Below are 72,089 nucleotides of genomic sequence, written 5' to 3' on the forward strand. Positions count from 1 at the left end.
AAGGTGTGTTTTGCACAGTGTCTTAGTGTCTTGCGTTTGAGAATGCAGTCGGGGTAAAGACTTCCCTGCTCAGAGTTACCAGTCGGGGATGTCCACAATTGCCGCCATATTGGCTGGAAGGTGGAGGGAGTGCCGTGAGGTGTTTCGTGCCTCTTATTCCTTCACTCGGTGTCTTGGTGAGCATCCGCTGAGTGCTAGACATAGGGATGCAGGTGAGATGTGCGGTCTGTCCTCATCCTTACATGGTGCTGGAGAGGCATTAGACACGTAACAACATGTAGCCAGCTGCCAGTGCTTTGCGGGGTCACATGGCGCTGTAGTAGCGTGATAGAGGTTATAGCGGGGAGATGAGGTGTGCGTGTGTGCCTCGTGCATGAGTGTGTGTGTGTTGGTTGGAGAAGGCATGACTGAAGAGGTCCTGTTTACTCTGAACTTGGACGAGTGAATATGGCTCACTCAGACAGACACATTGTGCAGAAAAGGCTGTGCTTGGAATTTGGACACATTAGTTGATTGATTAAGGTGGTTTATTTCACCACTAGCTTTATTTTTAAAGATTGTGTAGGCTGAGGTTATTTCAGTGCAATACTGATACATTTTGATGACGTCTTCAAGTGCCATTAGGACCATCCTCCCCTACCTGAATGACTGGTGTTAGCTGTCAGCTGAAGGATGTTATAAATTATTACTTTTCTTCATTGTCCTGAAGAAATATTTGATAATCAGAGAAAGCTAGCACTTAGAGAGTCAGTATAGCATCGTGATTTGGTTATGCGATAGATAGCAAGGAAAGTCAGAAATGTCTAGACTCTAGGCTTGGCCCCACTGTTTTCTGAGTCTTCTTGATCCCCACTGGGATCAGCTTTCTCTTCTGCAAATGGAGATGGAGCATCTTTCTCAGGGACTGGATATCAGATGAACACCAGGAAGGTAAAGTCTGTGGCGCACAGACATTGTTGTCGTTCTAGTGCATGACTCTTACATAGACACGTATAGCGGTACATGCTATTTTCACACGTGTCTCAAGGTGCCTCTGTGCACTGATGGGTTCAAGATTCTTTATCTCGTTTCTCTCATTTCCACTTCTTAGGATTACATGAGTGGTGTTGAATCTCAAGAGCAAATGTGAAAATGATAAATAAAACAGTTTCTTTTTTAGAAGAGCTCCTGTGAGTTCAGGGTAATAAAGCCACAGAACTTTTTTTTTTTTCTCAGTATTATACGTATTTTTGAAAGGGAAAGGAACAAATGTCAGCTTGTTTATTTTATTATTATTATTCTAAAGAAAAAAAACCCATTTGGACCAATCCATTGATAAATGTCAAGCACACTGGGGGACGGAAGAGACTGCCTCAGCAATTTAGAGCTTTTTTTTTAGAATTTTTTCTTTTTATTATTCTTTTCTCATAAATTACAGCATGACTGCAGTTCCTCTCCCCACCCTCCCCTCAGTCTCTCCTCCCCACTTCCCCTTTTTCCCATATCCGCCCTTAACCTCCTTAACCGCCCTTAACCTCCTTAACCTCCCCTCAGGAGAGGGCAGGCCTTTCAGGAACATCAACCAAGTACGGCATAACAAGCTACAGTTAGACCAGGCACATAGTCTCACATCAAGGCTCAGCGAGGTAACCCAGTAGCAGGGAAAGGGTCCCAAAGGCAGGCAGAAGAGCCAGAGACAGCCCCCGATCTCAATGTTAGGAGTCCCACAAGAAACAAGCTACCCAACCATAACATATATACAGAGGACCTAGGTCAGATCCGTACAGGCTCCCTGATCTCTGTGAGCCGACCGGAGTCCTGACCAGATGATTCTGTGGGCCATATTATTGTGCCCTTGACCCGTCTGGCTCCTCTGATCCTTCCTCCTCCTCTGCCGGACTCCCTGAGCTCTGCCTAACATCTGGCTGTGGGACTCTGTACCTGCTCCCATCGGTTGCTGGATGAAGTTTCTCTGCTCTCTCTACTGGGCATTATGCTAGGATGCAGCCCCAGCACATCATACAGGCATGACAAACTGTAGGTCAGAGGTTTTGTTGTCCTAATCCCTGCACTTGAGGCCTTGCCTGGGGACAGGATGGCGGCAGCCTCTGTGTCCCCATTACTAGGAGACTTTGCTAGAGTCACCCTCATAGAGCCCATGGCGTTTCCATTGCATTGGGTTTCTATCTTGCTCCAGAAATTCTAGTCTTTCCCAGTACACTCTCCCTCCATCCCCCCTTCTTCCTGTTCCCGTCTCCACCAACACCAGTCCACCCTAGAAATGTATTCTATTTCTTCTGCCCAGGAGGATCTTTAAGGCTTCCTTGTTATTTAGCCTCTCCGGGTCTGTGGATTGTAGCATGTTATATCCTTTATAGATAATATCCACTTATAAGTGAGTACATACTATGTTTGGCTTTCTGGGTCTGGGCTACCTCAATCAGGATGATTTTTTTTTTCTAGTTCCGTCCATTTGCTAGGAAATTTCATGCTGTCAGTTTTTTTAAACAGCTGAATAATATTCCATTGTGTAAATGTGCCACATTAAAAAAAATCCTCTAGGTCTTTACGCATTTTATTTGTTTCCTCTGTTATCCTCTTCGTGAGCATAGATATTAGGTCATCTTATTGAATTTCAGTTATGCTGGGGTGTCCAGGGCTACTCGCCCCTGGATAACTGGGTTCTGGAGGTGCCATATTGCTCTGTCTTTTGTTCAAAAGAAAGACTTTCAGTTATGGTGCATTTCTATCACGAGTGTATCATCTTGTTTAATAAACAAGTCAATCCAGTAACAATTTCCTTTCACAGACATAGGTGATGGGGTAAAAGCAACAATAATTAGTTTTGATCATCTGTAACTACTAACATATCAAATGGCCAAATTTATAAATCTCCGCAGTCTCCCAGAATAAATAATTCTAGAAATGTTGACAGTGTGGTTGACAATGGTTTTGATTAGGGAAAAAAGTTCTAATTCTGTTCACAAGTGAAAATTTCTGAAATTTAGAAAAGAATTTAAGACTGGGGTCAGAAGGTTTTGTTTGTTTGTTTGTTTTTGGATATCTGTATATCTGCAGAAGTTAGTTAACTAAGGTTACCTGATTTAATAAACATACTCGTTTAATAAACATAAAATCCACTCTTTGGTTGAAGGACATCTAGGTTGTTTCCAGTTTCTTGCTATTATGAATAAACCTGCTACAAACATATTTGGGTAAGTGTCCGGGTTAGAGCATCGTTAAGTATATGCCCAGGAGTGACATGGCTGGGTCTTAACGGTAGACAGAGTCCCAGTTTTCTGAGAAACTGCCATATTGATTTCCAAAGTGGCTGTGTAAGTTTGCACTCCCACCAAAAATGGAGGAGTGTTCCCCTTGCTCCATATTCATGCCAGCAGGAATTATCACTTGTGTTTTTCATCTTATCCATTCCATAAATATGGAATCTCAAAGTTGTTTTGATTTGATTTGCATTTCCCTGACAGCTGAGGACGTTGAACATTTCTTATAAGTACCCAATTTTAAAATTGGATTATTTAGTTTGTTGATGTCTAGTTTCTTGGGTTCTTTGTATATCTATATATATATATATTTTTTTTATATTAGCCCTCTGTCAGGTGTGGAGTTGGTGAGAATCTTTTCCTATTCTGTAGGCTGCCACTGAGAGAGAAGTTGGCCACAGAAAGACAAGTACTACATAATTTCATACACTTGTGGATTAAAAAAAAACATTGATTGCCTAGAACTAGAGAATAGAATGAGGTATTGTGGTCCACATATATACTGGCATTCAAGAGGTTGTGTCAAGAGTAGTACAAGTTTGAGGCTAAGCTGGGTTACTTGTAAAGACCCTGTGTAAAAATAATGAGAGTAGAACAGTGGTTACCAAAAGTTGGGGAGGTCAGAGGAAAGAAAGTTTGAACAATGGGGTCTAAGCCACAGTTAGAGAAAAGGAGGAAATTTTAGTGTGCTACTACAGTTGATACACACAACCACAAACGAGGATGCTTATAGCGTATATAAAAGCCATATTGGGAAAGCAATTGGGTATGATGCTGACCTGGGGAAGGGGGGAGGGGTCAAGGAAAGGTCCAGAAGAGGAATATGGGCTTGGCCATGGTGGTGTGCTAGCATTATGTACGGAAGGCCCAAGAGTTGAAGAGAGGGGTGGAGGGCTGGATAAAGAGATCCCGGGATGTCTCCATAGAGCATCTTCCAATGATCTGCTTTTTAAATGATTCTTTGAGAGACATAGAGAACATGAAGTAGCCAGAGGACTTTGGTTGCCTTCCTGATTCCCTAAGAAAGTATGGTGTTTTTATGACTTCCTCTTTGCCTTGGAAACTCTTGCAGACCCTCAGATGCCTGGACACTTGCCAAGCCAGTGCTTGGAAGCATTTTGCAAAGTTTGTAGAAGTGAGTTATACATACATTCCATAGGATTACCTTAAGACTATTACAAACATCAATTTCAAAACGTTTATGTAGAATTTGAACACTTACGTAGAAATCTCACAACTCCCCACACAACCTTGTATTTTGGACAGTCTGTCACTCCCTGTGAGAATCCCTCTTCTGTGAGATGGTTCTTTCTCTTCTTCAGAATGCCTTGCTTGTCTGCTCTTGCCATTGCTGGACCCTGAGCACCCACCTTTCCCAGCGCTGACACTTATCAGTGAATTACTCTTCTCAGCACATTATCTGGTGATTGACACTCTTTTCAGTGACAGAAAAAAAAAGTGTCACTAAAAGATGTAAAAGTCTAGTCATCAAAAAACAAGGCAATATCCTGTGTGAAAGTCAGGAAGCCTTGTGGTTGGAGTCCCTTGATCATGTGCCTGTACTTCATCATGTGCCTGTGTGACTTTAGTTCACAGCACGCTCTGCCTTGTGAAGGAGGAGTGGCAGCCCTGACCCTCATTAGGACAATGACACCTGGGCTGCTCTTCTTGGCTCTCAACTTCTTCTCCTCAGTTCAAGTAGCAGGTAAACAATTTTGATCTCATTTCTTCCCTAGGATTTTTTATTTGTGTTTTTGTGATCAGCACGGCTTATTCTAAAACTGTAGTGACCTGTAAATTTTGAACACATTTAATGTTTTGCTCTAATACGACAAACGACTATTTAGAAACTAATTCTTATAATACACCATAGAGTGCTTTAATAAAAGTCTTTTGGGAAGAAACATCATTTTATTTAACGGATAGTTGATAATGTCTCAAGAACTTTTATCTCATAGTCAGGATTTTATTTTTTAAATCCTAGAAAACCTGTGGTAAGTAGAACTTTAGAACTTAGGTAAGTTCTAAAGACTCTGGGTTAGGTTGCCCGGGCTCCTATCTCAGATTCTAGTGGAGTTTTGGTGAGAGTTTAAACTACCTAAATCTCTGTAAAATAGGACCCTTAATAAATATTGCCTCAATTTCATTGTGAGATAAAATGAAACGATCAGTGTGAAAGGTTTAGGTCACCGGTGCTTGGCCGGTAAGCGTGTGTTCATTTCGGTACTGTGCCTACCTGAATTCAGCGCGTGCCAAGAACAATCCGGCAGTAGGCACAGAAGTGGGTACAGATGCTAGCAAGTTTCCTTTTGCTGATCGTTGGAATATGTTTACTTAGGTTAAAATCCTTCAAACCCCCAATAACAATGGCAAGAAGGCTATATGTCTATCAGTTAGTTAGAAAGCTCTTATTCTGAACAGCATTCAGTTTTCACAACCAGGAGGGGCTTATCTTCTTACACTCCCTTTCCAGATGGAGAGATCATCTGACAAAGACCGTCTACTGCAGAGTGTTCAATATCTCCTGCAGACCATGCAGGTCCCAGATTTCAGAGCACCTTGGTCTGACTCAGGAGCCTGTGCGCTTGACCGTAGTGCTCCTCCAGCTAGCCTGTCTCCACAAACCATAGTTCCTAACAGAAAAAGATAGCTATTTTAACTGCTGGAATAGGACAGGGTTTCACCCAGTTTGTAAACTGGATAAAAAGGAGTCCATGGATATACGTAGATTATGACATTTCACTCAGAAAGATGCATTGTGAAGCCAGCGTTTTCATTTTCCTTCTCACTTGTTTTGACATTGCAGACCTCATTATTGGTAGGTGTTATTTTTAAATTCCAGGAGTGCTCACTCCAAAGAGCATCATTTCCTAATTTGCAGAAACAGAATAGTTACCTGTAGATGCCCACTTACTTTTGTTGCTTGATGTGCTGGTGATGACGAATTTTATATATTTATGAAAAGTACAGCTGGAACAAAAGACATGGCCTGGTGGTAAGTCATGCCCCAGGACCTGGCAGCATACATTTAGAGCTAAAGAATCTTAAAAACTTATTTTGAAAGGTTTTCTGTGCTTCATGTTTAAGGGGTCTCAAATTTCTTTTACAGGAATAGTTAGGACACCTTAGTTTATTAGGGTAAAGCCTTACCCTGACTGAAAGTTCTTCAACATTGCTAATTGTACACAAAATGGCATTGCTGATGTCTTCTGTGGACAACATTCTGCCATAAACTCATTTATTTTCTTCAGAAACTATTTTGGTTGGACTCAAAACTTTGTACTTTTCCCCCTTTAGAACCTCTACTAGGGGGATAGCTAAAAAGAGTCAGAGAGTCCACCATGTAGACCATTGGTTTTATTTACCTTAAGGTGCATTTTACTTTATAGACAACAGTTCATTTTCCTACCAACTCTTAGGATTTGATGCCAGGTGTCCACTAATAAAGTAGGATGAGGTGAAGGTAGAGAGTACATTTTTGAAATGCCTCTCCCAGGAAGAAAGCTTGAGAAGGAAGATTTTTTTTTTTAAAGGAAGATAATTACAACATGCAAACAGGTGTGACACATGAAAAATGGTGCAAAGCCTTTCCATATACTTTTTGTTTCTCTCTTCATGTTTACTGCCTCACACAAAGAAATTACACATAAGGAATTCCCTGGTCTTGGGCTAGAGATGTAATGCAGTTGGCAAGTACTTGTCTAGCAACATGAACTCCTGGGTTTGATCCAGCACAGTATCAACCAGGCATGGCAGTGGTAGCACACTCCTATAATCCAGTGGAGGCAGGAGGATCAGAATGATCAAGGACATCCTTGGTTACATAACAAGTATGAGGCTAACCTGGGCTACATGAGATGCTGTTTTTTTAAAAAAAAGCCATTTGTCTTTGATCGTCCTAGAAATATAAGAAACTGCCATGATACCTGCATTGAACCGCACGTGTGTATGTGTGTGTGTGTGTGTGTGTGTGTGTGTGTGTGTGTGTAGGCAGGTCTTTATTTTCACTAATTTAATAATTTTGACTCATTGGTTCACAGCATAGATTAACATATTTACTTGATGATGTTACGTCTAATCCAATTCTCGTGGTTTGGGTGATGCAGCAGAAAGTTCTTTATGGTTCAACTAAAGAAGCAGGACATTCAGTTCAAGAAGCAGGACACCGGAAGAGTTAGGAAGCCGTACCTTGGACACTTCCTCTGCTAAAGTTGTATGTTTTGTACGCATATTGGACAATGGTGCTACTAAGATCTGAAAAGACAGGGTTTTGTTGGACTTGGGAATTTGAGTCCAGGTCATAGCTGCAGGTTTCTGAGAGCTAAATAATTTGTGATTGATGGTAGGAGTTTGTAGATAACATATATCATTGGTCATGTATATTTTCTAGCCAATGTTTTCAGCAAACTGACCGTGTCGTGTAGAGACTAAAATCAAGAAATGTCTGTTTACTTCTTCATGAGAGCATTTCTTTTCACTTTTCTCCAAATCTTAGCAGATAAAGTATGTCAAAGTGGCCAGTTTGGACATGAATGATTTCTCCAATAACGCTACATTTATTCCCCTCAGAACTTTTCCGTAGAGAGGCACAGAATATGATTGGCATTTAATAAAAAGTCATATCTATGAAGCAAAGTAATTAAAAACTTTATCTTTGCCCAGTCTTTGGCAAATGATTTCCTCTGCGGTAGATGCACAGAAAGAAATAATTGACTTCTCACGGTTAAGTGTCGCTCTGAGGCTGGGCTTGGGAAAGTGAGATAAAAAAAAGATGAGCAGCGAAGAATGCAGTGTAATCAGCAGACTGCTACGTTCGCATAGCTTCCACGGCACTCTGGCGAGCTTGGCTGACTGTTAAAATCAGACCCTGTGTTTTGTCAATTGATTTGACAAATCAATTGACAATAAATTTGATAGCTACTTCCAAAGAATGGAATTTGCTAAGAAGTTGGTTCACTGCCATGTTCTTAATATCCTATCTTTCTAGCCCTCTCCTCCCTGCCCCCCTTTCAAGGCAACCCACCCAGCAAGGACTTTAACAGCAAGGACTGTTAAAATTAACATCGATTGATCAATTCCAAGAAACAGAATGAGTCATTGCCGCAGACAGATCAGAAGAAACGAATCTGTGATTGTAACTGTGAAGAGGACCCGTGCAGACTTTTGCTCTGGGGGGAGGGCTCCCATTGCCTTCCTTCCATGAGATACGGACTCTGTGGGGTGGGGGTGGGGCTCATTGCCTTCCTTCCTTAGATACGGACTCTCCTTTTCAATGCTCCCACCCCCCCCGCTTTTTTTTTTTTTCCTATTTTTACGAGTGAAGCGATTCCCTGTGATTACCATTTGACATTTGTCTTGTGTGGCTATCTTCCTTCAAGTGATTTCTAGTACCCAGTGTACTGACCTTTATCAAAGTGAAAAAAAAAAAATCATGCCACCAACACCCCAGAAGAAGATTTCATTTGTGCTTTATCATCTAAGGCCATTGTTCTTTTTGTTCGCTAGTACAGACATTGGTGGGGACACAGGGTTCACTTGTCTGGAGATTAGAAGGCACTTAACTCCTGCAGAGGACAATTTCTTCACAGCAGGAGGTTGCCAAGGATAATTCCCTTTCTCCTTTCATCTCGGTTAAAATACAGTTTGCCTTTTTCTTTAAGAGATCTACTCGAAGAGCTTGGAAGTTTTCTGTTGAGAGTTTAGTCAAACTTGGGGAGAAATGACACCTGGCCGCTTTTGTGACTCACTGGAGGGGTCGCCGGTTTTCTAAGCCATGTGAGACGCTTTCTCTGGTCAATGATGTGGTTATAGTACCGCCACCACCTAATCAGCCCCGCTAACCAACCAAAACTGAGGACCAAAACAACAAAAGCTTGACATACCCAGAGCTTTTAGTGGGGAGCTGCAGGGCGAGTGGCAGTCCCTGAGGCTTGGGAGTGGGGGATGGGAGGACATTCAGAACTAAGGGGAAAAAAAGCATTCACAAAGTAGGTTTTCATTCTATCACTTGTGACTCAGTTTGATGACGCTGAATGCTAGAAGAGGGGTTTGCTGGGTGGTATCAAGAAGTTCCCAGTTTCTTGGCAAAGAGTGTTCTCTTTGGCCTTAGTGCCTCAGTGCTAATGTCATTGGTACCATACCTCTGTCTTTGTGTCATTATGCAAATTGTATTTGTGTGCTTCAGGAGTAAGAGACACCCCATGGTGGTGGTGAGTTTTTTGCTTAACTTTGAGCTCCTTTATCTGCACATCATGATTACTGTCATCTCTTTGTCACCGTCTTCATTATCTTGCAGATGCTGGTTGACAAGGTAACCAAGTTAATGGTGCCATTCAGGAGTACAGTTCACATTAGTCTCTTACCTCATGGTGAAATCCTTTCCACAGCTTCTGAATCACTTTGTTGGCTCATAATCCACCTTTATAATGTATAATCACAGCGTTTATGCCCCTTCATCATTCACTAATTCACTCAGACATCTGAATTATTGATATGTCCCTCATTCTAACGACGACGACACAGGTTCTCTTATTCAAACAGGGTGAATTTTTATCTTGGATTTCTGTGTTCGGTTTTGTGTACGTGCACAGATGTGCCTGTGTGTGGAGGCCAGAAGGCAGTCTTAGATTCCATTTCTCAGGTGCTGACCACCGTTTGTTTGGTTTTGGTTTTGGGCAAAGGGATCTTTCATTGGTCAAAAACTTGCCAAGTAGCCTCGTTGGCAGGCCAGTAAGCATCAGGGATGTGCCTGTCTCTGCCTCACTGTCACTGGGATTACAAGATATATGCTGTCATGCCTAGCTTTTTAACATGAGTTCTGGTCATTGAACTTGGGTCCTCTTGCTTGCAAAGCAAATACTTTCCTGATATATCTCCCCATTCTGGAAAGTTTAAATCGGTGATCAAGTAGAAGGTTGTGCTTTTTATTGCTTAGGGGTACTTTGCCCAGAGGAAGGGTTAGAACATCACTTGGATGTATTTGCAGCTTGTCTGAGATCCAGAGACTGTCTTTGATATTGGGTGCTACTAATACATAATTTGAGACCAGCAGGGACCTACCTGAAACACAGAGATTCTATCCTCAGAGCGTCAGTACAAAAGGCATATAGGAAGAGGAGGTTTTCTTCCCCTGTGACACTCCCGAGACTCCCAAACAGGGTTCTAGTACGCTTCTTCTCTTTAAAGTGCCAGCCCCTCCATGTGCTTTGCTGAGCTGAGTTCTCATTCACCCGCTCCTTCAACGGGTATTTGTTGACTATCGTCTATGTGCCAGAGACTAAAATAAAAAAAACAACACTTTAGGATGTGATAAAGAGTGAGATTTATAAAATTCTTAGATTTTTTTCAATCAATCTTAGGTCAATTATGAATAATATTCTATCCACGCTAATTTATTATTGTGGAAAACAATTATAAACCACAGGTGATCAGAGATGGGAAGAAACAGGTATTTCTCAACTTGCAGACGAGAAAGCTGTGTTGATGGCCACTAGATGTTGAAAGATTGCATTGTCAGGTTTTTTAACATTGTTGGATGCCTTGAGGCTGGTCCCATCTTAATTTATCTAACCCATTGTGTGTGTGTGTGTGTGTGTGTGTGTGTGTGCCATAACTCCAACATCCTTCACTGTCCCACACACCAGCAGCCACCCTTTATGACCCTACCGAGGCTGGACTAGTCTTGTGGTTCCTTCTCTCCATTCCTGCTGTTCCAGATCTACAGTCTTTCACACTAGATTTTTTTTTTTTTTTTTTTTTTTTTTTTTTGGTGGGAAGATTTGCCTCCTTGGGAGAACTGATTGCCTTTATTGTAAGAAGTGGTCTTATGAGAACATGACTCACTTTAACAAATATTTATTAGACGTCTCATATTTTAATCCTCCATGGCTTTGAGGAAACAGAAGGAGAAGACAAGAAGCATAAGTGCACAGCAAACAAGATTGAGCTCTCTCTGCGTTCATGGACTTGTCAGTTTAGTTGAGAAACTGTATGATGGGATACAACATCTGGAAACAGCTGCATGATGACAGTTGGCGTTCCCCTCCCTTACGTCATGGTGCTATGTGATGCATTAATGGCTTTGCATGTACTGTCCTTCTACCTATCACTTGGAGGCTTTGAGACCCCAAATGTCAAAATCAGTGGACTTCTTTTCTCTTCAGAGTTCACAAAAATTGTTATTGTGAATTGATTAACATCTGTTTTGCACACCAGACTATTAGCTCCTTGGAACAGGCTCTTGTTTCATTCACTCAGGTAAACCTGGTGTTAGGCACAGTATGGGAAGCCTGTAGGAATTGACCAAACATTTATTGAAAAGGAAAATGAACATGCAGGTGTCAAAATTGGAGAAGCATGAAACGAACACTGTCCGAATTAATGTAGGAGCTGGAAGTGGTGCTCATTCCTGTAGTCCCCAATTCCAGCCCTTAGTAGTCAGAGGCAGGAGGCTTACCATGAGCTTTGGGACAGTCTGGGTTAGGCAGCAAATTTTAGGCCATCCTGGGTACAGTGTGGGGGTTGGGGATTTAGCTGGGTGACAGAGCACTTGCCTAGCAAGTGCAAGACCCTGGGTTCAGGCTTCAGCTCTGAAAAAACCAAACAACAACAAAACCAAACAACAACAACAAAAAACCAAGGTAACTGACTACAGTGCGACATCTTACCTCAACCTCCTCCCCCCAACAATAAATTATTGTAGGATGGTAAGTCTTTATGAAGAGTTGGGAGTTGAGCTGGATAATGTTGTTGATGAAAACTGCTAGCTAATATTTAGTTTGCACTTATGTTATAGACATCCACTTATTTTTTTTCTCGCTGTTTAAGACATTCAATCTCCTCCTAAATCCTGTGAAAAAATTATCATAATTATACCCATTCACAGACAGGAAAACGGAAATACCAAGCAGGTACAACTGGCTTGCCATCACACAACTGGGAATATGTAAACATCCAGTGTATCCCTTCAGGGTTCCTGTTCTTACTGAGGTTCTGTGGCCTGAGAAAGAAGGAAATTAGTAAGGAAACAAAATCAGGAATATGGTCCTATTTTTTTTTTTTTTTTAGAAGTCAGACCTGGAAGTCTAGGGAGGTAGGGTACAACCAGGCTAAAACAAAGGGCTGGATACTGATTTAAAAATGTTGAAATTTGAGTTTGGAGCTTTCTTGAAGCAATTGAAGCGAATAAGAAAGCACTTAGAAATGCTTATCTGGAATGAAGCGGAAGGAAGGCAGGGGAATGGCAGGCTAGTTAAAAGGAGCAGGAAGAGTGAGTGAACAGAGTCTGGGAAATTCCCTTGGCTGTGAGGCAGCTGGAAGCAGCATTGGAGAGCACACAGGCTTCAGAGGGAGGAGGGCAGAGAGCTGAGGCATCCTTGAAGTCAAAGGGAAAAGGGTTTCTAGAGAGACTGGAGACAGGCAGAGAAATGAATAATGCTGACGAGGGAGATCAGTGAGACTTCTGAGTTTAGGCAGAACTCTGGGGAAGGAAGATAAAACTTCATAAGATTAAGAGAAAGCTGAGTGGGACAAAACAGATAGTGCAGAGAAGAGGGAATTGAGAGACAAGGAAAGGCAACCAGAAACTGTGGTCACCTCAAATATCTACCATGTTGTTTTTGTACAAAGCAGCAATGTGGTAAGTGGTGCAAATCAGTGACTCAATCATGTTTGATATGTGAAGGGAGCCAAGAGCTGGACGTAAGTATGAGGGATCGTGAGTACATGTGTGCGGTTTTGAGGGGCTAGTGGGGAAGGAAATATTCTTAGGAAAGAAAGGAGGAGGGAGAAGAGGGAACAGGGTAGAAGGGCAGTCTTCTCAAGAGACAGGAAAATTAGAGAGGGGACAGATCTCCAGGTGCACAGTGTGTCTGGGCTTGACCTCAGCTCCTGAATGAGATAACAAGGCCACGAGGTTCACACCAGCGTCATGGGTAGGCTTCCAGTTTCCAGTCAGGGATGTTAATCTTAGCATCTCTCTGTGCCCTGTTTTGTTTTTGTTAGGGAACATATTTTATACATACATACATTCATACATACACACATACATGCCTACACACATAATACATACATACACATGCAGAGAATTACAAGCCAGTTATCTCTGAAATCTCTTAGATCTGTTGTTCAGGATCTTAGATGCTAATGTGCTAAGGGAAGACTGTAATATTGCCTTTGCTGACTCCTATTTTCCACTGTAAAGTTCAGGTCTAAAACAGTAATTATTTCCAAAATTCCAGCCTGCCATACCTACCCAGAAGAGTCTGTATGCCACAGTAACTCTGAGCAGACTCTTCAAATGTACAGTATTTATAGAGAATGGAGGAGATCAGAGAGAGACTCTGCTGCCTTCTTTATGGAGCTGTTTTGAATGAGAGCTCAGATAACGATGGCTCAGAAGCCCCTGGTCATTAGATGAAAACACACACTTAGAAAACAATATGCTAAGGTAGCCACTCTAACTTAATCTATTGTGTAAGGTTCTCATTTGTGAGTTTGTATAATAAAGTGATTCCTTTATCACTGTTTTTTTTGTTTGTTTGTTTGTTTTTGTTTTTGTTTTTCAAGACAGAGTTTCTCTCTGTAGCCTTGGCCGTCCTGGACTCACTTTGTAGACCAGGCTGGACTCAAACTCACAGAGACCTGCCTGTCTCCCTGAGTGCTGGGATTACAGGCTTATCACTGTGTTTTTTTATGATTTGAGAATTGTATTAGTATCATAATATATGTGTTGAAAGTTAATAAAGGTTACCCACTCTTTGGATCCTAGAATAATACAATTTAACTTTTTTGAATGGTCCAGTGATATCTGGTGTGATACCACTTCCATTTTAATTAAATTGCTCTACCATGGTGTCCTTCTAGCTCTACAAAATGAGAGGACAATTGTTCTCGGAATGGTAGGTGACATTGTTCTCAGGCTTATGAGGGTATGGTAAACAGTTTCAGTTCTACAGCAGTATCCCTGAGAAGTGGGGAGGATTACACAGAAGTAGGCAACGGCTTTGCAGACAGCTTAAAATTATCATTCACCCCAACACTGGTGACCTAAGTACATTTTGGCGTCTGATCAGCTTCCTTAAACTCTAGCCCTACCCTTCTGCTTCCTTCCTGATCTTCCCCCTAGGAGGCCTCATTCACTCCTCAAGTCTAACATTTCTGAAACAATCCACCCAGTTCTTTTATCCAAACAGATTTCATTTATTAACTTATTTAATTTTGTCAGTCATGCCTCTGTTCTTGCTCTTAGCCGGCACTGTCTGTGAGTCTAGCAGTCATGCTTTTCTCATCCCTTTCATTCAGGCCCTGCCAGCTCACATCTGTTATGGCAACAGTCTCTTACTGGTTTCTGAATAATTCCTTACTTTATGACAAACCAATACCTTCCTGACTGCTACGCTAACTCTCCCCAGGAGACTCCATTCTTACCTTACATAGAGAGAATCTGTTTCCCTTCCTGGTAAAATCCACTAAGCTTTTCTTGGCGTCAAAGACCCTTCATGATTGGTACAGACATCTTACCTATTTCTTCCTTAAATAAGGTTCCTTGCTACTTCCTAATAAACCCTCACAGTAAGATCTTGTCCTTAACATTACCCTATCTCAATTTGCTGTAGACTTCATGGTCCAGCTAAAGGATGTTCTCTATCAAGCCTCTGGAGTCATTCTGTCTGTGACCAAAGCCATTTTCTTGTGAACGTCAATGACTTTCATGTGCCGTTCATGGGTTTGGAGTATAACTGTGCACCTTCCAGGATTTCTCCTACACCTTTCCATCTCCAAAGAGCCACATATATCAGAGTCCATTATTTATTTGCTGAATAGGTGACTTTGTCAAGGAAGAATTTAGAATATTAGAGAGCAATTTTCTGAGTAATCAAAATATGTTTTCAGAGTGTATACATTAATTATCCTGCTCATTTTTCTCTCTTAGAAGTGAATGCTTTCTAAGAGGGAACTTTTTGCTACCAACTGTTTGACCTCTGAGCTACTTTCTGACAGTTGCATGTAGGACAATAATATTTTAAAGAGACAAAGGCAAGTGGCCCCTACATTATTGTATTTGCCTGTATAAGAACATAGATCAGAGTTAAGAGTATGGCTTAGACTAGTAATGGTCTAAAATTACTCACATAGCAAATTTATTCATCAGGCTTCTATTTCTGTTTTCATTGTCACCTATAATATTTTTTTGTTTGGGTTGAGTGGTATTTAAGTTTTGTTTGAAAATCTTATACTCCATTGATAAGAGTTAATGTGCTTGATATGGTTGATAGCTCTAACACACACACACAGTCTTGGACAAGGCTGGCTTGTTTTTATCAACAGAAATCCTGCTGTCTCACAGTGGTCTCTGTGACATGTCTGTTTCCTTCTGTCTCTGGTGACTCCTGTCTTCAGATCTCAGGGTGGGCACAACGGTGCTGATACAGGCCACCGCAGTCCTCTGCTCTTGTTGGGTGCTGCTCTCTCACAGTGGTGCATCTTCTATAAACAAGTCCTCCTACTGGTGCCAGCGACTGAACAGGCCATCTATTTTCAGTTGGAATCCTGAAGGATTCAACATACATGCCTGTAAATCACACTGTTCAAATACATTTAAAAAAAAAGAGTTTACTTATACCAGTATTTCTTATAAAAATGAAGAGAATTTCAAGAGAACAGTCGATGGAAAATGAAAGAAAATGACCATAGTTATGTTGAAACTTTAACTTGTATTAAAAATTTTTTAATACAAATTTCAGTGTTTGAGGTCATCCAAAGCACTCTAGGTCATTACCAACTTCATTTTATCATTTTAGTAGCTCAGAGAGTATGATGAACGGTATTATAGTCTGTAGGCATTTGTGCTTCCTTTCTTGACATTTGAATAAAGCTGAGCTGCAAGCTAGGGTTCCCTGAGCCACGCTGAGTCCTTAATTTGGCTTACAGGTCCTGGAGCCTGTCCTCTGTAGAGTCTGAAAGGAAGCAAGTAGCCAAGGGGCTACAAGTCGAAGGATAGTCCCAAAGAGGAAATATGCTCAGAGGAAAGTTACAGTAACTTAATCAGATCTGTGGTCAGATGACAGGTATTCTCTGCCAGGGCAACCAATGACACCCTCACAACTGGCTCACAAACACCAGGGTACAATATGCCAAATATAGAATGCTTTTTTTGTCCCTATTTAACATGTTACTAACAAATTCTGCTCAATTAGAATAAAAAAAAATCAGAATCAGGAAGCTATAGCTTCATTTTTTTTTTTCAAATGTAATGCAAGTGTTGTGACAGGAATAAATAGAATCCATTATAATTTCTAGAAGAAAAATCAATTTCTAATTAAGTGTTTATTATATATCTTTCTAAATCTTTCTGATATCTTCTTTAGCATCCCAGAGTGTGCTTCAGTCTTGAGTTTTATCAGCTTTGGTGGGCCATTTTATTTCACTATGATGCTTATGATATAAAAAACTAAAGAAAATTATAAATTTGAGCATGATTAAATTTTTTTTTTAGTTAAGGAGTCACCCATTAAAAATTGGACTGAACATGGTTGAGCAAATGTCCTTGTTGTGTACTTGAACATCTTTTGTATATATGCCTAGGAGTGATATAGCTGGATTTTGAGGTAGCACTATTCCTAATTGTCTGAGAAAGCGTTAGATTGGTTTCCAAAGTGGTTATACAAGTTTACATTTCCACCAGCAATGGAGGAGGGTTCCCCTTTCTCCACATCATCTCCACTTGAGTTTTTGGTCTTAGCCATTCTGATGGGCTTAAGGTGAAATCTCAGGGTCTTTTTGATTTGCATTTCCCTGATAGCTAAGGATGTTGAGCATTTCTTTGTTTCTCTGCCATTTGATATTCCCCTATTGAGAATTCTCTGTAGAACAGTTTATTTTTTTTAAACAAAAAAAATAATTTCTATTAATCTTGTTCTTAAATATAAACAAAGGAACTGAAAAATTCTAAAAAAAAAAAAAAAGTTGGACCGAAGAGTGACTTTATGAGCTGACTGACATCCTTTTGTGTGTGGGGCCAAACTGAAATAGGAGAGCTGCAATGGATAATCACTCACTACTTGTGAGACAGAAGTTCTTTATGAGAGACAGCTTGTGTTATCACATGGCCTGTAGGTCTCCTTTGGGATTCATCTACGACCTTCAGGAAGTCTCTCAGGTTGTGAGCCAAGCCTGTGTATAGTCAGCCCTCGTTATGGAGAACATGTTCCTCAGTAAACCCCTGAAACTATGGTGGTAAAACTATGCCAATGAACGTCTTACGTCTTTCCCATCTTTACCAAGCACTGCGCCTGCAACTTTTGCAGGGAAGGTGTAGCAGCAAGCTACTATGATGTTCCCTCCTCGCAGACAGCCTCAGGACCTCAGCATTTGATCTCTCTTTCTTTCTTAAGTAGAGAGCTTTCAACAGAATCATATTCTTACACTACAGGCCATTATTAAGTAAAATAAAGGAGTTTGGACAAAAGCAGTGAGATACCTCGGTGGTTGGTCAGATAGCGTAGGGAGCAACGGCAGGACTGAGGGGTTGGAGGAGGTGGCCATGGTAACCCATGCACAGTAGAACCACTGGATAAAGTGATAATCCCCATCTGAGGTGAATAACACTAGACTTCATCTTCATACGCAGAATGGTGCAAATTCAAATTGCTTATATCCGAAATTTCCCATGTAATATTTTGGGTTTGTAGTTGACTATGGGTAACCGAGACTACAGAAAGTAAAGCCACAAGCAAGGAAGAACTAGTTAGAAGCATACTTCCTTTAAATATGAGCACAGAATCAACAGAGTCTTGTTAAATGAAGAAAGTTGTTTTTTTTTCCCTGTTCATTCATGATCGAAAGCATTAGTCTATATGCCTACATAAAAAAAATTTACACATTACCTCTTCAGTTATTTGTGTGACCTTGTTTGAAGTCATTTATTTGCTTTGTTTTTCAGTGGACTTGTCTATAAAATAAGGGATTTGTTTTAGGTAATCTTCAAGTTCCTTCCAGCTGAGTATTTTTTTTTCTTTTGCATACAATTACTCCACTAAAATGGTAGAGAAATAAAGTTTGCTTTGGTCCAGTCCTCCTTCCATTCAGCTAACCCACTACTGAATAGCAGTCTCTCTGACTTTCCCTTGAAGCTACTAGGACCTAGAACTGACCACCGAAACTGTGTAAGAATTTTGATGCGGTGTGGCAGAGGGAAAAGAACAATACATTAAAATCTGTTGGAAAGCTTGAGGTCAAGGCTCAAAGGTTGCTTAACTGTCCTGAAACTTGGACTCTTTGAAATCTTCTTGTAGCCTCATGAATTGTAAGCCACTGTTCCCTACATTGTATTTTATACTTCATAGTCTTTGTAAATACAAGAGTTAGCTTAACTGGGTGGGTGGGGGGTGTCCGTGCATCCTTTTAAGAGCAAGGTTCTTTGACATGGGGAGCTACACCCTAGAGTTCTTCAATGCATGGGTACAGGGGTTGGTCTGGTTCCTAAATGTAGGACCTGACCCACATAGATTTGATGAGAAGGAAGGAGGGTGTTTTTTTTTTTGTTTGTTTTGTTTTTGTAAGCACCCCATTCTCTTGGAAACACAGTCAATTTTCAACCTTCCAGAAGCTGGTTCTACCAGAAGCTTCACAGACTATAGGTGGGAAATCTGGCTCTCACAGCCTTGCATATGGGCTGCTGATAAAGTGCCTTCTCACCTCTGATCTTACTCTTCTTGTGTGTTGTTGAGCAGGCGTTGTGAGGGAGAGAGTTTTGAGGTTACTGCTTCCTGTCTCCACATCTTAAGCTCCTTTAGCTGCTAGAAAAGGCTTTGAAAAGCAAAGCACGAATTCACCATCAAAACAACCTGCCAATCAGTGGAGGCATGCCAGCCAGGGCAGTCTGTGACTGTGCTAAGCCAATGCAGTGCGGAGGCTAGCAGAGTTTCTGGTAGGTGGAACCTAGGTAAACCACTACAAGAAGGAAAACAGAATCAAATATTTGCAGAGGGAAAGAAAGGCCATTCCTAGCATGTTTGGAAAACAGCAAGTCTTCAAACAGAAGCTAGTACAGGGAAGCTAAATGTAGATCTAGTTTCTTCCAAGCTGGGGAGGTGCTTCTCAATCTCCCTAACACTGCAACCCTTTAATACAGTTCCTCATGTTGTGGTGACCCCCAACCATAAAATTATTTTGTTGCTACTTCACAACTGTAGTTTTGCTATGGTTTTTGGATCATCATGTAAATATCTGATATGCAGGATAGCTGATAGGCAACCGTCAAAGGGGTCATGACCACAGGTTGAGAACCGCTGTTCTAAGCGTAGGTATATCCTTGAATTTTCTAGCATCCCTTTAAATTATTTCAAATACCACAGATTCCCAGAAACTCAAACAAACAAACAAACAAAAAAACAACAAAAAACCAAAATGTATAACCAAGTTGACCATTGCTACTTGCTTTGGTTTATCTGTACCTTTGCACTGCTGTAGAGCGAAGTTATGTCTCCTCACACACACTGCACTTTAACGGAAAGTAGAAGAAGCTAAAGTATGGTATATACTAGAAACCACAATGAACACACATGGTCAATGCCATTTAGAATAACCGTAACATCAACAGATAACTGCCCATCCCCTTTCCATAGTTGTTTCAAACTGTTTCCCAACAGAATTTGGCACAGTCACAAAATGAAGTATTTTCCCTCTCCTTGCTCCGTGGCTGGTTATGTCACCAGCACAGTGACACGTAACAGACAGTCTTGACATGGGCTGTGGAGTTCTCCTTGAGAACATTCTCGGTTTGTAATGCTGAGGTCAAACGGGCTCAGAAGAAAGCAGACAACCTCAACCATATCGAGGGCCGTGATGGGAAGAACAGAAGGCTACCTTCTAGTTCCTGTATTACTCCTTGAGGAGAAAAACCGTTTCGGGGAATGACTGCTGCCTCTTCCTTCTGAAACTTTCCATCCTGTGTCATGACCCCTGAGGCTGAAAACATGCCTTCTTGATAGCCCAGATGTCCAAACTCAACTATTTTGGGACCTGTCTATTCTGGTAACGCAACGGAATAGGAATGAGTGGAAAGGTGCAGGCAAGGAGAAAAACAGCTACTTGGGCCTTAGTCTGTGTGGCTGAGGAAGTCACTGTACACTCTTCCTTTTCTCTTCACCCACACCCAAATCACTGCCGAGTCGTGCTGTAAGCATTAGCCTGAACATTTCTCACCTCATCCATTACTTCTAAACCTCTGACCTGGAAAACAGCTGAATCTTGCCCACTCTCCATGCCTTAACTCTTGTACCTTCCAAAGTACAGCTTCTGACTTTGTTAAAGTGATTTACATAAATGAAAAAGTTGTGTGCATCTACTTCTCTGCCTAAGAGCCTTCGCTAGGGCTCTCTCACTGGCAGGAGAGAGCCCCCAAGATCTCTGGTGGAGTGAGCCCCGCTTGCTTTCCCAATCTCGCCTTTCATAACCCTCGGTAAGAATGGAGGTCGCTGTGATTCTCCCCCAGGCTGTCACACTCACTCCCACCTTCTATTTTCTTTGCTGTTCTTCCTCTCTTCTCCTCATGTCACCAGTTTGATTTCAGTCTCAATAGCACACACTTACCACGTCCCCTCAACTTGAAGACACACTTTAGGCTAACTTTTTGCTTGGTGAACATCTGTCAATCAGCGTAGGCAACTTTCTTCACCTCTCAGACCAGCGATCTTTGTCTAGGAAACCTGTGATTGGTTTTTCAAATGCCCCCAGACCCTGCAGATCACAGTCTACTGAGAAAAAAAAATCTCAGAGAATGACTGCCCTGTGTCAAGGCTAGCTGTTTATAAACTGTTCTTCCTTCCTAGACTGTGAACTGACCCAGGAAATCATGGTTAGGAAATCAGTTTTGTCTCTCTTGCTTGAGTCTTGGGAAGAGGTCACCTGCTGAAGAGTCACTAAATGAACACCGGAGTGTGGATGCTGTCTAGCCCCCCACCTCTCTGCTCGTACCCAGACGACCATGGCAGTGTTGTTCAAAATAGGCAAACAATGCTGAGTGGAAAAACAAAATGTACTGTATCTACACAGTAGAATATCATCTAGTCATAAAGTTCTGATACTTTATCACAACACGGATGAAAGTGGAAACCTGCTATGTGAAAGAAGCCAGATACAAAATGACACACATTCTATGACTCCGTGCATACAAAATGTCCCAAATGGGCAAATACAGACAAGAAGTAGACAAGTGGTTGCCAGAGGCTGGACAGAGAATGATGGGAAATGATGGCTAATGAGCATGAAGTTTCCTTTTCATATAGTGAAAATATTTTACAAACAGATAGTTGTAGCCCACTCACAACTTCCTGAGTATTAAAAACAAAATCCCTTAATTGTATTTGTTAAAAGGAGAACTTTATGGTATGTGAATTACATTTCAGTAAAGTTACTCCAAACCACAATATCAACACTAACCACATCTTAACTTATATCAATGATATCAGACTTTCTGGGAGTAAGAGGTCATGGATATGTGTTTTCTTTTTAGGTTCTGGATGTGCAGAAATACTGATAATTATATAGAAGACAAAAGCTATTAGATATTTAATTCTGTGTTCTTACCTTCTACCCAAAGCAAAAAACCACAAACAAACAAACAAACCAACCAACCCCAAACCAGAAAATCCAAAATGAAAAACAAACAAACAAACAAAAAACAAAAACAAAACACCTGTGTACATGGATTCAATATCAGGTTAAATGACAAATTTCATTTTTTAACAACTTCTGATTCTAGCTGGCTTTTGGGTATGGGTACAAGTAACCTTTTAAAAATTACAACTAGGAGGCTAAAAAGATTGGTCAACTGTTAATGGATAGGCTCACAAATATATATAGTATATATATTATCAAATATATATATGTATAATTATGATAATTATTAGCATGCTTCCCCAGCAAAAATTTATTTTATTTAAAGTTTTTTCACAGGCAATAGCAATTTGTTTACTTCTGAACACCCGAGGTCCTTTTCAGAAAAAAGGTTGTAGGATCTTTCATCTGTGCAGTTGCTCTTCCACGCTTAAGTGGCCAGGTGTTCAAGTGGTGTGGCCTTTGGCTTCAGTTTTGATTTTGTTCACCATTTGCTCAAGGACTGTAGATGAACCACTCATGTTTCTAGACCTCATTCAGTCCTTTTCTTCTCTTTAAGTGGATATGTAGGAATAATGTCCCATACATTTAATTCCAGCACTCAGGAGGCAGAGACAGGGGAACTAGTGAGTGCCAGGCCAGCTTGGTCTATGTAGTGAGTTCCAAGTCAGCCAGGGCTATACAGTGAGACCTTTTTTGTTTGTTTTGTTTGTTTAGAAAATATATAGAGCTAAAGGCAGGGTAGGTGTCTGTTGCGAAGCGTGGGAGGATGAAGAGAACCGACTTCTGCAACTTGCCCTCTGCCCTCTCCTTGTGTGCTGTGACACACACACACACTTGAAATGTAATAATTTCTTTTAAAAAGGGAATACATTTTTGTGTTCTAGAAACGGGGATGTACTGGAAAACAATTCAATGTGGTTTCCTCCTTAATGAAGTTGAGAATGTAGTTTCGTTTTGTTTGGTTTTAAAGTGAGAAACGGAATTAGGCGGTATCCTGATCTTTGACTGTTTATTGTATAAAGGTAGAACTCTTCTTGATGTAAGAGAACAAACAAGCCAGTTTCTTGTGAGGCTCTCCTCTGAATTTGCTATGGAGGAGAAATGAAAGACAGCATTTGGAGCTACGAGAGCTTTCCTCTTTCCTCACCTCTTTTTCCTACTCTTGGTTTGGTCAAGTGGCAAAGGCAGAATGGTTTGAAACTTATAAATCCCTTTACAGAAGCCTGTTGCACAACCGAAAACAAATTCATTCGGACACCCACGCCAGGCTTTTGGGCTGCTTCCAAGCAATTCACTTATGCAGAAAGTCAGCTCAAGGCCTGATTAACATTGTAAGAATCCCAAAACTCCTAGCGCACGGCTGTACGGCTGTGATACTCGATGCTGACAGAAGGTCATGTTTTGCCTTCCAGGTGGGAAACATGCTCTGTTTTCCCATTCACAAAGGGACGCCAGTGTTACTGAAATAAAAACTTCAAGACTTTTGGTGCAGTTGTTATTCCAAGATGAACTATTGTTCATCTTTATCTGCCAAGAGAGTAACTTTTGGAGATCCGTTTCAGTTGGCTAATTAATTCATTTTGATCTCAGGGCAACAGAATTATTATTCTCGTACTCCTAATTAATTTTTCTCCCTCAGAAAACAAGATTTTGGTGAAGCAGTCGCCCATGCTCGTGGTAGACAACAATGAAGCCAGCATCAGCTGCAGGTATTCCTACAACCTCCTGTCAAAGGAGTTCCGCGCGTCCATTTACAAGGGCGTGAACAGCGATGTGGAGGTCTGTGTTGTGAATGGGAATTTCTCCTATCAGCTTCCGTTTCACTCAAACACCGGGTTCAGCTGTCGCGGGGATTTGCAAAATGATACGGTGATATTCTACCTCTGGAACCTGCATGTTAATCACACAGATATTTACTTCTGCAAAATTGAGGTCATGTATCCTCCGCCTTACTTAGACAACGAGAAGAGCAACGGAACTATTGTTCACGTGAAAGGTAATATGCAGCTATACTCCTGTAACCTTAAAGGAAGGGTTTGCAATGCTGAGCGACTCAAAGATCATGTTTAAGCTGGGTTCCTCTTACTTTAGAAGTAATTCCATCTTATATGTGAATGCCTTTACCTTTCCTCACTGACATCATGTGAAAGAGTGAGGGAAGGAGTTTGAGGCCAAGGGAACAGAACCTAAAAGATTATTCTTGATTCAAGGAGACTGTGTCAGGGAAAAGCTTGCCATTAAAATTCAAGTCTATTGCCTTTTGAACTTTTGGCTAAGATCAAGTTAACACTGAGCTTGGAGTCCTCTAGGATGAAAGATAGTCTGATGGATCAGGACTCAGGAAGGATGGATTGGAGACCAAGTTAATTCTCTTTTTTTGTGATCCATGCTCTCCCTCCATTATGCTTCTTTCCATTTTCCAAAACATAGAAAGGATGCTGGACTAGAAATTTAGGGGACATGAAATCGATGATCTTGGGTAAGTTATCCAATTTCTTAATAGCTCCAAACTCAATATAATTAAGCATTTACTCATGATTCAGTAGCAATAAGTGTACTATGTTTATCTTGAGATTATGTTCTGTCTAAACATTGGGAAGAAAAATAACAGGATTCTTAAACTCAAATAAAGCTATTGGCGTTAGCATATAAAATTCAAGGAGGTCAGGTAGATTTTTATGTATATGCCTATATTATAGCTTCTCTTTTCTGCAGAGTGATAAATAAGAAAATATATGCCCCATTTTATATTCAGTTCTAGCACAATTACAATAAATGCATTTTCTCTTATGCCATAACAAAGCTGTGCTTGAGAAAAATCTAATACCAAACAAGGAAAGAATTATTTTCTTAATATGGCAGAGTAGCTTTTGTTCTCTGGCAAAACAAACAAACAAACAAACAAACAAAAACAGGGACAATTAATATGTGAATTCAGATTTCCAAATCAATAATGCTCAAGCAAAAAAATATTTTGATTGGATTAAGCAAGGGGTTAAAAAAAGATACGTTATTTTGGAAGCCAAGAATAAAATGTTTCTCCCTTATAAAAAACACATTCTTTTAGGCTAGTATTTTATGTGCATACATTTAGGAGAATTGGAAAAGGCATCAGTGATTCTGTCCTTGGCAGCTTTCCTGTTTGTATTTTATAAACTTAAGTAGGTAAATTGAAAAATGCCTGTGCTCAACTTTGAGCTTCTGACTTAATCAAGACGGCTTGAGGAAAGGGAGCTAGGCAATGTCGTCACACTTTGTCGGATAATTCTAATGTGTAGTCAGGATTAAAAACTTCATGGACCCGAGGGTTGCTGGTATTCTTTTCATTTATGTGTTTTTATTGCAACTTTACTGCAAAGCACTTCTAAATAAAAAATATCATGTATCGAAATTAATCAGACCCAAAGTTTATACATCTCAATGAGCTGTGAAGTCTTCTTCCTAGTTACAACTATCCATGAGCTTCAGTCGCACGTCTTCTTCCGCATCTTCTGATGCCAAACACAGAGTGTGACTCATTGAGCATCAGGTAACCTGGTGGAGTTGGTGTCAGATTTTTATCTTTTCAATTTTTTTCAGGCTAGTTTTCTGACTGCCATGTTAAGCTGATGCTTTTTTCTTAGGGTCTGAAAACATATAATTTTACCGATTTCAAAGGCAGTGTTTAGGGTATAGATGGATTAGCTTGTGATGGGAGTAGGAGGGCGGGGGAGGGTCAGGTTAAAGTCACCGAGAGTCGCCATTTTGAATTACGCAATGCTCAACGCCTGGGCTTGCTTCAGCCGTGGTGGGGTTGAGTAAGTCCCAAAGAGCAAGACTAGATCACCTAAGCTGGTAATACTTTGCATATTTTAGTACTTTCAAATTCTTCTCTGATGTTCAGGGCAGAAAAGTACTCAACGTCTGTTTCCGTGTCCTTTAATCCACTCTCTTATGTTTTGCAGAGAAACATGTTTGCCATGCTCAGGCATCTCCTAAGCTGTTTTGGACACTGGTCGTGGTTGCTGGAGTTCTGCTTTTTTATGGCTTGCTAGTGACAGCGGCTCTTTGCATTATCTGGGTAAGAGGAGCAGCATTGCTTTTAATGTAACTTCTCTGCACACGCACTCTGACTGTATTAAGAATCTGGCCTGCATCTTTCCTGCTGCAATGCTGAAGCAGGCGCTGTTTTTCAGTCTGTTCAACCTTATGTGAAGTAATGATTTGACATGAGTTCTGCTTTCTAGAAGGTACCAAGCAGCCAGGCAGAATTTGAACTAAATGGGGAGATTAGGGTGGGAAATTACAGGGGGTTAACTTTCTTATTTTTTATTTTGCAACATAACAATTACATATAAGGCAGCTTAAATGCGTACGCAAAGTAAAAAATCCGAGCCTTATCAGGAAGCTAGGCAACTGAAGCCAACGGAACAGCTTTGGCTTGGGAGCCAAAAATCAGGAGAAAGCAGCCTGCTGAAACTGTGTATTCAAACCAGAAGAAGCAGGTCTGTTTATGTCAGTCATATTTTCAGTGTCTTCTGAAGCAGTTGCTTTGTGTGAGGGCGACTTGGACGCTGTCATTATGAAAGCGTAAGGGGAGGGAGACTGTTCTAGTTCTCTCCACTGAACCTAGCTCACCTATCTCTGCAGATGCTTCGGCAATAAGCTTGGTATATATTTTTCACCTTGAATTTTTGATCCTAGCTTGAACATTTTTCATTTGTTTGCTTTTTTTTTTTTTTCTGAGACAGTAGCCCAGACTGGCCTAGAACCTACAACGCAATCCAAACTGGCCTTGACTCATGGTGATCCTCCTGCCTCAGCCTCTCCAGTGCTGAAATTATAAGTGTGTGCCACCATGTCTGGCTTTTGAACACGTTTTTTAGAAAAAAAATCTTTAAATTTTATAATTTTATGTGTATGAGTGTTTTGCCTGCATGCATGTCAGTGTACCGCTGTGTGTCTGGTGCCCATGGAAGCCAGAAGAGGGCATCATATTTCCTGAAATTGGAGTCACAGACATTGGTGAGCCACCATGTGTGTGCTGGCAATTGAACTCAGGTCCCCTGGAAGTACTCTGAAACTCTGAGCCACCTCTCCTACTTTTTGAATACATTTTGATGAACATACCCACCGTTAAGGTACTACCTTAGCAAGGACCCTTTTCTTAGAAATCAGTCTGTGTACAAAGAACAGAATGCCTCGCGTACTGATTCCACATACCTCTGAATTTTTTTCCAGAAGTTGGGTGATCATACACGTAATTTCTTCAATGAGAAATGTATGCCACACAAAGATTAAAGACATTTTTTCTTGTTGTTTTCCACCCATCTGCTACTGAGTGCTTACTGAAGACTTACTGAATGCTTACCGGGTTGCTAAATAGGTAACCCTCATAGGAACCAAATAAGAACCTAACCAAGCCTGCTTGAAATATGATATCTACTTCAAGGCATAAGCCATACGTTTGACTAAGCAATGTGTAGTCAGGATTTCTAGAGGTGTTGGTGAGGGGACGGGGCAGCTCTAACTCTAAGTCATGAAGTTCTGTCTTCTAGCCTTAAAGTTAAACTGTCAGGCCACCTTTCGACTAATCTGTAACTTCTACAGAGTAGGAAACAGAGTGTTTGCTTGTTCCTGGGAATTCTTTCTGTCATCTTGGGAATTCCGAATGTTTTCTAATCAGGATATGGTGGCGGGAGGCTTTAGTATAGGGAAATACTGTCCAAATTCTGCCTCTGGTACAGCTGAGGATGCTTGTTCTTCTGGACTTGGTCATCTGCTTGCTACTGTCCAGCTCTACCGTGGTTGCCAGTGATTTTAGCATCCTTGGGTTTGGCTTGGTTTTCCCAATCTTCAACCACTGATTTTCTTGCTTGCTGTTTGGCTTTCCAAGTCTCTGACTGAGAACTTGAGTTTCTTAATCTAAAGGCCAGGTGCAGCGGCCCTCTGGGTACCCTTCCAGGGAAGGGGCTCCCTTGTCATGTATTGACCTAGGTCAAAGGAATTTACTAGCTTCGTGGGAAGTAGTTCAGGAAACTGCTTTAGCTTTCAGTGGTCCCGTGGGCACCGCTTTTATGGTAAATATGCATTACGAAGTCAGCTTCTAAAATGAGACACCAGTTTGCTGAGTGACTGGAGGCAGCTTCTCACTTTCAATGAGTTAAAACAATCCACCCTTCAAATCAGACATCAGAGATGTTTTTGAGCTTTTCTTTGGCAGCCCCATAATTCCTGGTAAGATTCATCTTCTCTGCCTTGAGAAAACTATTTTTGGCTTCTCTCATAAGCTCTCTGTGACTTGGACAACCTTACTGCTTAATATGTCTGGTCCTCTGTGGCTTTTGGGAGTCAAACTTGGTTATCTGATAAGGGCATAACTTATTTGGACCTCAAACCCATATCTTTGTACTCTCTGACCAAATGGTGCACATAAAAACAGTTTACATTTCATAGAACAGTGTAATACCTTTATCTTGGGCTTATCTTTTCCCCCTTTTGTTGTTTGATTTAGAAGCACCTCAGTGAGCATTTAGGGATCCCTAGGGCTTCACCACTTTCTGCGATCCTATTTTTGGCTGGTCAGCAGTGTGTCTTGGTGACCATTTTCCAGAGCCTCCCAAGAATCCATGATGTGTTTCTGCAGGCAGTTCCAAGCTGTGTAGGTTTCTGTGTCTGTGCTTGACCTGGTGTTGGCATTTGAGTAAAGAAAAGGCTCTTCTTGGTCAGGCTGCCACAGACTTCTGCCTGTCACTCCCAATTCTCTATTCGCTCAGCTGAGATGTTACACTGGTTCCCTTTTCTAGCCTGGAGGAGGACTGTTTCTGTTTTTAACATTCTCTTTGCCAATGTGCACCACAATGTATGTTTAGGTAGCCTCTGCCTTTTTAAATACTACATTTTTGACTAATTAAGTGCATTGCTCATGTACGTCCTATGTGTTGCTGCTTTGTCTGGGAAATGGAGCAGAGGGAGGAGGAGGGGAAAGGTAGAGTGGCCTCGAAGTCACACATCTTTAACAGGCATTGACTGGTGCGTGACGCAGATACACAGACAAGGAGGTGGTGACACTATGCATTCTTATATACACATTGTGGGTGCCCATGAGCACTGCGGGGTCTGGAGTGGATTCCCAGCTATTTCCATACCTTTGGTTTAGAGTCAGGATGATGCTAGCTAAACCCACTGATAATGGTGTTGGGGTCACCATGGGAGTTGATTAGAACAGATTTTATGTTTGTGTGTAACCTGGAGAACCTCAGAGTCATGGCACCCTTCTTGAGATCTTGTTTTAAAGCTGTAGCTTCACTGGAGTATCCACAGGCAAGGGTTAGCACTTGGGGGTTGGCAAAGGAAATCTGAATGGTTAGCATCAGAACTGAAAATGCTTGCCTGGGTAGCATCCCCAGCCTTCTTTTCTTACTTCGAGGGCTCAGGCAGGCAGGTGAGTATAGCAATGAGGCCTGCAGGCTGTAGTCATCCACTCATTTGACTCGTCAGGAACATCTGTCAGTTCATACCTACTGTAGCTGCTCAGAACACTGGGCCTGTGTGCTCAGAAATGGGCGCTGTTTTTTCATAACAGAGAATACTGACTCGACCATCCACCTGACTTTCTGCTTTTGACAGTTATGCAAACTTTACCATCACACTGATCTGGCAAGGACGCTTCCAGACCACAGTCAAAACTTGGTCAAGACGTAAAGTGAGTGTAATTCCAGCTCCAGATTCAGTATCCTCTCTGCTCCTGGTAGAATTTCATCCAGAGCTGCTAAGCCTGGGAAACAGTGGTGGGTGACAATACTGTCTTTGCAGAAACACATGCATGTAGGGGCTAGGGATGTAGGTGTTCAGAACTATAAACCCTCACTCGTTTGGCCTCTGCTAACATAAATTTATAATTATTATTTCAGATCCTGAAGGAACCGAAAGTTTTTTCATTGTTCGGATTTTTTTCTTTTTGGTGTTGTTGTTAATTATGGAAAAATAGTTTAGTAAATGATTAAAGTGGATATGCTTAACCTATCCAAAGAGGAAGGGCTTTCAAACATGTTTAATTATCAATAGTGAATATGTTCTTAAATATGCTCTTGGGCTTTGGATTAGATGACAACATTGAGAGTAATGAACACATTTCTATAAAACAGTTTCGTTTAGATTTCTAGTAGAGTTATTAGTAGTCTGGTTTTGATTCGTCATTATCTTAGCCCAAGGCACATTAAAAAAAAACTGCTTTTCAGGGTCATTTGGCAGCTGATGTTCTGAATAATTATCCCCAAAGTCTTAGAACCCCTCCCATAGTCTCTCCTATAGGTCCTTACATATTGACTTTTTTTTTTTCCCCTGTAGACTAACAGCAAAAGGAACAGGCTTCTTCAGAGTGACTACATGAACATGACACCCCGGAGACTTGGACCCACACGCAAGCATTACCAGCCCTATGCCCCAGCGAGGGACTTTGCAGCCTACCGCCCCTGACAGGGACCCCTATCCAGAAGCCAGCCGGCTAATGCCCCTCTACCTGCTCAACATCCCTGCTCTGGATAGGAAAGGACAGTCTCATCTTCAGCCGGCTACTTTGGACATTTCCCGGGCCACCTGTGCCAACCATTTTGGAGCATCTAGATCTAACATCATCTTGAGACTCGGGAAGAAATTAAAGAAGCTTCTAATGGCGGGATAAATTCTGCATGCCTTGACCCAGACTCAAGCTTAATATATTTATTGACTTGACTGAGAAGTTGGAGTAGAGAAATCAAACAGTAAGGGAATTCATTCAAGGCCCACTCCTTTCTCACTTACCGGCACACTTCAGGCATGGGAAGTGTGGTAGCTAAAGATGTTTTGGATGGAGAAGAAAGGATAGACAAATCTTCTCTTTGACTAAGCTGGTGTCTCGGGTGGGGATAGGTTAGAGTTAGAGTTAGTTTGTCATTTGAAAATAATTAAAACACTTTCCCACTCATAAAAAGAGCCGCTTAGTTTAGAGTTTTCCTGTTAGTTTAGGAAGATGTGGATATATTTTTTTTTTTTAATGAATTCTGACCATTTTTAATCACTTTGACCTGTGGAAAACCATCAAAGCACTCTCAGGGCTGACTTTCCTCCTTCCCTGTTGTGGGAATCCAGTATTATTAATACTTACAACATGATTTTGGAGCTAAATAGCCCTCCTGCACCAAGAAGAATGTGAGAGGAAATAAGCCCACTTTACATTATATATATATATCTGAATGCTAGGAAGGTTTATCTGTTTAGTAGCCTGTTATAGTGAAGCCACTTAAGTTTCAACCTTCCACAGTTGGTTTCCTTTGTGGATACCTGAAATAGAAGGCTGAAACTACATCTATATAGCGTTAGTCACGAAACTGTAAAAAAAAAAAAAAAAAAAAAGGTTCTTCTTGATCATTGTCTGAGGAAGGGAATGAGGCAATTCTTGCCATGCTCTAATGAGGTGGATATTTTCCAGAAGTCATCACAAGGAGCCTCAGTATAAGTTTCTTTAGACTCTAAGGTTTAAAGAGGCTTTGTATGTTCCAGGGCTCAGAACTCCAGAAGTTTGTGGGCTCAAATGCTTAATACCATGGGAATTCATTGACATGAAAAATTATTTTGGAGTGTATCTTTAGGGACACATTAGTTTTCAAAGTTCTTAAGAACCTGCAAGACCTGATACTGAATGAACATGGACCTTTGTTTTTGTGTTTCTTTGTTTGGGGACTTTGAAGAATGACTGGAGAACCAGTTTCACCATCTGTTTAGCGCTTTGAATTATTGGAGATTTTTAGAGGCAGAAAGACCTGGTAAAATTCTCCTTGCTTGTTGAATGGCCTCAGGCAAGTTACTGTTCATCTGAGACTATGATTCCTCAACTGTAAAATGGACACAATGAAACTCACTGTGCTCCTCCTGCCTCTGCCTCCCAAGTTCTAGGATTACAGGAGTGCACAGTCATGACCAACTAGTAACAGAAATTTAAACCCAAACTTGTGAGATTCTCTCAGCTTCAATAATTTGTTTAAGCTAATTGGAATAGTTTATGTTGTAACCAACCAAACATAAAGCACACCCCTACTGCTTTGTGTATAAAGAGGTCTTTAAACTTTCTTCTTTTAATGTGCGGAGGAGTAAGGGGTAGGAATCTTTTCATTCTAGCCTGAAGATATGCTCTGATAGTTTTTTTTTTAAATTAGCTTCTGTTCTGTGCCTTTAATTAAACCAGTGAAGGCCAATATCAGCCCTACTTTGATAAAAGACATTGATAAAAGACCCAGCACCTGTGATTGCAGCCAGCCTCTCGACACGTAGCATTTTTAAACCCAAACTGTAAAACTATATTTGAAAACGACAGTGCTGGAGAATTTATAGAAGGGGCAATAACAAATAATACTCTTTTTATAAATGGAAAGATTTGATCTTTGGTAATCGATCATTTTGTTGTCTAACTGGAAAAGGAGGTTTACTGAAGATGAATCACACCTGAGAATTTTCATACTTACCCTGCACAGAGCCAGAGCATGGGAGTCATAGGTGTTTCACTATCAGTATGAACCAACAGACGGTTTAAAAATACTAGTGTAGGGTAAAGCTTTCACAGTTTCAGGTAAGTAAGAAGACAACTATGCCATTTGCTGCTATGATCATAAGAGTCTTAGAATTAAAGGTGTGCATGTAATTTTTAATTGTGAACTCAGCTATTTGGGGTTGAGCAAGCCAATTTAAAGAGACCCAGTGTACCTTCTGTCTGCATTCAGTGTTAGAATTACTAGCATGTGCCCGTTTTCAAGCTGGTGCTTTAATCCTGTCCTGATGACAGGCGCGCTTTTCCTTCGCAGTGGATCTGGAGACATTTTACCATTTGAAAGAGTATATGATAAATATTTGGGTTCCTCTCCCCCCCTTTCATGTGTGTGTTTGTGTGTCTGTCTGTCTGTCCGTGTGTCCCTCCCCCACTCTATCTCTGTCTCTCCTTCTCTCTCTCTCTCTCTCCAGATTTTCAAATATTGGTTTTTCTTGGCATAAATACAACCTGTGGTTGGTTTGCCAGGCTTCAGCAGCAGTTTATCAGCAGGCCAATGTCTTACTTCTTTGAGATTTCAGGCTGGGTTTACCCCTGTGCTCTGTGCTGTGACTGCTGTAGGACAGATATATCTTGATTGAGCCCTCCCTCAGTCATTTAGGTTTTCAATCATTTAGTCACCTAACTGAGCCACTGATCTGCACGGCTATTTTAGTGGCCATAGGATGGTCAAATGGGTGTCCGATTCCTCACCCTGGCCTTCTGTACTGCCACATGGGCTATAGCAGACTTAAATACTCACCAGAAAATGTTAAATTCAGCCACATGAGATGGACCGGAAACCACAGTACTCACTTCCATGTAGCCACCATTAATTCAGGTCAAACACAGTGGCATCGGTTCTCTCTGGACTTAGGTGAGCGAATCTGTACAACTTACAAAGCTGTTTGAAGCTGAAGTCTCTCTGCACCAATATGTTTGTGCAAATATCAAAAGCTTGTTACGGTATCAGGGCCTTTCCATACACTTCTTTCTCTGTCCACAATGTTACTCCCTAGATATCTTTTTGACTTGCTCTGACTTCCTTACATCTTTGCTCAAATGTCACCTTCAACTGTAGTTAATTACCCCTAGAACCTGTCTTTGTGCCTTGTTTCTTTTTCTCTATAACATGTTACCATCTGTATGCTAGATGTTTTCCTTATTTATTGGTTTATTTGTTTGTCTGTTTTTCTAATCTAGACTAGATCTCCATAGGGAAAGAATTCCATTTGCTTTCATTTTTTTTTCTGTATCCCCAGTGCTTAGAATAATGCTTAGCATGCAATAAATATTTATTGACTGAATAGATGGATTTCACTTGGGCTTATGAATTAATGGTTAGTCTAAATCATCTAATCACACTCTGTAAAGAAAAGGATCGTTTCTGCTTTCCGCTTCTTACTAGAGACACAGAGGTACACAGAGAAATCTGGTAGAAGGACATCTAATTTACATAAGTTCATTAACAGTCTGGAACTTGTTGTACAGGCTGAAAGATAAATATAGCTAGAATCATTCTTAAAATGTTATTCTTAAAAAAATAAAAACAATTAAGAGTAAGTTGATTTTCCATTTAGAGTTTTCAAATTCTTAATAGACTGTTGACATGTTTTATTTCGTTTTTACTTTGGATACACTTTATTTATTTGTTAATGGGGCTGGAGAAATGGCACAGTGGATAAGAACATGGGCTGTTCTTCCCAAGAACCTGAGTTTCTTTCCCAGCACCTATATCTGATACTCTCTTCTGGTCTCCATGGACACCAGGAACTCACATGGTACAATAGACATACATTTAGGTGAAACATCCAGACACATAAAATAGATAGATAGATCAGATAAAATAACCCATTTGTTGACAACTTTATGTCTGTGTATGCTGTATCTTTATAAGATCCATACCCAACTCCCTGCCACCATGTCCCCAGGATAATTCTCCGTACATCTCCCTCTCATTTTCGTGTCCTCTCCTTTTTCTTCCTTTTCTTTTTGCTAACCCACTGAGTCTAATTAGTGGCACTTGCTGGAATGCATGTCAGTATTGTTGGCTTGACCTTGTACAGGTAATTATAGCCCCTGTACGTTCATGAGAGCAATGCCTCTGCCATGTTTAGAAGACGGCATTTCATGCACTTCTCCACCTTCTCTGACTCTTACATTCTTTCAATTCCCTGAACTTTGTGGGAAAGGCTGACATAAGTTTCCTCCCTTTGGAATTGTGCCCTCAACAGTCACTTATTCTCACCAGTTTGACCAGTAGCCAATCTCAGCCTTGCTGCCCAGTGCAGAAAGGAGGTTTGTTTGGCCAAGGCTGAGAGTAACACTAATCTATACTATAAATAGAAATATTTAAAAGGCAGTCTGACATGTCCTTTCAGAAAAACAATAGTAGTAGGTTGCGTATTACGACCCGTGACCTATAATCCAGGAGCCATGGACTTTTGACCGGGTTTACAGATTCAGGCATCAATTTCCTCCTATGGAGTAGGGCTCGAATCCAATCAAGAAGTGGCTAGTTGCCCCCATCACTTTCATGTCACTGTTACATCAGTGGGTGCATCTTGTCTGGTAGGTTGGTATTGTAGCCTTCAGGGTCCAGTTTCAGGAGAGAATGCTTATAGCCCCACCCTACCCCTCAGGGGCCTGGAAAGCACCTCACAGCTCCAGGCAAGTTAACCAGCAGGACAGTTCTTAGGTCAGTTCCAGCTTGATTTCTCTGTTCCGTTAGCAAAGTATGTTGTATCTTCAGCAACATACTTCACCATGGAGTTACGGTGGGCAACCAAGAGCTGTGATAATAGCTTATGTTGCTTCGTGGGCCCCTGCAGTCCCCCTTACTAATAATTTATAGAGACATGTTCTATGCCAGGCACTGAGATTTTTCTTTTCATTTGAAACCCATATTTTATGGGGGTGGGCATTTTGTCAATACTTTAAGCCTATCTTTAGCTTATCATTTCTGAAAATATGACTTTTGTAGTTAAAAAGTCACCCCGCAATCAGAATTGCTACTCTTTTCTATGGCGTTATTTTTATCCCAGTGGAGTCTGTGAATGCTTTGTTGGCTCTGATCCAAAAGGACTTCAAACAATGGTGAGGACAGGAAAATGCCACTATCTTCCCCCATCATGCTTCATGGCATAACTGGGCGCTCGGAAAGCTTGCGACAACCTCAACACAAGAGGAGAAGCAACAAATAAAACCTGTGGCATGTGGAGAGAGCTGAGTTTACACCAGGCTACTATTAAACACACACATCACCAGAGAGAGGGGAACAGGGAGAGGAAGAGAATCACGTATGTGGATAGGCCCTCAAATCATAGACACGAGAGCTTGTTGGATACTTGATAATCCCTGTAGCAGCTTCTGTTTGGCTTCAAGCTTTACTGTAAAGATGACCTGGGGTGAATTCATCTCTAAACCAACTCTTCTGTTGAAATGAGACTTATTAAATTTAGGGTATGTAGCGAAAGCTCGAGAAAGATGCACTCACATGCTAGCTACTGTTCCAGAGAGACTGTAATCAGCTGGTCTCACGGATGTTCCAACAGGGAATCAGATCAACTGAAAGGGTACCAGATTGATACATGTGAAACCCGCTACACAGATCTCAGTGAGGATGTCTTTACTGTGCTAATGAAAATTGGATAACCCATTCCTGTTAAAAAGTTGAAGTACCTTCACACTCATCCTCAAGGTGAAACACAATGTAGGTCTCATGACATCCCCAGACAGCCCCTCCCTCTGACCCACACACATGTGCGAACTTACAATCAGCAACAACCTCAAGTATGCTTTTTTTCTTAGTTTGGGAATTAAGCTCAGGGCTCACGTAGGCAGTCGCATGAGCAGCTGAGCTGCACCCCCCGGCCTACATAAATTTCCTTTTTCAGTGGTAAGAGTACTGTGTGTATTCATCTTTGTGTGTGTGCGTGTACATGCCGATGTTGGATAGCCTCTTCTATCATTCTGCACTTTACTTTTTGAGACAGACTCTCTCACTGAACCTGGAACTCATACTAGTGAGCTCCAGTAAGGTCCTACCTCCACTTTCCCAGCCCTCGGATGGCAGGCAAGCGCCACAGTGCCTGACTCCTTTTGTGAGTGCTTGGGATCCAAACTCAGATCCTGGTGCTTGGTCACTGGCTGAGCCGCCCCTCTAGACCCACGTTCCCATTCAAGCAGTATCTTTCATCTTCTCCCGTTGTGTCTGGAAGAGAGATGATGGGTAGTTGAGACAAATCAAAGAAACTTCTGGGTGCATTGCCACAGAGGTCTGACCACCACAGTAAAAAGCAGCGTACAGGTGGTGTGGGACCCATCTCAGGACCTTGCTGGCAGTGTGTGCCGTGTGTTCTCCTCACTGGAGGCTCCGCTGATGTGCTGGCTGTGGTACCCAGGAGCATGGTTCTTCGGGAACACATCCGAAGAACTGGACTTCTTCACTCTTCCTCATCTGGTATTCCTGAAAGGAAGGCTTCTCTCTCTCTCTCTCTCTCTCTCTCTCTCTCTCTCTCTGTGTGTGTGTATGTGTGTGTTAGAATCATAGGTTTCTGGTTCTTAGAACCGTACACTACTGTCCAGAGCAGGAGATGAAACACTAGCTGAAGTGCCTTTTGCTCATTTCAGGGTTGACTTTGGACCTAATGCTTGAAATCACCTGTGTTCAAAGTCTGGGGATGCAAGAATATGTCAGTTTTTCTGAGCTGACCTCATTCTTGGGGGCAAAATCAAGGATCAGAATATGTGCTTCCCAAATGCCATTTGTCCACTTAAATTCTGTGAAGGGATTGGAAGGGCTACAAACTTAAGGGGATAAAAACTTGCAGAAAGGGTAGCTTGGATTTCACCTATACTTCATTCAACGAAGGTATCTCAATGACAGATAATGCCTTTTGACTCCAAAGGGCAACTGTGAGCTGGGTGGAAATGTCAGTTGAGACAGAAGAGCAGCAAACATCTTTGTTTTCCTACAGTTGTGGTTTTACATGGTGATGGTGATACACGAAGATGAAAATGTGCAGCATGAACTCCAGTCATTATCTAAGTGAGCATCTCTGCCAACGCTGAAGGATATGTGTGGGTGTCACCTGCAAGCAGGGGAGGGGGGGAGGTGGGAGGAAGGGAAGGAGGAAGAGATAGACACAGAGAGAGACAAAGAGCAACATGAACAAGCGAGGTTTATTTTATGAGCTTCATATTTGATTTCCTTTCCCTTGCCAATTTCCATATCTGAGTTTAGTGTCCGGACTAAATTTATGTACATTTGGTTACTGAGGAAGATGGCAGAAGAGGTGGGTTTGAATTAGCATCAGCAAAGTTAACCAGAGTCATATGAACAGTTTTTTTTTTCAACCTCTTGTGCATACACTGAGCTTTTGCTATGTCAGCTTCCAAAGTGGGGATTTTTGCTAACTTCTGGGAACCAGAGATGTATGTTGCACAAAGCAAGACTAACTGGAGGTTGTCATGGGGACGTTCTTTCATTCCCAATAGTGTGCAGTTATTGTTTCATTTGCTTTGTGCTTCTCTCTTTTGTCTTCCTCTTCAGTCATCCAAAAACTTCTCAGCTCTGATAAGTGGGCTGGGTACAGGAATCATGATGGAAACCAACAGTGTTGTTCTTTTCTATGTATGTACCAAACAGAGCATGTGTTTATACTCTTCACCTTCCACCTCCTATTCATTGTACTCTGCCCCTCAGGGCAGCCACTTAGTCCTGACTTAGACCTTGTGTATCTACTCATTAGCCTTTGGTTTCCTGGTTTGCCTGAAATTTGTTTCTCTGAGATGCTCTTGCTTACTATCTCTAACATCTTTATGTTCTTAGACCAGCAATTAGATTTTTTTTTTTGTAAAGGGACAGGTAGTATATCTATCAAGGTAGGTGGCTGTCTAGTTTCTTGTAGCTACTGCAGACACTGATAAGTGAGATTAGCTACATTCCAGAAGGCCTTTATTTGTGGATACTGGTGTTTGATTTTCCTATAATTTTCTTGTCAGATATTATGATTTCTTTGGTTGCTGCACTCTCATCCCAGCCATATGCACATGTAAAATCTGTTCTTACGCTCATGGGCTGTACAACATCAGACAGTGGAGAGACTGGCCTTTAGGCTGCGCTTTGCTGATCTCTAAGATAGAACCAAGCCACCATTTTTAAGCTTCAAGCTTGTCTTTGAATGCCAGCCACCATCTAGAAAAGGATCAGTCTAGATGCATGTAAAGACCTTTTGGTAGTGGTGAGTGTCCAAGTAACTGTTTAGAAAAGAGGGTGCGGACCAGTGGAGAATGAAGGAGAACTTTTTAAGAGAAAGCCATCCTGGGGAGAAGAAATATGAAGCTGAAAGTAAAGAGAACAAGAATTTCTTTCCAGATGACAGAGTTTTCTGGAAATCAGTGCTAAAGCCTAACACTTTTGGGAATTATTGCTACCTTTTCTTTGCTCTTTTCCCTCTTGTCTAACCATCAAATCCTTGTAATCGCCAAGGAAACAAAATAGTTTTTTTTTTTTATTCGTAATAGGCAGGGGGAAGAATATGGCCTGTGTCCAAGGTAATGAAAAAGATTGATTGCCCTGGGAGCTCCTCCACATGTAACACTCCGCTCCAGTGTGGAATGGGTGGAGTGGAGAACAGAGCAGCTGTCTCTGGCAGGGCTGGCCTCCTACCACTTCCCATGACTTTTTCAGTCTGAAATTAGCTACTATTTATAGGTGATCGGGAGAAGTGCCCATCCCATCCCTGGAGGTCCAAACTAAGGCTTATTAGCACTTCACAGGTAAATGGTGAAATCAGTTTTACACAGATCAAAAAGGCACCGACCCAACCTTTGCCATCCCTTATCACCACCCCACCCTGTCTGTCTGCAGCTGCTGGCTACACCCAAGGTACAAATAGTTCTTTCTGGAAAGAGCGTAGCCTATGGGGCAGTCTGAACCACACACCCTTTCATACCATCTGGGCATTTTAAAAATAGGGTCAAATGTAAGATTCAGCTTTGTTTGTGCAGCCAAGAATAGGAAATGGCCACCAAAAGGTCAGATTCCTAAAATTTATTATGCCAACAGTCTCGAATATCAGGAGTAGACACGCCTCTTTCAGATTGGTATATCCTGGCTTTGTACACGCATTCAAGTTAGAGCCTGGGTGACTAGCCTCAGGACTTCCAAGACATTTCTTATAGAGAGTGTTGGGCGACTCAGTATGTTATTCACTGGGCTCCCTTCACAGGGGCCTTTAGAGTAGGGATAGGAAAGACCCAAATATGTTCAGCTTCCTCGTAAGCTATGTGAAAGGAGAGAATCCTTTTCTTCAGTGCTTCCCGTGAGGCCTAGTGAGCTCTTTCTGCCATTTGGTTAATGAGCTTTATGGAACAAGGCATACTCTCAGCCTCTAGTGATAATGACCCAGGATGAAACCCCCCCAAAACAAAACAGAAAATGAGTGTCCTGACTACTAGAAACACTTCTGTCCTGGTTTTTTTAACCTTCCCTGCTCCTCTGACCTCTTTCAGAGTGTTGTTTTTTTGTCATCCTATGGCGAGGCTAGTAATGCAAGAATAAACTCCTAGTTTAGATCTCCGGGAAATGTATGAGTTATTGTGTCCTGCAGAATACCAAATTTGGGTCAAATTTTTGGGTTGGCCCTTGACCCTTCTTGTGGGACAATGGCAGATCTTCTCTATTTTTTTTACTTACTAGTGTATGAAAGGATTAGACAAAGCACCTTCTGTGAATATGCCTTATGCTTTTCATATTCCACATTACAACTGTTGTATTTTGACTCATATATAATGTACACATATTTTTGAAATTTTTGTCAGGTGGGATTATTGAATAAGACTACAATTTCTTATACACATTACACTCGCTGATTTAAAAATTATGAATCACTTTTTATTAAAGAAATAGTGAATTATTTGTGGATTTAGGCTAGAAATATTTATGACATCTGTGGGTTCCCTGATGTGGACTTAATTTGAAAATCACCTTCACATAGTAGCATGAAAAACCATTTTATTGTTTTTTAAAAGTTCAAGATTTGCCTAATAAAAAGATACTTGATAGTACAAATCCAGTGATTTCTGACTTCTCCACAGTATAATATAAGGGTGCTCAAAACCTCTTAACAAACAGGTGGATAGATGAATGGGCTACCTTTCATTTGAAAAACACACAAAAGTTGCTTTGTCTTTTGATAAATTAGATGAACTGGGCATTATGAAAAGGCTTGGGAAATTTGAAAACAACTGATAAAGTGTATAGTTTCTTAAAATGTAAAAGTGCATTTTCTTACTATGAATCTTAGGACATTGCTCAGGCACTCAAAAGACAAAAACTGTGTCCTCTAACTTGGCAACTAACAGAACTCTGATTGTGTTATTTTTCCCTCTGCATATTTTCCAGGAATTCCAAAGAGTGACTGTGGTAGATCTAAGCTAGAGCAAAGGTAAATCTCTCAACCGCGATTGGTCGACACAAGCATAGATAGACACATGACACAATTCTATCTTATTGGGCAGAGAGTATGCTCCAAGGATCTCTGGGAAAGTTTCTCCTGGCTTTTAAAAGAGATATATGGAAATAAAGAATATCTTTCTTACCTTAGATTGTTGGGTCTTTAAGGGCATCTGGACTATGAGAGAAATTAACCTACTAAGAGCTGGTTGAGGCCAGCAGAGGAGGGCAGAGAAGGCAGCCAAACCTTGAAGATACTGAGCTGATGACAGAGCCAAACCTGAAGTTAACTCTCTTTCGCTTCTTGATATGGCTGACAACAAATAGCTTTATTAATGAAGACATTAGATTTGGATTTTCTCCTTACGTGAAGAAGCTTAAATTCTCCTAATTAACTTCTTCATGTTGACTGAATATACATATATATATATATTTTTTTCATAGATTGCACATTTTTGGAGAAATGAAGAACTCAATGGTACCTTACCCTTTTGACATGCTGCAATATTAGTCTCTGACAACTTGAAGAACTAGATGTTATCAGTATATTTGTGACAATGTTCTTATCTCAGCATAGATGAGATTTGGGTTACTGGCTTCTTTGAAACATTGTCTCTGCCGAGGTTACTATAAGTTGGAGGAGAGCAGAAAATTCAAGCAATCTTTCAGACCTTTTCCTCTTAAGACCTACCCATCACCACTACTTTACTAAACCAGCACAATCCCTAATTGTCTTCTAATATATTTAGAATATATGCCTCTCATCAAGGAAACTTCTTTTTGCAACAGAAAACCACAACCAATCAAAAGGCAGAGTTGTAGACCCTGGTACCAACTGATCTACAATACGATTCCTCCACCTAAGGCTCTGGGACCATTGTGGAAGAGAGTCTGGAAAGACTTAGCCAGAGGACCAGAGAGTTTTTTGTGAGGTGTGTCTCCTAAGAATGTCAAAAGCTACACCCAACATGACTGCCTAAATATGAGCTGAACAGGGACATGCTAATATGCTAACATGGATGGGGACAATGAGAGGAAATCTTGAGGCTTCAGCCCTATACAGAACTACAGGCAGCTAAGGAATGCTGAGAGCAGAAGAAACAGTCTTCCTCAGGGAAGAACATACCGACTGGTTATCCAATAACAAATGGTCAACCTTGAAAACATGTACATACAAGTAACAGTATGCAGACAGAACAGGTTGTATTTATGTATTTAGAAATAATCACCACACACACACATACAGACACACACATAACAATAATGAATAAAGAAAGAGGCCAAGAATTTGAAAGGAGAAAAGGAAGGGGGAATGCTGTAAACATACAATATAGTAAAAAACAAAACAAAACAAAAAAACACCAAAAACTAACTAAATAAATAAAAATACTATCCCCACTTTCTCTTTTTCATATAAATTGATGATAAAAATGTTCTAAAGGAGCCTGAAGAAGTAGAACTTTGTTCTGATATAAACAGGATATTTATCCTACTTCTTAGAATCCCCTCAAGAAATAAAACACAGCATTGGGCAAAGATTCTTCTATGCCAGTGGGCTCTTTCTCCTACTGTACCCCTTAATTCAGACTATTCTTAATACGTTGCATCTTCAAATTCAAAATATACTTACATTTAAAAACATGTCAGTGCCTTATTTCCTTATGAGTAGTAACCACATCTTGTTTCAGTTTAAAATTTCTTATTTATTGCTATTGCTTGAGTGGTACATGTGTGTCACGGTACATGTGTAGATGTCAGAGGACAAGCTTTGTGGGGCTGATTCTCTTTTTCCACCTTTATGTGGGTTTCAGGTTTTGAACTCAGGTCATCAGGTTTCGTGGCAAACAGCTTCAACCCACTGAGCCATCTCTTTGGCGTGCTGCTGCTTCTCTTCTAACGAAATCTTATCAGAAGACTGAAGTAGGTGTATTGAGGCTGATCCTCATCCTTCCAGCCTCTTCGCTTTTATTAGTGACTCCTTTGGGGATACTGATCTTTCCTGGGAGTATGGGGACGATGTTTTAACTTTCTAGAACTGGAGTTTCCTGCTAATATCCTGTGAGCCGTAGCTGTATTAGGTAGAGTGATGAGCACTAAGACAGAAAGGGTCTCACAGAATCTTGACCTCAAAAATTTACCGTCTGGGTCACATACCAGATATCCTGCATATCAGGCATTTACATTACAATTCATGACAGTAGCAAAATTACAGTTATGAAGCAGCAATGAAATAAATGTACGGTTTGGGGTCGTCGCAACATGAGGAATTGTATGAAAGGGTGACAGCATTGGGGAAGTTGAGAACCACCGGTTTAAGGGTCACTCAGTTAAAGCACCGAGGTAAAAGAATATTATGGGTTGGCGTTCCAAGTCTGGCGCTGCAGTGGAGTGAATATTTTTAGCTGTACATCTTTTCAAACCTGCAAGAAGGAGAGTTTCTTAGAGGAGGAAGTGCTTTCATTTCTCATCTCTGGAGTTATCACCGTTTTGCCTCCCTCCTGTAGAGGTTCTAACGCCATCCAAACACATTGGTCATGCATCAGTGTGGCTCCCGTCCCACTTATCCTGTTGACACAGCTCCCAGACCTTTCGATCTTTTCAACCTCATAATCAAGATGTTTTACAATTCACATTTTAATAATTAAATATGAATCTTTTATCTGATTAAGCTGTTTGCAACTGTCCACACTTATTTATGGCTCCCTTTTCAGCCTAATTGTGGGCTTTTTGTTTTGTTTTGGGTTTTTTTTTGTTTGTTTGTTTTCAGTGTGTGTTGGGCTATTTATTAACAGAGCGAGAGTGGGGCTTCAAGGACTGGTGGATTCAGGCAGCTTCTTTTTCTTCCTGCTGGTTTGGAGAACTCCTTGTGTCTGGTCCAAATCGGGGAGCTTCCGCTTGGCAGCTGCCTCCAAAGATGCCCAAAGTTCATCTGTCTCTGCGTCTTCTGGTGGTACCACGTTGGCTTCTTGAGGTTCTTGGGGCCTCATCCTCCCAGTTATCTCGGCCTGACAGGCGAAGGCAGTTCAGTTAGACCTGAGATAACCTTATCCTCTAGCCCACGTGGATTGTGGATCCTGTGTGTCCTTAAAACTCGGTCCAAGCCACAAAGGCTAATAGGGGCTTGGAAGGGCAGCACTGCCTTCAGCTCCTTCAGACAGCCCCATAGACCCCCTTGCCAAAAATCAACTTCTGCCAGCTGCCCATGAGTGTTCCCTACGATGACAGAATTGCCCTCAAGAGTAAGGGTCATGGTGGTCAGTGGGTACTCTCCATAGGTAGCCTCTAGGACTGGCCTGCGCTGGGGGCAGAGTGGATCGTACACACAGACCTGGTGGTACCCTGTGCATGTGACAAGTTTCTGTAACCCAGGGAGGAACTGTACATCCTGGTCCCAAACAGGAACCTCTAGATCGAGCCAACCATTCCGCACGTTCTTGGCTCTGAACACAGGCTCTTCAGACCCCTGTAGCTCCCGTACTTCAAAGCATTCTCTTTCCCGCATGTGACAGCCAGACGGGCGTGTCCAGGGTCTTGGCACATCCTTCACACTCCAGGACCCACCTTTAGTTCCAAGAGTGGGTCAGAAGATGCTTCCATGTCATTGTCACAACACTCTGAGGATCCCAGAATCCATACATGTGATAAGGGTACCACTGGCCTGGGTGAGACCTCGAACAGTGCCCTCCTTGTCTGGGCAGTATCTCTGGCTTTGGAATGTACCCTCCTTGGCATCAAAGTCCCTCACGGTCTTGTCCACACAGCCCACCAAGATCTGCCAGCAGAGAAAGGAAAGATGGGATAATTGTGTGTGTGTGTTTACATGTATGACATCCTTAAGAAAATGATTCCTTTGCACGTAAAGTACCTGTTATATCTTTGTGCAAAATGACCAGCTTAGAGTTCTTAGTCACACTTCAGTCTTTGCTGGTCATTATCACAACTGGGGACCGGCAGCATGCTATGGTTGTGTCGCTTGGTGTACTTGTGGGACTCCTAATAGTGGGAGTGGTAATATCTCTGACTCTTTTGCCTGCCCATGGGTCCCTTTTCCTCATCCTGGGCTGCCTCCTCTAGTGGGCTTGTGCCTAGAACCATTGCACCTTATTATGCTCTGTTCAGGTGATATCAATGGGAGGCCTGCTCTTTTCTGAAAGGAAAATGGAGGAGCAGTGGATCCGGAGGAGAGGGGAGGTATGTGGGAGGAAGTGGGAGGAGGAGAGGGAAGCCGTGCTGCAGTTGGGATGTATTGTATGGGGGAAGAATAAAGAAAAAAAGATAATGATGGCACAAGCCATGTGGCACCAAACCCTCCAGTCCCCATCGTGGACTCAGAAACAAAAAGGACACAAGCACACAGTTGGGCATGTCTGGCAAACAGCTGCTGGCCTAAGATAATGACCGTGCACACAATGAAGGGCTTGGTAGATGAACCTGATATCTTGGAAGGCAAACTGAAGGGAGAGATGACAGAGCTCTAAAATGGCAGCCTTTCCCTGAGAACACCAAAAGTCACCCCTGGCACAGACAGTAGTGTGACTGAGAACTGCAAGCTGGCAATTTTCACAACTGGGCACCGGCAGCAGGAAGGAGGGAGCCAGCTCTATTTGGTCCAGCAGAATGTGAACTTCTTAAGGACCTAAACTGCAAGTTTCTTGTTGTTTCAAACTCACTTGGTATCTTGACCTACATGGCTTTGAAAAACAAATGGCTTTTTCCAAAACCGAGTTATCAGAAGTGGCTGCAGTCTGGATTCGGCTCAGTACCATTACCTGATGGCAGAAAGGCTGGGAGTTCACCGGCTAAGCTGTCATGAATGGGTCCTTAGCGAGCATGGAGACTTTAGTGTGCTTGTGTAGAGTGAAACCAATGTTACTGATGTCTCCCAGAACAATTTAACCCAGAACTTGTCATTGGCACATATAAGGAGCCGTGGACAGAGATTCACAGACAGGTGGTTGACAGTGCCTTTGAGGTGGTCAAATTGAAAGGGCAGATGTACAGATTTTAGTATGTTTATCCTATATTATATGTCTATCCAATTATAAGTGAGTATATACCATGTGTGTCTTTCTGCTTCTGGGATACTTCACTCAGGATGATCTTTTCTACTTCCCACCATTTGCCTGCTAAAATCTGTACACCTAAAGAAGCTAAACAAAAAGGAGGACCCTGGGTAAGATGATTAATCCTCACTCAGAAAGGCAAATGGGACAGACATTGGAAGAGGGAGAAAACAGGGAACAGGACAGAAGCCTATTACAGAGGGCCTCTGAAAGACTCTACCCAGCAGGGTATCAAAGCAGATGCTGAGACTCATAGCCAAACTTTGGGCAGAGTGCATGGAATCTTATGAAAGAAGGGGGAGATAGAAAGACCTGGAGGGGCAGGAACTCTACAAGGAGAGCAACAGAACCAAAAAATCTGGGCACAGGGGTCTTTTCTGAGACTGATACTCCAAACAAGGACCATGCATGGATATAACCTAGAACCCCTGCACAGATGTAGCCCATGGCAGCTCAGTATCCAAGTGGGTTTCCTAGTAAGGGTAACAGGGATCGTCTCTGACATGAACTCAGTGGCTGGCTCTTTGGTCACCTCCCCATGAGGGGGAGCAGCCTTACCAGGCCACAGAGGAAGACAATGCAGCCACTCCTGATGAGACCTGATAGGCTAGGGTCAAATGGAAGGGAAGGAGGACCTCCCCTATCAGTGGACTTGGAGAGGGGCATGGGAGAAGATGAGGGAGGGAGGTTAGAATTGGGAGGGGATGGGGGAGGGGGCTATAGCTGGGATACAAAGTGAATAAACCATAATCAATAAAAAATTAATAAAAAAGGGTAGATGTGATGGCTCTTCTTGGTTGTCAACTTGACTATATCTGGAATTAACTTCAATCCAGAAATGGAGGGCACGCCTGTTGAGAGATTTTCCGCTTGTTTTGAAGTGGCTGACTCCACTTGTAGTCCAGCCCTTTAAGATAGGAAGACACAGGCTTTTGATCAAGATCTTGAGGCGGGCAGGCACACCTTTAATCTGGGCCACACCTTCTGCTGGAAGCCTGAATAAGGATAAGGAGGAAGGAAGCTCTTGTTCTTTGCTTGCTCCTGTCTTGATAGCACTTCCAGTCCTTCACTGGCATCAGGGTGTACTCCTTTGGGATTCCAGCATATGCTGAAAACCAGCTGAAATAGCCAGCCTTGTGGGACTCAGCAGCTATTGGATCCTTGGACTTTCCATTCACCGTTGGCTACTGTTGGTTTAGTTGGACGGCAGCCTGTAAGTCATTCCAGTCATTGATTATATATGTAAATGTAAATGATTGTATATGCATGTATGTGTTTATATATGGATTCAGAGATTCATTCCATAGGTTTTATGACTCTAGAGAACCCCAACTAATGTGGCTGATTTGGTCAAGAGCACTATGAAGAATCCGAGACGGATGTACCCTTCCCAGCATGATAAGGGGGTCTCTACGGAATAAAGGATGGCATCTTCCTCAGCAAGACTTTCATCCTGGGATAAAACGGAATCTCTGAGGTTGCGGAGTGACTCTGGCACCTGAAGAGAAGGCCAGCTTGAAGAAGAGCGTCGCTTGGCTCTGGAGGTTCAGAAAGAACTGAACATCTAAAGTCTTCCAGTGTCCCAGCACTTCACCATCCAGGCTGCAGCAGGGTTTCCATGGAGACCACACACCACCTCCTTTTCATCTGAGCTGTGATTAATGTAGTTGTGTTACAGTGGCCTGGGGAAAACCTCCATTCCCCACAGCTCTGCGCTGGTGCGAAGTGGTTACTTGTGTACTGGTAACCTGGTTACTGTGACAGTACCCTGTCCCTGAGACACACTGCCAGGTGTTTGCAGGCTGCAACCCTGTGCTGCAAACTGTCACCGTGCATTCCCAAGACAATGCGCTCCCAACTAGTCACACCCCAGTTCGAAGTATAAATCCATTATGCATGTCTTGTGCATAACTGTTCTAAAGGATATTATTTCGTGTATAGTGTACATTGCGGTATCATGTAAATAATAAAATTTGCATATGGATAATGCAACCATCTACCCAAGTGCCATGTCAACAAAACAACACAGAGAGAGAGAACGAGAAAGCTAATAAAAATGTTTTAAAATCTGCGTTTAAAATTATTTATAGAAGCCAGGCGAAGTTGCTCATGACTGTAACCCCAGCACTCTGGGAGGCAAAGGCAGGCCTCCCAGAATTTGTGATCATCCTGGTCTACAAAGTTAGTCCAGGACAGCCAAGTCTGCACAGAGAAACCCTATCTCAAATATATATGATATATATATATATTATAAAGTATAATCAATATTCAAACAGTACCCAAATCTATAAAATAAAAACTAAATATCTTCCTTTTTCATGTCCCCTTCTCCTCATTTTATTCTTTACAAGTTACCATTTTAAAAATAGTTCCTATTTACCTCTGTTATTCTCAACATGTTGACATTCCTATTTCTTGATTTGTTAAACTTCACAAAATGGATTGATTCTATACTATGGAAGCCCAAGAGGAACCTGGTCAGATCTTCATTTAGGAAGGACTATTTGCTAACATGGGAAGGAGGGTTTGGCAGGCGCTGCAGAAATGAGGCAAGGATGTGGGTTGGAGGACTGGGTGAGTGGGAAGGTTCGTAGGTGAGGAAAAGGCTCACTCAAAGGTAGAGGGAAGAGGACCACTCCCGAGTTCTGACTGCCATGTCGGTAGGTGATGCTTCACAGTGAGGTAGGGACACGCAAGGAGAAAGCTGGTGTTAGACAGAGGAAAGGTGGTGAATTTCACTTGGCAATTGATATGATTATGGGAATACAGCGATAGGGTTCTTACAGGATAGTGGGACACAGGGTTGGGATGTACAGCATGAGCGGAGACAGCGAGGCATAGATCTGTGAGTCAGTCATCAATGTATAGTTTACTAATTTATCCTCCCCTCCTCCCTCCTTCCGTTCCTCTGTTCATTGAACGCCCACTGATTGCCTTGGATGAGCTTCATGCTGGGTAGAAAATGGTAAGAGAGTGGCAAATTCCTTCACCTCATGGGGCTTTTAAGCTGATGAAGATGATCAGCATGCACACAAAAACTCACAAACCCATATGTAATTATAGACTGTGGTAGGTGTTCTCAAAAATTAGGTTTATGCGAGAGAGTAACAGTATGAACCAAATTTAGAGCCAGGAGGTGGGTGGGAAACATATGGATAGCACAGCTTCTCTCTGCCCGGGCCTGTTGGACTCAGAGCAGCTACAGAGTTTGTGAGCAGAGGGTATCAGCGCGGGCAGATGATGGGCAGGCTCAGGACTAGCCTGTGATACTTAGGATAAGAAACAATCAATGGAGACAAACTAAATAGACAAAAGCATAAGACAACACACTGTTAATATGTCTGTTCTCCTACCTTGACGCTATATGTTCATAGTGACAAAATATATGCAGAGTAAGACTACTGGCAAATTAGCAAAAACATCCGAATACAAGTATCACACATGTCCAGGTCATTTGCTAATGCTGATTGGAAGATCAACATATTTAAGAATGTTCATAGAGTCTTTATTCATAATAGCCAGAAACTGGAAACAACCCAGATGTCCCTCCACCAAAGAATGGATAAAGAAACTGTGGTACAGTTACACAATGGAATACTATTCAGCTATTTAAAGCAAGGACATCAGGAAATTTGCAGGCAAATGGATGGATCTGGAAAAGATCATCCTGAGTGAGATAACCCAGACCTAAAAAGACACGGGAGCCTACCACAGATGTCCTCTGAAAGACCCCACCAGGCAGAGGATGAAAGCAGATGCTGGGACTCACAGCCAAACTTTGGGCGGAGTATAGGGAGTCTTATGAAGAGGGGACAGGAGCTCCACAACAAGACCAACAAAGTCAACAAATCTGGGGCCTGGGGGGGGGGACTTCCAGTGGAGACTGATGCACCAACCAAGGACCATGCATGGAGTGGACCTAGGTCCCCTGCTCAGCTGATAGGAAGCTCAGTCTCCGTGTGGGTTTCCTAGTAAGGGGAGCAGAGGCTGTCTCTGTTACCTGCTCTTTGATCACTCCCCCCTGGCAGGGGGCCTTGCCAGGCCACAGAGGAAGAGGATGCATGAGACTAGATAGGCTAGGGTCAGTTGGCAGGGAAGCAGGGTTCCCTCTTTCTGAGGACTAGGGGAGGGGAAGGGAGAAATGGGAATGGGGAAGGTGGGATTGGGATGAGATGAGAGAGGGGGCTATGATCAGGATGTAAAGTGAATAAATTTAAAAGTTAAATTGAAAAGGTACAATGTTTTGCTTTTTGAATTGGTTACTCCATATTTTCTGAGCTATATATACACATTTGATTTGTATACTTTTCTGCATGGTTAACAGATGCTTAAAAAGATTTAAGATATACTTACACTATACATTTTACTTTTATTGCTTTTATTCAGATATAAATAATATGTTACACTGCATGGAAATATCATAATGAAACTCTTTTGTACTATACTAGGAAAAAAAAAGAATGTCCACAAGTAGACAGAAGAATTTGAAAAAAGACTTTAAACATATTTTTTGTATCAGTGACTATAACATTATCCATTTTTTTTTTTTTTTTTGGTCTCAGTGGCGATTTTGCCTTCCTCTCAGATGGCCAGAAATAGTCTCTAGAGAGATGAGTTTTAGATTATTCAAAAGCAAATCAGCCCCTTCATGCCATGCAAACATTTTTTTTTTTTGTTCTAGTTCCCTGTGTTTGTTGGAAGGCTATATTAATAATGTTTTTGTCCCATGTGTGGTTTCTTTTTGTGGAAAACTCTAACGAAAAAGGTACTCAGTGTTTTGTTTTTTTTTTTAAACAAAGAACATGAAGATCTGCTTCTTTTTGCAACAACTAGTAAGTCCATATCAGACAACCAGCGCTGAAACTAACAGAGGTCACTTTATTTTCTGACAAATTTGCAATTTCCCGAGACCCCTCTTCTGTTTACCTTTTAATGCACCCTACGCCTGTCTGAGTAACATCTAATTGCCTTATCAGTATTCAGTTGGATTTCTGTCTGCTTTTGGTTCACCCTGCCAAGAAAAATGACCATGAATAGACATGTTTCTCACTCTTCTGCAAGCTGGAAAGTCTGGGATGCCAGGTCTGCTGAGAGCTCACTTTCGGGATTGCAGATGGACACCTTGTCATGTACTTTTATGGCAAAAGATGGAGAGAGGTGGCGCTGCTCATCACGTCAGTGCAGGAATCTGGTAAAACGCAAAGGCGCAGTGCATGGCACCGAACACACTCTCAGAGAAGTTGCAGGGTCACAGCTGAAGTGTTTCATCTGTAGTCCCATCTTTTGGTAGGTCTGTCAAATGTTGCTCATATTCATGAATACTTTCATACAATAGCATCACTATTGGCATATTTGATGTCCTGTCGCCCAAGTGCCAAATTAGAATTGAAGTCACCTATAGCTTCTGTGTTTGGGGCCATAATTCCATCTTGTATATATTTCTTTCTAACTATGAACATGCTATTCTCACGGATCTTCCTTTGACAATTTAAAAACTGTTAACATAAAACTAATTTATTTTTTGTATGAATCAATTTAGTCTTCTCTTATATATGACGTCTCTACAGCAGTTTTCCTTCCCTCCTCTCCTCCCAGTCCCTCCGTCATCTCCCCTCCCCCAGATCCACTCCTCCTCCATTTCCTTTCAGAAAAGAGAAGTAAACTGTATTAATAGTTTTATAAAAATAGGAATACTGGCAATTCTACCATTCTGTCTCTTAGATCCTTATGTAGATGTGGTTACCCTGAGATGCAGCAGCCAGATGCCCTGTAGAGCAAGGCTGCCAAAGTGTTTGCCTCTGACAGCTCACACGTGCATCCCTCTGTGGAAAGTGTCCTCCGCTGAAGATAGGTGCCTCTCTTAGAGTCCTGGCTTTTTTCCTGGAATAGTGGTTGGTTCATTTGGAGGTACCTCCAGGGAGGCAGATGAGACGAGCCATCCATCCCTGCTGCAGAACTTCCAATAAGTGTTAACCTCTATTTGAACTAAAACTACATCAGAGTTCTCCTTCTCCTGTCGCTTGCTTCTGCTTTCCCCTTCATCCCCCTATGGTGAGTATGTTCTGTAAAAACTCTAATGAATCTTGGAGTGTGTTCTCTAGGTAATATAAGCAGACAATAGCATAGGCTCAGCACCACGCATTTGTGTCTAGGAACACACACACACGAGAAAGAAAGAGACAGATGCACAGACATATTTTGGAATCATTTAAAATATTTACTATTGTATAATGTCCCAAAATATCAAACAGAACTCCTAAAAATACTGTACTGAAATCTGAAACCACAAATTGGATCTTTAAAGATTGCTGTAAACTGGATGGAAAGAGACGGACTATGGAAGACTTGTTATTTGCACACTGGCATCTTCTGTTCCTGTGCTGGTGTAAGATACATAGAAGTACAAAAAAGCAATGGTCAGAGCTTGTATTACATTCTCTTTACATGCTCAAAAGAGGGCTCAGTGGCTTCCTCTGGGGTGGTTGTCTACCTCTAAGTAATGCTAAAAGGTGTAAGGGGTTTTCTTTCCTTTTAAAGATTTCTTTTATTTTTTTAATCATGTGTATGTCTATATATACAAGTGACTGCAGACACCTGCTGAGGCCAAAGAGGGTATTGAGTCCTCTGGAGTTGGGGTTACAGGTTTGCTGGGGGCCTAACTCCTCAAGAGCACTTGCCACTGTCCACCGCCGGGCCAATCTCTTCAGCTCCACGGGATTTTCCCTCCTCTGGAGCTTCCATTCCTTTATTTAGTGACGTGTGGCAAACTATTGTAAACTGTATGGTGCAAGGCGAGGGCCACATGCTGTCATTGCTGTCGTCTTCACTTCTTGCCATAGGGGGCTGACCATGCTTAGCTTGCTTCTCTTCACAGGGGGGCACTGGAGTCACTCATGCAACCTCCTCACACAGCCTGGCAGCTAACGTTGGCTGAACTTCCAGGAGAGCCAGCTGTTGGCTGAAGAGTTTGGCCTCCACAGAAGTGCACTTTCTAATTGTGTGACACCAGAGGTTCGGTGGCCAGGGTTCCAGAAAAGAGCAAAGCAAAAGCCACCTTAGAACTTAAGGGTGAGACCAGCTGGAAGATAGACCCTCTCTGGAGGTGACAGGGGGGACAAAGAATTTTAGAAGGGCTTGTTTTCCACTTCAACAATGGCAAAATGGAAAGACACAGGCTCAGGAATAAGGGCATGGGGTAACTAATTAGCTATGCAAGACACCTTTTAACACTCTCTCTTAGAGCTCGAGGGAGAGATGTCAAAGGAAGTCAATGCCACGGCTTGTTGGAGCTCCCTTCACTTGCATGCGGTGTCTCTGTGGCGTACATCGCCTCTAAATTCCTTCTGAAGGCCGTGCGCATTTGTGAAGTTTTCAGTGTATGTTGGCATCCGAGGAGCTAAGATTTGAAGCTTCACTTATTAACAGTTATAGATGTTAGAGAACGCTGTGAACAGAGCCATAAAGCATGTGTGTCACATGCAGGTTTTAGTTAATTCTCTAATGCAATTGACTTTGCCACTGTTCTCACTTTGTACACAAAGAATCAGATTTAGAGAATTTGAATGGCGCATCCAAGTGTAGACCAACGATTCAGGTCCAGAAGGTTTGTTTCCAGAGTCACATTCCTAATCATTTTGCTTGGACACTGTCTCTGCCTTTCAAATTGTCGAGAGCCACCCAGGCCCATGACTTGGGCTGATTTTTCTGTGCTAGTTAGTGTTAACTGGCAGGATGACAGAATCTAGAAGAGCATGGAAGTCAGGCCTCTGGCCATGGCTGTGAGGGATTTTTTATTTTAAGGTTTATTATATTTTAATCTCTCTCTCTCTCTCTCTCTCTCTCTCTCTCTCTCTCTCTGCGTATGTCTCTGTGTGTGCTTACATATGTGTGCCTGTGGAGCCCAGAAGAAGGCATTGGAGCCCCTGGAGCAGGACAGTTGTGAGTGACCTGATATGAATGCTGGGAAGCAAACTTTGACTCTGCAACAGCACAAGTTCTCTTAACCACTTAGTCATCTTTCCAGCCCTGTGCCAGGGGTTATTTTAGTCATTGATGGGAGGACCAGACTTGGAGTGTACAGCACCACTCTCTGGGCTTGGAGTCCTGGACAGAACTATCAAGGAAATGCAGATTAAAACTTACTTTAAAGTTCAGGGTCTGGAGAGATGGTTCAGAGGTTAAGAGCACTAGCTGCTCTTCCAGAGGTCCTGAGTTCAATTCCCAGCAACCACATGGTAGCTCACAACCATCTATCATGGGATCTGACCCATAGACATAAATACATCCATAAAGAAGATAACTTACTTTAAGGTTCTACCTCACCCGAGTCAGAATGGCCATCATCAGGAACACAGAGGACAACAATGCTGGTCTGGGTGTGGAGAAGGGGAATACTCACATACTGTTGGTGGAAGTGTAGTCTGGAGATTCATCTGGAGTTTTCTCAGAGACACTAGAGATGACACCACTAGGTTACTTCTCTCCATGTGCATAAGGGACCCATATCCTGCTACAGAGAAATTCACTGTTCACTGCTGCTCCATTCACAGTAGCTAGGAAAAATCAAGGTTCACAGAGGAACGGGTAATGAAAACGTGGCACACACGCACCATGGAACGTCACTCAGCTATAAGGAAAAATCAGTCAGGAAGTTGGCGGGCCAATGGATGGACCCGGAAAATTTATACGGAACGAGGCCATTCAGGCCCCTAAAGAAAAACCTCACGTCTTCTCTTTCGTATGTGGTTCCCATCTTCTTAGCTTTTGTTTAGTGCGTTTACAGTATTGAAGCTAGGAGACTAGAAATGGGCTATTGCTAGGGCTGAAGCATTTGGGGAAGAGTAATAGCAGAATATAGGTGAAATGAAAGAAGAGAGGAGTAAAAGTGTTTACACAGGTAGTGGAGAGACAGGGATAGAGAAGCGAGGGGCCAGGGCCAAGCCTAATCAAAATTAAGTGTGCCTGAAGAAGCTATTGGGAACCTATCAAAGATCTTGCAATCCAAGTAGGGAAGTTACATGCTGTAGAAGAGAGTCCTTTGATGTTGTTTTCTAAATGGTTGTTACCAAACTGCCTTCTAAATAGTTTTGTTTATACCCATAAATTTAGGCTGTTTCCAACCTTGGTCAGAACAGAGTTTTATTGCAGTGGGTGGTGGTTCATGCAGAGATACACTGCTGCTGAAAGCGCAGAGCACAAGTTACTGTGAGTGGAGAGCCATGGATGGGGAGTCTGTGTTAACTCCTCTCTCCCAAGGCTCGGGTGACACTGCAGCTGAGAGGATGGAAGAACCAGAGGGAAAGCTGTCCTATTGACATGACTTGGCTATTGCACACGTGAACTCCCAGCAGGTGTGGTTCCTTGCACAAGATCAAGCCAATTAAACTTCTCAGTATGGAAGCTGAGGAGCTATTGACAGTTGGTGGCTGTGAGGAGAGATGAGGTCAGTTTTCTCTAAGGACATGGCCCCAGGTGGATTGACCACGCTCCATGCTTGGTAATACACAACCTGGTAGCTTACACCCTTTCAGGAGGATGATCAAAGAGGAACACGCATGCAATTCTCTCAGACTCAGCCTGAAGAATATCAGGAATTGTTCTGAGCTGCTCAGCTTAGATGAGTGCCAGTGGGAAGAAAGCTTGCTGGAAGGAGGGCAGAGCATGAGCATGTTTTCTGGAGACACCAGGTTGGCTGGGCTGCTGTCTTTAGCTTGTCCAACAAAGGTCTAGGAAATGCTCAACAAGCCAAACCAAACCAAACCAAACCAAACCAAACCAAACCAAACCAAACCAAAACAAACCAAAACAAAACAAAACAAAACAAAACACAGATTTAGACTATAACTTTGTCTCACTTACTGGCAAAGTTTTAAGAGTACCACTTTATGTTTTTTATATGATCTATACTGTGAGCTTGTTAATATTTTATATCTGAGTCACTTCCAGATTCAAGTGTTCATATTCTTTTTGAGACCAGACACTTTGGGAATATTAAAAAGTCATGAAATATCTTCCCAGAGGGAAAAAAAAAGCACATAGACATAAACTCCTATTTCTTGATATGATTTATTATAGTTCATAGACCGGTGGAGAAATACCCTTGAGTAAACCAAAGCAGAAGGCTCATTTTAAGAAGGAAAATTGGATGTTAGTGTGGTATGAATTTGGACATATTAACATGTCAAGGGATCTTCTGTTACTTGCTATAGAAATGTTTTTTTTTTCCTTTCGTATATTACATCTTGACCACAGTTTCCTCTCCTCCTTTTTCTCTCAGCCTGTCCCACCCCCGCACCCCTCCCACTGTCCACACCTCTTTCATATCCCTGGGCAGGCCTCCCAGGGATATCAATCAAAAATGGCATATCAAGTTGCAATGAGACTATGTAGGCACCTCTCCTCATATTAAGGTTGGATGAGGTGACTCAGTGGGAGGAAAAGGGTCCTAAAAGCAGGCAAAAGAGTCAGAGACAGCCTCCCGCTCCTGCTCTTGGGAGTCCTATAAGAAAACCAAACTACACAACCATAACGCATAAGCAGAGGGCCTAGGTCAGACTCATACAGGCTCTCTGATTGTCGGTTCAGTCTCTGTGAGCCTCTGTGGTCCGAGGTTAGTTGATTCTGTGGGTTTTCTTGTTGTGCCCTTGTCCCTTCTGTCTCCTACAATCCTACCTCCCCATCCCACCCCCTTCCTCAGGATTCATAAGCTTTGCCTAATGTTTGGCTAGGAATGTGTTTGTGTGTGTTTTAAAACAATCTTCATATTGAATCGATCTTTACAAAGACACACAAGTCTGAAGTCACTTTTGTTCAAACATTTGTTTTTTCTCACTTGACTGCTTTGTATTTCTAGCTATTCTGTGTCTGACACATTGTGAACAAGATACTTGGATATTTGACTGTGAATTTGGTTTTAGCCTTGAAATCGTCTAAGTAGAAGATAGACGAGCTCTGTTTTAGGTGGAAATAGAAGAGTATAGAATGTGGGGCAATGACTTGAATCCCAGAACTAATTTAAGATTGTTGAGTGCCTGCTTCTTTTCATCCCAGAATGGCAAGAGTTCCATATTTAAGACATGAATGAGAGGTTTTGGTTATGTTCAGGAAGACTGGTTTGTTTAAAATATGGAATCAGGATGCCCTGCTCTCTAATTCTTCACTCTAGGTCAATGCGAGGAAGAGAGACTTATTGTCTTCAGGTGTGAATGGCTAAGGGTATCTGACTTTGGTACCACCACCTTGGTTAACAACTCATTTCTTCTACGAGGACTCAGGATTCCTTACCTCCACTTCCAGGATTCTTAAGCTAGCAGTATAGGTTTGGAGAGGTGGCTTGGTGGGCAAAAGTTCTTGCTAGAAAAGCTTAATGACCTGAGTTCTTCCTCAGAACCCATAGTGGAAGGACAGAACTGATTCCCAAAAGTTGTTCTCTGACCTCCACATGCATGTGTGGCGCGTGCACAGACACACACCCACCCACCCACCCACCCTCCCGCTTACTCCAAATAATAATAAATAAGTTTTAGAAAATTAAAAGATAGCTGTGTAGAGAAGTCTTGGTTCCTTGTCTTGGTTCTCTCTTTTATTTACACAGAAACAGCATGGACAGTGTCCTTCTTAAATGCCATGGTGTAGTAATTATTCTTGCCATGATGTAAAACTTGGAACCATAATTAACCATGTGCCATGTTCATCTCTTACATATTGCTTCAAATCTTCTCAGCTCTGCTGATCACTTTTCCTGTCCTTTGTTGAGGCAAACATGAAGTTTGGACCTGACAGGACCTCCTCTCGAGGCCCTTGAGTGCCTCTCATCTGTTATGGGGCTCTTGGTAGACCCCTCACAAGTGTACTCGGTGTCCACACCTGTTAGATTGGACTATGGCTCTCAGTCCCCACTCCCTTCCCTTGGCACTCGTCATCAAGCACTTCTCTTTTCCGTGCCTCCTGGTAGGTTAGATGGTGATTTTATCTGTCTCGCTGACTTTGGCTTTATAACTTGCTGCGTCCCATGGAATTTGAGTGCATGCAAAGCAGAGAGGGGATTTAGACGTGTCTCTGTGGTTTGAATTGGCCTAGTGTTTTCCTAGTCATCATGAGAGGCATGCACCAGGCATATTTTAGTCCAAAGACAGACGTGTAGACTAGAAATAAACCTAACCCTCCTCACAGAGCCTGAAGCAGAGCTTGGCCAGTTGACCCTTACGGGAGACTCTTGCATGAAAGAATGAATGTTTTGTAAGCCAGAGAAGCTTGTAGTTAGTTATCATGCATCATTTTCATCAATAGTTGGATCTCATACATGTGTAGCCTGTGAGTGAACCACTAGTGCCCTCTGGGCATGGGACACATGCTTTCCTCTTTTAATTCCTAGACTTCATCCATGTCCCATACGGTCCTGAGCATTGAGCAACACAGCATCTACGTTGGTGGCTGACTTAGCAAGCCTTCCTTGGGTTGGTTCTCCCCTTCCTAGTTTTGCATTCCCAGGCAGCTGCTACTGCTTCTTGAACTCTGCTTCCCATAGAATATTCATATCGAAGCCCTTGTTTAACACTTTGCTCCCCGAGGAACCTGAGAGAAGACATTCTGCATTTACTTCAGATTTTCACTGACTACAGGTTTACATACATTGCTCAGAGACTGGAGATCTCAGGGTGTTTGTTTCGATGGCCCATCAGACTTTTGCTAGCAGCTGGGCAGTAGTCAAATTCATTTACTCTTTTTGAGCGTTTCCAGGGCAGTGGATCTCAAGCCTCCCTAATGCTGCTACCCGTTAATACAGTTCCTCATGTCGTGGTGACCCCAACCATAAAATTATTTTCGTTACTAATTCATAACTGTAATTCTGCTACTGTTGTGAATTGTCATGTGGATATCTGATATGCAGGATGTGTGACATGCAATCCTGTGAAAGGATTGTTTAACATCCCCTTACCCCAACCCTCCACACACAAAGGGGTTGAGACCCACAGGTTGAGAACTACTTTTCTAGGGGGATGACTGCAATGGTGACCATATGAAAAAAGGTGAGAAGCCAATGGTGACCTGACTGAGCATACAATCTTGTTTTCCCTTACTGTCCACCTGACTCTAAGGCATCCTCTGTTAGCATAAACAGCTCTTGTTATTGCCCAGCTCCGATCAGCCTCTTCCTCCTTGAGGCTTTGGCAAGTATGACATTGAATGAGGACGTTGTAACTTGGAGGCTTTCCCAAAGCTTGACTTGGGAGTCGGTGGAGGGTTAAAGTTGCTGGATGATCATTATCAAATACGTAGGAGTTAGTTGGACTAACAAACAGCATCTTATTTTCCATTGCTTGGTGTCATGCTTAGCATCTTAACCATGTTACCTCAGCAAGATAACCCTACACACTGTCTGTTTCCTTTGCTCTCCAGATGAGGAAATTGAGGTTCCAGCAAGCAAAATAACTTGTTTAAGGTCATATATATATAGAAAAATGGCAAAGGCAACTTAGTTTGTCCTCCTTCAAAGTGCATTCTTTGTTCGGAAATACACATGTCTCTTTGAGTTAGATGCTGTCTTAGGGTTTCTATTGCTGTGATGAAGTGCTATGACCAAAAGCAAGTTGGGGAGGAAAGGGTCTATTTGGCTTATACTTGCACATCACTGTTCATCACCAAAGAAGTCAGGACAGGAACCTCAAGTAGGGCAGCAACCTGGAGGCAGGTGCTGACAGAGGCCACGGAGGGGTGCTGCTTAATGGCTTGGTCCTCATGGCTTGCTCAGCCTGCTCTCTTATAGATCCCAGGGCTGCCAGCCTAGGGATGACACTACCCACCATGAGTTGGGCTCTCCCGCACTGATCACTAGTTAAGAAAATGCCTTACAGCCGGATCTCAGGGAAGCATTTTCTCGACTAAAGCTTCCTCCTCTCTGATGACTTCAGCTTGTGTCAGGCTGACATAAAACCAGCCAGTACAGATGCCAAGCCAACGTGAACAGAAGATCTCTTCTAACTCAGAAATTCTTTAAAAGTCTAAAGTTTTGTGACAAGGCATAGTAGCAAAGGGAATAAATTAATAGTATATGAGATTTTCTTCCCACCTGCCTATTTTTCTTCTTCTTCTTTTTCTTCATGTTTTTAGGGCAAAGGGGTCCAGAAACTGAAAAGAGTAATAAATGGTAACTGTTTTAATAAACAAAGGAACACAGTGGTTTTCACATTCAAATCAAGCCTGAGGTTGTTTTTCTGGCTCTACACAGGCCTCTGCAGAAGGCAGTTATTTACAAGTTGGGTGAAGCTTCTGCTGGGTAGCTGTGGCTGGGGTGGAGAATATGAGCCATGGAGGTTTGTGCCAGTATGGGGGCCATACCTGGGAAGGTGTAGGTGGTATTTAGAAAGACAGCCATTGTAGTCAGGGGTGTCCTGTACCTGGGTAGCCTCTGGGTGCTTGAGAAAGATTTGAAGTGCTACATATGATACAAAAAGGAAAAAGAAATGCAAGGGAGTTGGGTTTGGCCCAAGAACTTATGATCTGAGTCATAGAGACGAGAAAACACTTGACAGAAGGGAAGCGGGTGTGTTAGGAAGATATGAGCGCAGAGACAGAAGAGAGGAGCTCTGTGGCCCTGAGAGAGTGCTGAGAACTATTATCACACCCTAAGTCAGGAAATGAGTGACAGGCAGGCTGCCCTGAGGCCTGGAAGGTGCCGAGTGGAACGCTGTGCTCCCCTTTTACTTTACTACGAACACCAGTGTTTGCTGAGTCCTATGATAAACACATTGCCTACACTTAAAAGTACTGTATAACTTGGAAATATGTCATGGGCAAGCTATACTTTTTTGTTTGTTTGTTTGGTTTGGTTTGCTTTTTTTTTTTGAGACCAAGTTTCTCTGTGTAATCACCCTGGCTGTCCTGGAACTCACTTTGTAGACCAGGCTAGCCTTGAACTCACAGAGATTCACCTGCCTCTGCCTCCTAGGGCTGGGATTAAACCATGCCTGGTTTGCAAACTAAAGAGTCCAGAGTAGCAGGATGGGTGGCCCATGCCTATAAGGCAAGGATTATCCTAGCACTTGGGAAGTTGAGAAAAGGAATTTGTGAGTTCACACTTCCTCACCAAAAAAAACCAAACAACAAGAAAACAAACAAATAACAGATAAAGGAGAAAAATGATCTGCAGTAAAGAGAATTGTGCTTAAGATACTTCATGACACAAATGGAATTGACTCTTTGAAGTAGGTAGGTTTTTCCTCCTGTTCTTTAGCTCCCGGAATAACAGCTCATGAGACTCATTAAATATTATACAAATACCTAGGCTCTTCTTTGACTAGCTCAGAGCTTAAATAACCCACTATACTAATCAACATTCTGCCGTATGGCCGGTTACCTGAGCTCAGGCACTATTCCTCCATCTTTCATCACATCTTGCCGGCTGAATCTCACATGCCTGGCTTTATCCCAGAATTCCTTCTGCCTTCAGGATGTCCCACCTATTTCCTGCCTCAGCCATAGGCTGTAGGTTTTTATTTAATTGACAGGTGTGTTGCATCCATACAAAACACAAGAGATTTCTTTGACAACTGTTGAGTTATTTTTATGCAAATCTGACCACTAGTTTGGGAAGAGGACATGTCTGGGCAGCATAGTTCATATTTCTATTGCCTTGGATACTTATAAATAGTTTTGGCAGGACCAGAGTTGTCATAGGATACACCAAGATCAAGTCCACAGCACAAAGGAGATTTATTTTCCTCAGAGGGACAAAGGGCAGAGAATAAGAGACATAGACCAGAGAGAAGGGAAGAGAGGAAGAAGGTGTATTTGCTTCAGAGGGTCAACAGACTGACTCTTGATAGAGAGAAGATGGAGGTGGCCCATAGGCAAATGTCAATTTTTAAAGGGAAAAGGAGAAACTCCATGTTAGGATGAAGTATTGAGGTATTCAATTTTTATTGTACATGTTAATCAGGGAAGCCAAAAGGGAGGCTTTTGATTGCTGGACATCAATACTCTGATAGCTAGACCTTGGTGGTCAGCCTCAGGAGGAGGAAGTGGCCAAATAAAGGACTAGATCTTGGTGGCTAGCTTTAAGAATATAACGTAATGGTTTTTAACAAGGGGAGAAGGGTAAAATGCAAAATCTGTCAGCACTATGTTTGTTTGCCATGCTCAGGCTTGTGTTTGTCATGCTCAGGTGGGCCTGAGCCCTTCAAGGTTTTTTTTTTTTTTTTCTCTCCCAATTTCCACACACTACACTCTATTATATTTAGTGGGCCTAGTCATGTACCTTTGTGTCAACAAAATATTTCTGAAACATTCGTTATTCTCTGCTTGTTAACAGAAGTTCAACGTAACCAAAAGTACAGAGTATGTTTTAAGAATTAAGTGTCATTAATTAGGAATATAGAAATCAAAAAGTAAGGGCCAAGAGATAAGGTGCATTTAAAAAAGGTAATTTGGGGGGAAAAAAGAGAAGATGGGGGAAAAAAAGAAAAAAGAAACACAGATGACATTCCTGTCAGATTGTCACATTAACATGATAATATTTCTGAGACGTCTGGTGATAAAAAGCTGATTTAACTCCGTGGGACACCAATGTGCTCCAATTTGCTCTGACCTTCTCTATCCTTAGTTGTAAATGTCAACCTGATGTATTCTAGAATCATCAGAGAAGGAGAAACCTCAACTGAGGCACTGTCTAGGTTAGGTTGGCCTGTGGCAAATTTATCTTGATTAGTAACTGATATACCAGATTCGATCCAAGATGGTGACCACCAGTTGTGCACAGTATCTGGACAGCAGGACAACAGTCGGTGACTGCAGAGCAACCCATTGACAGACCACGCTACGGACCCCAAAACTTCCTGAACAGAAAACCAACAGCTCAGCCTCTAAGATAACAATGAATAAGTGAGACCTCTTGAAACTGAAAAGCTTCTGTAAAGCAAGCTTTATTGATGCTGTCAATAGAACAAAGTGATAGCCTACAGACTGGGAAAAAGAGCTTCATCAATCCTACATCCGACAGAGGATTTCATATATATATTTTTTAATATTTTGGATTTTATATATAATTCAAGAAATTAAAAACCAACAAGCAAAATAATCCATTTGGAAATGGGGTACAGAGCTAAAGAGAGATTTCTCAACAGAAGAACATCAAATGGCCAAGAAGCACATAAAGAAATGCTCAACGTCATCAAGAAAATGCAAATCAAAACGACTCTGAGATTTCACCTTATGCCTATCAGAATGGCTAAGTGACAGCACATGCTGGAGAAGATGTAGAGAAAGGTAACTCCTCTCCATTGCTGGTGGGGGTGCAAACTTGTACAACCACTTTGGAAGTCTATCTGGAGCTTTCTTAGAAAATTGGAAACAGCTATACCTCAAGACCCAGCTACACCACTCCTGGGCATATACCCAAAAGATGCTCCACCATACAATCAGGACATTTGCTCAACCATGTTTATAGCAGCTTTATTCATAATAGCCAGAAACTGGAAACAACCCAGATGTCCCTCAACCGAAGAATGGACAGAGAAACTGTGGTACATCTACACAACAGAATACCACTCAGCTATTAAAAACAGGACATCATGAAATTTTCAGGCAAATGGATGGACCTGGAAAAGATCATCTTGAGCGAGGTAACTTAGACCCAGAAAGACATGCATGGTATATACTCACTTATAAGCAGGTATTAGCCAAATAATACAAGATAACCATACTACAATCCACAGACCTAAAGTAGCTAAGTAACAAGGAGAACCCTAGGGAGGATGCTTAGTTCTCATTCAGAAGGACAGACAGAATAGACACTGGAAGAGAGGGAACAGGATGGGAGCCTATCATAGAGGTCCTCTGAAAGACCACACTGGGAAGGGAATGGAAGCAGATGCTGAGATTCACAGACTAACTTTAGGCAGAGTGCAGGGAGTCTTATGGCAGAATGGGGGAGGGGGGAGGAGGATAGAAGGAACTGGAGGGGACAGGAGCTCCACAAGCAGACCAACAGAGCCAACAAATCTGGGCCCAGGGGGTTCCTGGGGATACTGATGCACCAACCAAGAACCACGCATGGAGAGGACCTTCCTCTGCTCAGTTGTAGCTGACAGGCACTCAGTCTCCATGTGGGTCTCCTAGTAAGGGGAGCAGGGGCTGTCTCTGATTGGGCTCTGTTGCCTGTTCTTTGATCACTTCCCCCTGGCCAGGCAGCCTTGCCAGGCCACAGACGAAGAGGATGCATGAGACCTGTTAGGCTGGGGTCAGTTGGTAGGGGAGGAGGGCTCCCTCCTTCTGAGGACTAAGGGAGGGAGATGGGGGGAAAAGAGAAGGAGGGTGGGACCGGGAGGAGATGAGCGAGGGGCCTATAATTGGGATGTAAATTGAATAAATTACAGAAAATAATTTTTTGTTTGATTAATTCAATTTATATGTCGGTCATAGGCCCCTCCTTCCTTTCCTCCCAATCTCACCCTCCCTCCCCCATCCTCTCTCCCCTACTCCTCAGAACAGGGCAACCCTCCTGCCCAGACACCCCAGCTCACCTATTCACATGAGGACTGAGTCCTCTCCTGTGGCCTCGTAGAGAAGTCCCATCAGGGGCACGTGATCAAAAAGCAGACAATAGAGTCCCCCACTCCCTAACTAGCGGGCCGACATGAAGCCCAAGAGGTCCATCGGACTTATCTTCCGGGGTCTGTGTATTGTAGTATGTCTATCCTGTACCAAAATCCACTATCCGCCAGGCAGGCAGTCCAGGGCTCTCGAAGAACGCTAGCTACACGACGAGCCAGGGAAGGAGCCAGCAAGCAAGCTTCAAGCGTTTCGGTTGGCGCGCCTGCTTAAACTCCTCCCCACACTTCCCCACAGCACGGATTGCAACCTGGAAGCATAAGGCCAATAACCCGGAAGTTGCTTTTGGTTAGAGGGTTTTTATCAAAGCAACAGAGAAGTAACTGCAATGTCCCCGCGCCCATTTGAATTTTGACACGAGATCTCTGAAGAACTCACGAAACCGATGTTCTGCGACTCAGTTTGGAGCACTGGTCCCGACTCTCTGGGCTCTGTCACTGGCTTCCAACTCAAGGCGGCTGACACTTGCATCAGGACTGAAGTGGTGACTCAAATAACGTTAACTTCGAATTGTGTGCGGCGGCGTCGTTTAGGAAATGCCATTAACACGGGCGTTCTCTCTCTGTCCCCATGGCGGGGCTCAGCGGCAGAGGTTGTGTGTAACAATTCATAGAGGCGGTTGCTGAGGCGCTGAGGGTTTGTCTGGTTGTTACTGACAACAGAGGAGTGAGAGGGTTCGAATCCTGCCCTTCCGCGTGTGACTGGCAAGCCTGTATCACGCATGCTCACGGAAGGGGTTCTGCGTGGCTCTTTGAACTGGAGCGGATGTGTGTACCTGACTTGGAGGGAAAGGGAGAAGGAAGGACTTGGAGTGTGATGAGGAATCTGCCTGCCCTTTTTAAGCCTCTTTTTAGCCTAAAGTGGGAAGCTGGGGCATTCCGGAGGATCAGACCTCTGACTAATTTCAGTATCTGCAGTTGATACTAGAAAGAAACAGCTTGTTTTGCTTATTAACTTGGATTCCATAACGATTTCATCTTTATCATGAGGTAAATTATTTAGTAGATGACAACAACAATAAAAATCCAAAACAGCCCACTTTTGTCATTGGGATGAAGAAAGGCAGAGTGTTCCAGATATGTGGCTGCTAAGTCCATCACAGGCAGAAAACGGGTAAGGATTTCCAGATGGCTAAGTCCAAAAGTTTTAAATAGTAGTGATCTTGCATACAAATTAAACATATCATCAGAATAAAAGGCTTGATTTGTAACATAGGTGTGTGCATTTGGGAGAATAGAGACACACACAGAATCAGCATGATTTGCTATAGACCATAAGACCCTCATAACTCAAGAAACATAATTTCAGCTTTAGTACAGTTTTTTTTCATTTTGTGAATAAAGAAACAACCACAAAAGTGATAAGACGTATGAATAATATAGAGGAAAGATTCAGGTCATACTGTACCTGATACAGTACTTATTTCCTGCCTCAAGTAAGAAGATCTTAGAATTTTTTCATAGAGACACAACATCCTTTTTAGAGCAGTATTTTGTAGGAGACCTTTGCAAGCATCATTCTCTCCCATAGTTCTCCCCAAAGGACCTTTGTGCTTCCTGCGTTTTCAAGAATACCAAAACTCCAGGAAGTACAAGTCTAGGGGCTGTGTACAGATCCGGGTGACGTTAGGTCGAGCACGGTGACTAGGGCAATAGATGACAGGTCAGCCACCTGTCATCAACCTGTGGACGAATCTGAAAGTGTCGTTTAAATCAGAGCTCCTCGCATTACAGACACGCTAGTGTCCCTTGGGGTGGTCTCTTATTATCGAGTTCATTAACATGAACATGGTCAGGCACCCAAACTGAAGACAAGTAGGGCCTGGAATCCTCAGGGCTTCACTTATGTCCCATTCTCTTAAAATCCCTACTTAGTGAGGGTAAAATAGTTTAGTAAGAAATTACAGTGTAAACCTAGGGCTGTCTACCCAACCTTTTTTTTAAAATTTTTTTATTAATTACACTTTATTCACTTTGTATCCCCCCATAAACCCCTCCCTCCTCCCCTCCCAATCCCACCTTTCCTCCCCCTTCTCCATGCATGCTCCTCCCCAAGTCTACTGATAGGGGAGGTCTTCCTCTCCTTCCTTCTGATCCTAGTCTATCAGATCTCATCAGGAGTGGCTGCATTGTCATCTTCTGTGGCCTGGTAAGGCTGCTCCCCCCTCAGGGGGAGGTGATCAGAGAGCAGGCCAATCAGTTCATGTCAGAGACAGTCCCTGTTCCCATTACTATGAAACCCACTTAGACACTGAACTGCCAAGGGCTACATCTGTGCAGGGGTTCTAGGTTATCTCCATGCATGGTACTTGGTTGGAGTATGAGTCTCAGGAAAGACCCCTGTGCTCAAACTTTTTGGTTCTGTTGCTCTCCTTGTGGAGCTCCTGTCCTCTCCAGATCTTACTATTTCCCACTTCTTTTATAAGATTCCATGCACTCTGCCCAACAGTTGGCCATAAGTCTCAACATCTGCTTTGATAGTCTGCAGGGCAGAGCCTTTCAGAGGCCCTCTGTGGGAGGCTCCTAACTTGTTTCCTGTTTTCTTCTTCTTATGTCCATCCTCTTTGCCTTTCTGGATGGGGATTGAGCGTTTTAGCCAGAATCCTCCCTCTAGATTAGTTTCTTTAGGTGTACAGATTTTAGTAGGTTTATCCTATATTATATGTCTATATGAGTGAGTATATACCATGTGTGTCTTTCTGCTTGTAGGATAGCTCACTCAGGATGATCCTTTCCAGTTCCCACCATTTACCTGCAAATTTCATGATTTCATTGTTTTTTTCGTTGCTGAGTAATACTCCATTGTGTAGACGGACCACAATTTCTGTATCCACCCAACCTTTTGTTGTCTTCCCTTGCCACCATCTTTGACTAACCATCCTCAAAATTCTAAGCTTCATTTCTAGGAATAGTATCTGCATAGAAAATATTCCAGAATGAAGCTGAAGGGCCAAAGGCTTTATTGTTTTTACTTGAAGAGTAAAAATAATAAATGTGTAATGTGCAATGAATAGAACAAATAATGTATGTATAGTTTATGTATGTGTACATGGTTCAAAGCAAAATGATTCCAAGTGTATCAGTGTATACCTGCCCTAATAAAGAAATAAAATTTTACTGGTATTCTCCATCCTTCCTCTATTCCATCCCTCACCCTCCTTACCAGAGAAAAATATTGGTTGGTGTTTTAATCATTTTCTTGGTTACCTTGATGTTATTGGGTATATGACTTTTTTTTTTTTTAAACTCTTAATTGTGTCCTTTTGAGTTCCACATCATGCATCCTGGTCCCTCTCATCTCCCTGTTCCCTCATATCCACCATTTGCCTTTGTAACCTACCCCCAAAATAAAACACCACACACACACCACCACCACCACCACTACCACCACCATTACACCACCACCAAAAACAACAGCAAAAACAAAGCATGTCATTGTGGAAGTTGTGGTATGTCACAGAATATCACACAATAGATACCTCTGTCCACACATCTTTACGTGCAAATGTTGGTTGCAACCTGTCATTGGTCTGGTTCAAGATCTCTGGCTTCTGTGGCACCAATACTGATATGGATTCTCATTGGGCCTCCTCCCGGCATCCTGTTGCCCTGTGTCATGGAGACCCTGCAGCTTTGGCTCAGCAGGACTGGCTTTTTAATGTATCCCAACCATTCCAAGATGATACAGATTTTGGGGTGGGCCAATTCAGAGCCCTGGATCCTGGCCCGGGTGGTAGCTGAGCTTGTCAGCGCACTGGCTTTCCCTTATCCGCACCACCAGAGCATGCTTCCAGCACTGCTCCAGGTAGGCCGCCCAACGCCGCCATTGGCAGAAGGCGGGATCAGCTCTCCTGCCCTGGGCTGGCTCGCCTGCACCCACGCCTCCATAGTCAGCTCCACTGTGCTGCCCAGTCAAGGTTCAGGGCCAGCTCACTCACTCTCGTGACTCCAGCGTCAGCTCTCCCTGACTTCTGCAGGTGGCGAGGGGCAAAAGCGGGAGGAGGCATCACTCTCACGCCCACATCATCTCACAGCTGATGGAGTGGTCGAGCCAGCTCTCCAGAGTACTCTAATTCTACACCTGCGCCCTTCCCTCTCTCCTCCACCACCTGGGTCAACTATGCGTGCTGTCCAGGTGAAGTGCAGGGCGCGCTCTCCTAAATGCTGCCACTCAGAGAGATGGGGCCAGCTCTCCAGAGCTCCGCATCCTGTGAGGGGCCGGGCCGGTTCTGCACAGCTCCTGAACCTCCACATGATCCTCAGAGGCTGACCTAACCAGGGACGTGCCTACGTTCTCTAGTGGTAATATGAGCCACGGACATCAATGTGACCCCTGCCTCTGCTTAGCTGTAGATGCAGACATGGCCCTCAGTGGCAGCACGGGCTGGGGCCTCATCATGGGGCTGGCCAATCACAACAGGCTTCTCCACTCTCCAGTTCCATCTTCAGAATGCTCAAGATGCTCCTCTCTCTCTCTCTCTCTCTCTCTCTCTCTCTCTCTCTCTCTCTCATCCGATCACCACCACATATTCGCACATTGTAGGGAGTATCTATGGCTCCCCTGTGCCAGGCGCGGGAGAGTGGGTCTGTGGGTGGCATGGTGGTCCTCAGGTCTCTGTCTTCCTCCTCCCGCATGGCAATTCCTGGATTTGATTTTTATGAGTCCTAGGCATAAGACAGCTTTGGCCTCCAAGCCAGGCATCAAGCTAGGATGAACAAAGGACAGCCATCTGCTCTGCCCCTGACTGACATAAGAACACCACCACCACCACCAAGGTGTCTCTTTGCCATTGCCAGGGGCCTGTATACAGCTCTTTCGGCAGTATTTTCGCTTTACATGTTTTAACTGTTCTTTAAAGAGTCACAGTGTGCTTTCTTTGACAACTTGGTTTCTTACTCGGTCGGGAGTGATGAGAATAGGCCTCCCCATCTCGGCCTTGATATAAAAGTGAGTGATTTGGCATTCAGCATTAAGTGGGAGATTTTCTTCAGGCTTTTTATTTAGCGTGTGTCCACCAGGAATGAGTCTTCACTTGTGGTCCCATTTGCCCGAGATTCTTTGAAAATTTGCAAGTGAACATTGGACGAAAGCAAATATTTCCCCTTGGTCTTTTAGAGCTGATCTCAGCGCTTTTCTAATTTTAAACCCTCGATGCTGTTCTGATGTGCATGGCCACGTGACACTCAGTTCTCTGTGGTCAGCAGGGTTGTCTGATGGCCCCTACTGCCTGCCACTCTACTCGGCCCAAGTGCTAGGTTCACCCTGAGGTCAACATCTTCATAGGCTATTCCTAGTCAGTGACTGAACAGGGCGAGATTACAGTTGCAGGGCTATTTTCACAGTGAAGGACAAGACAAGAAGTCAATGTTGACACGTTTAGTGCGCCGTCATTCATCATCAAGTATGGATTGACGGCTCGCAAATGGAACGGCTGGGCTTTCACTGGAAATCTCTGTCTCCTAAAATTTTGATGCTTCTCTTTTTTAAACATGATTTAGTGATGGCATAGGCCTTTCAGATATGGAGGATAAATGAAAAGGACCCTAGCAACGGAATGACTGATCATCAATGAAGAAATATTCTCATTGAAGATGGAGCTAAAATTGGGAGGGTAGCATTTTTTATTTCAGAGCTTACGTCACATTTAATGTATACAATGTTGGGCTTATTTCAAATAGTTTTGGTGGGTTTTCAAAGTCTCCAAAAGAGAGATAATGCAAAATAAATGGGCTTTTAAAACATGTATGTATGTATGTATGTATGTATGTATGTATGGTATGTCTGTGTAAGTGTATAATGTGTGGGAATATGTGCCCTGAAGCTTGTCTTGAGGTCAGAGGATAAGTGGGTTCCCCCTTCCACTATGTGGCTTCTGAGAGTTGAACTCAGGTAATCAGACTTGGCAGTAAGCACCTTAACCCACTGAGCCATCTTGTTGGCTGAGCTTTTCTTAAAATGAAATACATACTCTTGTAAATGATTGCAGTAAGGAAGAAATGGAAATAGCAGCACCAGTGGGGAAGGGGTTGCTGCTGAACCGAGAGTTTAAAAAGTCACACCCCATGATGGAAGTTAAAAATCTGATCCAATTTTACCAGATCATATTTTAAGATAACATTTTTATACCTCTCTCTGTCAGTCTCTCTGTCTCTGTCTGTCTGTCTCTCTCCCTCCCCCCTCTCTGTCTATCTGTCTTCCTTTTGCAAATGGGTCAGTCAGAAGCATCACAAGGTGATGATGGAGAGAGTGAGGTTGGGGCATCTATTCTTCTGTCTCCCCAACTCTCTAATACCTGAGCCTCTGACTGTGTGACAGTCTCTGGATTCCAGTACTAGCTTTCTCTGCTTCATCCTGGCCCACAGGATAGTTCCTTTCTTGACTCTTATCCACACTGAGGGGCCCCACTATCCATTCTTATTTACTGTAAACATCGTCTACAGCTTTGTTGTAGGTCTTCTCTTTCAATTACTTAGTGCCATCTGTTTCTATCTGATATGCTTCCTAATTAAGGATCTGTCAGTCTTTTATTCTCTTCAGGTGCCTTTACCATCCCTGTGTGCTCCCTTAATCCTGCCCATATTACCCTAGTAGTCCTATTAAAATCCCTTCATGGCTGTCTTCTGGAGTAAGGAGTGGACTCTTGGTCCTCCCAAGACCCTGGCTGGCATACTAGGTTAGGATGTGGTGAGATACGCATCTGAACTGCCACAGACAGGTTAAAATGTGCAGACCTGAAGCCGAATGCACCTCCACATGAAACAAACACAACAGAAAACTAGAGATGAATTAGTTGTTGACACTGAAGTTCTGAAAAGCAGAGTTTCCAGAAAACTCATATCCAGAAAAAATAGGCTCCTAGCTCAATTGCAGAAGGGACTGTTGAGTATTATGATTGCTTAGTTCTCGAGAAATGATCTTCACTGTGACACCAACATAGGTTTCTTTCTTTTTCTATTAAATTTATTCATTTATTCACTTTACATTCTACAGTCTCCTCCCTTCTCTCCTCCTGGTCCCACCCTCCCACCTTCTTTCCTTTTCCCCCTCCCCTTCTTCTCACAAAAGGGGAGCCTCCACACTCCTGTATCAACCCACATCAGCACATCAAATCACATCAGGACTGAGCATGTCCTTTTTCACTGAGTTCAGGCAAGGCAGCCTTGCTAGGTAGAAATGATCCAATAGCAGGCAACAGAGTCCATGTCAGAAACAGCTCCCGCTTTACTTGGTAAGGAACCCCTATGAAGACCAAGCTGCCCATTAGCTAGCTACATATGGGTAGGGGGCTTATGTCCAGACCATGCATGCTCTTTGGTTGGTGCTTCAGTCTCCATAAGCCACCGTGGGCCTAGTTAGTCTTCTTGTGGAGTCCTTGTCCCCTCTGGGTCCTTCTATCCTCCCTGCTCCCACTTCCACAAGACTCCCTGCGCTCCACCCCATGTGTGGCTCCAGACTCGGTGTCTGTTTCCATCTCCTGCTGGGTAGAGCCTCACAGAGGACAGCTCTGCAAGGCTCCTAGCTGCAAAAACAGCAGAGTATCA

At 42.6% G+C, this 72,089-nt stretch overlaps 1 protein-coding gene, 1 non-coding gene and 2 pseudogenes across 2 annotated transcripts; 2 read left to right on the forward strand and 2 right to left on the reverse strand.

The window, feature by feature from the left end:
- Window positions 1-4,843: 4,843 nt before the first annotated feature.
- On the forward strand, window positions 4,844-33,981 carry Cd28 (CD28 molecule). The gene is made up of 4 exons (XM_060368465.1): window positions 4,844-4,965; window positions 23,521-23,877; window positions 25,826-25,941; window positions 30,210-33,981. The coding sequence occupies exons 1-4, from the start codon at window positions 4,908-4,910 to the stop codon at window positions 30,336-30,338; spliced, it is 660 nt and encodes a 219-aa protein (XP_060224448.1). The 5' UTR covers window positions 4,844-4,907; the 3' UTR covers window positions 30,339-33,981.
- Window positions 33,982-43,686: 9,705 nt separating this feature from the next.
- Window positions 43,687-45,200, reverse strand: LOC110554769 (WD repeat-containing protein 74-like; annotated as a pseudogene).
- Window positions 45,201-45,273: 73 nt separating this feature from the next.
- Window positions 45,274-45,998, forward strand: LOC110554768 (L-lactate dehydrogenase A chain-like; annotated as a pseudogene).
- A 23,205-nt stretch (window positions 45,999-69,203) lies between these two features.
- Window positions 69,204-69,349, reverse strand: LOC132648132 (small nucleolar RNA SNORA48). Its single transcript, XR_009586516.1, has one exon. It is a non-coding gene; the product is annotated as a small nucleolar RNA SNORA48 (small nucleolar RNA).
- Window positions 69,350-72,089: the final 2,740 nt, after the last annotated feature.

This window comes from Meriones unguiculatus, chromosome 15 (assembly GCF_030254825.1).
Source record: "Meriones unguiculatus strain TT.TT164.6M chromosome 15, Bangor_MerUng_6.1, whole genome shotgun sequence".
In the NCBI taxonomy this organism is placed as follows: Eukaryota; Metazoa; Chordata; class Mammalia; order Rodentia; family Muridae; genus Meriones; species Meriones unguiculatus.

What these genes read in the sequence shown, in the direction of transcription:
- Cd28 (XM_060368465.1), top strand. Translation starts at nt 4,908, where the DNA reads ATGACACCTGGGCTGCTCTTCTTGGCTCTCAACTTCTTCTCCTCAGTT. An exon ending in CTCCTCAGTTCAAGTAGCAG is followed by an intron (nt 4,966 to 23,520) that starts GTAAACAATTTT and finishes TTTCTCCCTCAG; the next exon opens with AAAACAAGATTTTGGTGAAG. An exon ending in AACTATTGTTCACGTGAAAG is followed by an intron (nt 23,878 to 25,825) that starts GTAATATGCAGC and finishes TATGTTTTGCAG; the next exon opens with AGAAACATGTTTGCCATGCT.